General features: G+C 43.2%; 4 protein-coding genes across 10 annotated transcripts; 2 read left to right on the top strand and 2 right to left on the bottom strand.

Moving 5' to 3' along the window:
- Positions 1-26301: 26301 nt before the first annotated feature.
- LOC108819450 (uncharacterized) lies at positions 26302-27690 on the bottom strand. The gene is made up of 3 exons (XM_056991752.1): positions 27429-27690; positions 26872-27345; positions 26302-26581 (listed from the first exon to the last, which is right to left on the bottom strand). Exons 1-3 carry the CDS (start codon positions 27591-27593, stop codon positions 26417-26419), a joined length of 804 nt encoding a protein of 267 aa, XP_056847732.1. The 5' UTR covers positions 27594-27690; the 3' UTR covers positions 26302-26416.
- Positions 27691-27826: 136 nt separating this feature from the next.
- On the top strand, positions 27827-39269 carry LOC130498406 (uncharacterized). Of its 7 annotated transcripts, none has more exons than XM_056991747.1 (4): positions 27827-28329; positions 28526-28734; positions 34141-34266; positions 34330-39269. In XM_056991747.1, exon 4 carries the CDS (start codon positions 36390-36392, stop codon positions 37461-37463), a length of 1074 nt encoding a protein of 357 aa, XP_056847727.1. In that variant the 5' UTR covers positions 27827-28329; positions 28526-28734; positions 34141-34266; positions 34330-36389; the 3' UTR covers positions 37464-39269. The 7 variants fall into 7 exon arrangements, with proteins under 7 accessions (XP_056847727.1, XP_056847726.1, XP_056847730.1 ...); XM_056991746.1 differs by having other exon boundaries at positions 28526-28758; XM_056991750.1 differs by lacking the exon at positions 28526-28734 and adding an exon at positions 28447-28468.
- Positions 39270-57566: 18297 nt separating this feature from the next.
- Positions 57567-60071, bottom strand: LOC130499024 (uncharacterized protein At3g60930, chloroplastic-like). The gene is made up of 6 exons (XM_056992912.1): positions 59378-60071; positions 59142-59300; positions 58477-59065; positions 58194-58383; positions 57819-58136; positions 57567-57719 (listed from the first exon to the last, which is right to left on the bottom strand). The coding sequence occupies exons 1-6, from the start codon at positions 60069-60071 to the stop codon at positions 57567-57569; spliced, it is 2103 nt and encodes a 700-aa protein (XP_056848892.1).
- A 938-nt stretch (positions 60072-61009) lies between these two features.
- Positions 61010-61891, top strand: LOC130498407 (uncharacterized). The gene is made up of 2 exons (XM_056991753.1): positions 61010-61287; positions 61356-61891. The coding sequence occupies exons 1-2, from the start codon at positions 61207-61209 to the stop codon at positions 61878-61880; spliced, it is 606 nt and encodes a 201-aa protein (XP_056847733.1). The 5' UTR covers positions 61010-61206; the 3' UTR covers positions 61881-61891.
- The last annotated feature ends 9556 nt before the right edge of the window (positions 61892-71447 follow it).

Below are 71447 nucleotides of genomic sequence, written 5' to 3'. Positions count from 1 at the left end.
CGCTACGTCGATGTCCTGGATCGTCAGTCTGATAACGAGGAGTTCGTCATGAGGTTTGGCTTGATCAGCCGTTGCTCTGTCCCCGAATGACACGATGTTGCGGACAGGTGATGTGGCCATGCTGTTGTTACCAATCGTAGGTTTTTGAGTAAGAGAATCCGACCCCCCCTCCTTCTAGCGCCAAACTGTGGGAACCGAAATTCGCACTGTCGATTTTAAGTAAATAAATCGGAGGAAAACTAAGTAAACCTAGTTTTCCCTGAAGGCTCGGATTCTCTGCGATAACCAAACGAAAATGATAGAACAAAGCAACGTAGCGGAAAAATTGCACTAAGGCGTTTTATTAAATAGATGGTACAATATTCTTCCGAAAAAGGGAAGTAGAGAAACGCTGAAGCAAAAAACGACGGAAATAAAGGAGTCAAAACGTTCTAAGCTTTGCTCCGCTAGTCTAAACTCCTAAGTCCTAAGCTAGCAGGAATTCTCTAAGTCCCTAAGTTTCGGATCTGCTCTCTCTCTAGGATTTTTTTGCTCTACCTTTCTTCCTCTCCCAAAGCTCCTTTATATACTCCTTCTTATGACGGTCTATTCTCCTTCTGGGCCGCAAGGCGGGCTTCTTTCCATTTTCGTCGGCCTCCACGTTTATCGGGAAACTTTACATTTATCTTCGGGAAACTTGACATTTATTCTTCCGTCGATTTAGCATTCATCTTGTCATGTAAAGATAAACGTAAATCGTCGTATCCATCTCAGATAATCGTAGACAGACTGTCCGATCGCGTTTGGTCCCTTTCGGGCCGTCTCTAGGACTTCCGTTGTTTTCTACGATCTCTTTGGAAGTTCCTAGTTAATTCATAGAGTTGAGACGAGTGGTGTTTTAAGATGACCATCGCTGTTTCGTACGAAGAATCTAAGATCTTCCTTCCCGTCGATATCTTACGAGTTTCCGAAATGTTTCCGACGGTCTTAGTTTGGAGTAAGAACCGGAGTTTCGTACACGGAATCTCGATTATCCGTCCTGCGAGGACTTGGGAAAGACTCGAAGTACAGATTTCAGACTGCCGGGGACTGGGATTCGTGTACCGAAGATCGTTATCCGCAGACCCGAGCCAGCACGGGGCTAGCCGCCCGGCGACCACGGCCAGCACGGGGCTAGCCGCCCGGCGGCCACGGCCAGCACGGGCGCTAGCCGCCGGCGGCCACGGCCAGCACGGGGCTAGCCGCCCGGCGGCCACGGCCAGCACGGGTGCTAGCCGCCGGCGGCCACGGCCAGCACGCGGCTAGCCGCCCGGCGGCCACGGCCAGCACGGGCGCTAGCCGCCGGCGGCCACGGCCAGCACGGGGCTAGCCGCCCGGCGGCTACGGCCAAGGCCAGGGTCGGCTGCTCGGCTCCTTCGGTTTACGGGTGTTCGTGTTCGTTTTTCGGAAGGTTTTTCGTATGACAAATAGACTTAGCCGTTGATTTCGAGATAACCGTTTTTGACCCCAACAGTTGCTCTAACTAACAATATGATGGTTGTTTAAATGATAATGAAGAGTGCTAGACGTAGGGCTTTTATTCAGGAATGGAGATTATAATATCTATAAATGCCTAACAAGTTGCTTGCATGATACTATAGAACTCAGCCGCTTAACTGGTTAAATAATCTAGGTCTTTGGCCTCAACTGTCGTATGTTGACCAGAAAAAGAGTCGATCGATATCCTTTAGAGACATCGAGCGATACACCTTTCGCAGTGCCGATCGATTCACCTGTCGGGATATCGATCGACGGCTTCTAGATATGCTTAGGCGCGAACCGATAATGAACACTAGATCTCAAGGAGGGCGGTTAGCTCTTCTCCAAGGAGACACTAGTTCAAACAGATAATTCAAGATATCAAAGATCCTAGTGATCTATGCTCTAGTTAGCTACTCTAGAACAATCTTAGGGTGCAATCTATTTGATGAATATCACAACTTAGCAATTATTGTTTGGGGCTAATCCCAAAAACCTATTTAAACCCTAGATCTAACAAGTAGACTACTCAGACATAGCTAAGCAATTCATAATATAAGATAGATAAAAGAATTGCATAGATAGGGAATAGAAAAACAATGGAGTTCACAAATCTCTCAATGATCTCTCCAATCTCTCAAAACACATAAAACTCTAGTCTTTCTCTCATACTCTCTGCTTTGCCTCTCAAGACTTGTTGCTTCTTAGACTTGTCAAAGTTTGCCGTCAAAAACACTTAGCATGAATATTTAAGCATTTCCATTAGGTTAAAACTTGTCAGGGGCAATCTCGTAATTTGGTGAAGTCTTGGTGAAGTAGTCGGTTAAATCATTTCGTCCTCGATATCGATCGACAACACAAGATGTGTATCGATCGATTCTTATCACAATGTTGACTTCCGACTTGGTCTTGAATGGTCAACTCGGGTGTATTATCTCTTGTACTCCAAAATGCTCCAAAAACATCACTTTATCATGAAATGCTCCTGAACCTGAAAATATACCTAACAGGCTAGAAAACACATTAGTTATATAATAAAATACTAGTATACCATGGTAGAAAATGGGTGAAATTCATGGTATATCAGACGTACACTGCAAAGTACTATAATCAGATGGTGACGGCTGATATGCAAGGAACAAATGTGCGAAAAAAACCGGTTAGCACCAAAAATTTAATACTTATCCAGACGTGGAAAGTAGTGTGTCTGGTGTGAAGTCGTTCTGCGGGGCAGGCCCACGCCAGAACACCGTAAGTCTGAGCGTGACCTTTTCTGCAGAAAGGTAGAGTGCAGCATTGAGATTCATGAGAGTGGCCTATACCTCCGGGTGGCAGAGTGCAGTTTCTCAATAACAAGATCGGTAGTGGTTCCCCCATGGGGAGCAGAATACGATCACAAACCTCCCATAATGCATACGGCCTCAGTGTCTATGACGAACCTCCGGGTTCAATACAGCCTCAGGGTCTATAACAACCTCCGGGTTCGGTACGGCCTCAGGGTCTACAAAAGAACCTCATGGTTCAACACGGCCTCAGGGTCTGTAAGGAATCACCTGATTCAAGATCACCTAAGGGTTGATCAAGGACCTTTGGGTCTAACTGATCTTCGGATCTAATAAGAATCTCAGGGTTCAAGGATCTTTGAATCCAAATACCAACCTTCGGGTTTGCCAAGGACCTCAGGGTTCAAAGGCATCAACCTCCGGGTTCGAGGTATCCATCAGGTTTAATCACGGTCCTAGGATCTAAAGATTAAACCCCAATACTCAGAAACCTCAGGATTCGATGAGCAAACCTTCAGGTTCAATAAAATGGCCTTCGGGCCTAGGTAAGGGACCTCAGGGTTCAGGGCCTTAAGAACGTCCGGGTTCTAGGGCTCAAGAACCCAGGGTTCAAACCAAAATAGAACTCTAAGGTTCTAAGCAAGGATCTTTCATTCTAAAACTAAAACTCAGGTTTTTTAATAATAGATTATAAGGTCTAACGCTTCTCTAATTATTTCAGGGCTCAGTCAGTTTACTAACAGGATCCAGGTCCTAGACACTGATATCCTCCCAAGGGGTCAACCCTTACAAGGGTTCGGCCCTCACAAGGTTTCAGCCGTTCCAAGGGTCCATCCCTTCCCACGAATCTAAGCGTCTACGGAGTTTGCTCACCAAGGTCTAGGCTGTCAACGCAGTAACAGGATCCTAATTCTAAATCCCACGATTCCGCCTAGGAGATTGTGTTCTTTCCAAAGAGACCTGTGCTCAGAGGTTCCAGGAACCATTCCAATCAAGGGATAGTGCCAGGAAATTACGAAGGTGTGGATCCAAGAAACGAACACAACAGAAGAAGTATTATTATTATGCTATCAAAAGTCCTTATTCGGCTATAAAATCATCAAAATCTGGAGAAAGAAGCAACAATATAAAATAAAGCATAAGTAGTAAAAGCACTTCAAGGCTTCGGGTGATGCGGCGCCGAAGGAAAACCATCAAGTCCACCTCTCCCGTTCGCCGAACCCCGAACAGGCTCTCCGATAGGTCCCCAGAGATTGATATTTCTCTCCGACCACTCCTTCACAAGCTCCCAACGAGCTTGCTCACGGGCCCGCTGCACGGTCAAAGCTTGATGAGTTATCACCTCTCGAAGCTGGTTACAAAGGAACAGGACCTCCTCGTGCGGTGGAACACGTCGGCGTGGACCAAACAATCTGCTACCTTTCGCATTCCTCAGGGTTGAGGAAGTCGCAACCGAGGAAACAAAGGAAGTCGATGCATAGGATCGTCTCCTCTGAGGATTGACCCTACAATTTTCATTGTACACCTATGATATTGAAGCTCTAGGAATCCCACCTGAAAGACAGCACAGCAAAGGGTTAAAATCGTTTCCATATCTGTTTAAAGAGAAAGAAAAGTTGTCTTACTCCAAATGCGACAATGGCGTAAAGACATCTGGCTCATCAAATATAGAATCCAACGGTATCACCTGGGAATGCCTTTTGCCAACTTTACCAAAACCTCGCCAGCAGGGAATGCCGGCTGGAAGACCTCTGCGAAAACGTTACGTAAGTTGGGGTGGTAACATAAGATCTATCTTAACAAAAACAAAGAGAAGCATACCGACGGATCGCCAAAAGAGAGGGTACCGCAGAGCATCGTTAATCTTTATAAACACATATCTCCTGTTCCAAAAATCGTTTGAAGGAAAACTCTCCCGAACGCCCCTAGGAGGGGTTCGTATACCAAAGGTTCACCATCTCGAGACCAGATTTGGTAAAAACCATTCTTGCTCGATAGGGGAAGAAAGGAGTAGGAATACAAAATTTCAGGTAATCCGAAGGGGATACTGTGAAATTCACCCAACACCTGAATGGCCATTAAGGTACGCCACGTTGCCGGCGTAAGCTGCGAAGGAGAGAATCCAAAGTAAGACGCTACCTCCATGACCAGGAAAGGAATGTCCCCTCTGAAGCCTGCTTCTAGGTACGCCTCGAAGATAGCTATCTCACCAGTGCCGGCATCAGGAGCTCGTTCGAATTCGCCCGCACATCGTAGTTCCACCGAGTCAGGAAGAGAATACCTCCTACGGATTCCGATCAGATCTTCTTGCCTGATGTCCGATCTCAGACCATCCTCGTCCTCATCACTAAAAGAACAAAAGCGACACTGCCGCAAGGGAGGCATATGAGCATCTTCGCTACCCACCTTCGAAGTCATTCCTAGAGTCAGAATAGGCGAGACAAAGGGATCACCAACATGGGAAGATGGGAGCGCTCCGAAGGGGGTCTGATCGTTCGACATCTTCCTCAAGCAAGGATGGTGGTTATGACTCGGATCTATATCATTCAAAGACGCCAGAGCATTCATATATATATCCAAAGGATTTTCCATTTAACCACCGTAGGGGAAAAGAAGATCGACGAAAAAATGTTCATCAAGAGAAAAAAGGAAGGAAGGGAAAATTGGAAAATCTCCTATAATCTTTTTCCGGAAAATTTCCAAAACCGTGCTAAGAAGATCTTGCCGCCAAAAACTTTCGGCGTGGCAGCTAGGGTTTTCTCCTTATTTCCTTTTTTACGATAGGGAGCCCGTTCTACAGCGTGGATCGTACCCCGCTAGATTGTCTCAATCCTCATCAAGGGTCCTGGCCTGATTCAAAGCAAGAAGACAAGATACCCAAGGAAGACTTCATCCTAAGAGAAAATTACCAAGACTCAAGAGCACACGTTATCCCTTGATTTCCACGAGCAAATCAAGGAATAAGGGGCAAAATGTTGGAGAAAAATATCCAGACATAAGTTTTCTCCAGCTTCCGGATAGGCCCTCAACTTCCGGAACATTTCTCAAGAATAAACCAGGGACCAACCCCTGCCGTAGGTCCGACCCCCTTGATCAGATCGACCCTTGAAGCAAAATAGAAGTTTTCCGCCTAAAGGGAAACTTCCATTTTTCCGATTATGGAAGAGTTCTATTACTTGAAGCCGACATCTACAACTATAAAAGGGGAGCCCAAACCCTAGAATAAGGGATCGACGTTTCTAGACTAGGAGATTAGAGTTTAGGCGACAAAGAATAGGGTTTATACACACCAACACGTTGTTGTCCCGAATCATAAACTCAATAACATCTTCTAGTTTACAATCTCTTGTCTCATATACAATCTCTTCTAGTGTTCCATAGTACTAAAACGACCCTATCACAAAAATACCATAACAGGATCGGCGAACTTCCCAAGAAGACGCTAAACGGCTCTCCTTTTTTTATATATATACTCTCGTCTTTGCGTTGTCGTAGCATCTTCCTATCCTTATCTTCGGATTTTGCTACTTCGCGTGTTAATCCCCCGCAGCTCTCTTATGGCAGAAGCAAGCGAATCGGAGAGGAGAGCAGACTCATCGTCGTCCAAATCCAGCAGCCCACCGTCACGCCATGGTAAAGACGTGCAAGATCCTCTGACCCCAGCTCCCTTATCGTTTGTTTCTTCGGGATCTCCGCAGGTGGGTCCTACATCAACGGTTAGAGAAGACGAGCTGCGCGATTGGTGAAAGAAGTATTTGCTTCCTTCTTCTGCTGTCCTTCGCATTCCCAGATCGTCGGAGCGTGCTTCCGGTGGTATGCCCGAGGAGATCGCTATTTATGAAGATTTCTTTGAATTTGGCTTTAGAGGTTACGTGCCGTCGTTGATAGTGAGCCTCTGTAACTATTTCCATATCTCTCCATCTCAACTTAATCCTCCGGCCTGGCGCATCCTTATGGCCATCCAAAATCTCGGAGACGAAGAGGGCCTGGCCTTGGGAGTTAGTGAGGTACTCTTCGCCTATCATCTTGCTCCGATTAATGGACATGAGGGGCTTTTTCATCTTCGTCCAAGATCTGGGCTTCCCATAGTTGAGGAGCTTCCCAAGACCAAACGTAAGGGATTGGCTTTTGCGAAGAAATGGCTAGAAATATACGTTTTCATGACTCTCCCAGGATCTCACTACCGATGGAACTTCGTAGGTAGCAGGTTTTAGTAGATACTCCTTTTGTGAGTTCTGGTAATAGAGCCTGTTTGACTTACACTCCTTTTCTTTTTCATAGGGGACTTATTCTGCTCCTGTCGAGGGTGAGGGCAACGTCCTTCAGGCACGGAAGCTCCCCCTTGAGCAACGCCGTGTACCCCATCTTCTCAGTTTGGAGGTATTGCGTCGTAGCAAGCTATGGGTTAAGTTAACCCTTTGCAACTTATATGTATTCCCTTTCCTTATAATTGATCACGGAATATCCCTCTTTAGAAGGCACAAGAGAAGAAGGCCCAAACGATCCGATGATAGCTTTTAAAAAGGCCACAGATGCTATATTGGCAAGGAAGGATTCGTCCAGCAGAAATTCCTCTGGCGATGGAACCACAACCCCGGGAATAAACGTAGGATGATAAGGAGGAGTGATAATTTCTTCCCATCTCGAGGTGGGAAGCCTAAGGAAGGTGTAAGCACTCGATCGCAACGGCCGTCGCTGACCGGATACTCATCCGGAGGATTATCTGGTGTGCTGGCTAATTTGAATGCAAACGTGTTCGCATGGATGCAGACTCTTCCTCTAGACAAGGACCCCCCAGGGGTTATCCAGCAGGTTCAAGGCGAACTTCTTCAGGTGAGGTGTAATTAAGACCTTATATTATGAATCCGTGGTTTATGAGGCATGTTTTCCTACGCAGGTTCTCTCTCATTTGCATCACCTAAAGGATCGGATAGTGGAGGAAGATTCGTCTGTGAATCGAGGCGAGGTTTCGGAACTGTCCCGTCAGTTATCCGAAGAGAAGAGTAGGCGTGTCGCGAAGGAACTGGAGCTGAGGGACCTTCAAGCTAAAATCCGGGCCATCGAGGGTTCAGTAGAAACTACTTCAGCTGAATCGCTTCAATTGAGCCGAGAGAAGCAGGAGTTGGAGGAGACTATCGTTGAGCTTCAAACAGAGGCGGAGACTTCGAAAAACATGATGACTATGGTCGTGAATGGTGCTAGGATCATCGCCCGTTTGGAAGTAATGAGAGAGTGGCTCAAACGACAGGCCCACAAATGGAACTTATCCAAGGAGTTTTCTCAGTATATAACGGTGGTTTTGGCTGTGCGGAATTCAAGGGTACCGATCCTCCTTCTTTCGAAGATGAGTCGGATATTCCTTCATCTAGGCGCGACATGTCTTAGAGGATACTTGAACTTTTTCTTGTAATAGTGGCCCTGTGTGGTCTATCTTTGCTAAGATAGTGTTCTTCGTAGGCTTTTCTCAACGTTCCTTGGATTTCGACGGTTTTATCATTGAATAATACTTATCGTTTTCGCCTTCTTCTGTTGTGTTCGTTTCTTGGATCCACCCCTTCGTAATTTTCTGACACTATCTCTTGATCGTAATGGTTCATAAGACTTTTGAGCACATGTCTTTTTGGATAGAACACAATCTTCTAGGCGGACTCTTAGAATCTAGGACTGGGATCTTGTTGCTGCGTTGATAGCCCAAGGGTTTAGACCTTGGTGAGCAAACTTCGTATCTCCAGAATGCAAGGACGTCTAGGTGGACGCTTAGATTTGTAGGAAGGGATGGACCCTTGAAAGGGCTGGAACCTTGTAAGGGCCGGACCCTTGTAAGGGTTGACCCCTTGGAAGGATATCAGTGTCTAGGACCTGGATCCTGTTAGTAAACTGACTGAGCCCTGAAATAATTAGACAATCGTTAGACCTTGTAATCCAATATTAAAAAACCTGAGTTTTAGTTTTGGAATGAAAGATCCTTGCTTAGAACCCTAGAGTTCTAGCTTGGTTTGAACCCTGGGGGTTCTTGAGCCCTAAAACCCGGAAGTTCTTAAGGCCTTGAACCCTGAGGTTTCTTACCTAGGCCCGAAGGCCGTTTTATTGAACCCGAAGGTTTGCTCATTGAGCCCTGAGGTTTCTGAGTATCGAGGTTTAATATTTAGATCCTAGGACCGTGATTAAACCTGGTGGATACCTCGAACCCGGAGGTTGATGCCTTTGAACCCTGCGGTCCTTGGCAAACCCGAAGGTTGGTATTTGGATTCAAAGATCTTTGAACCCTAAGGTTCTTATTAGATCCGAAGATCAATTAGACCCGAAGGTCCTTGATCAACCCTTAGGTGATCTTGAATCCGGAGATTCCTTACAGACCCAGAGGCTGTATTGAACCTGGAGGTTCTTTATAGACCATGAGGCCGTGTTGAACCATGAGATTCTTTTATAGACCCTGAGGCCGTACCGAACCCGAAGGTTGTTATAGACCCTGAGGCCGTATTGAACCCGTAGGTTCGTCATAGAAACTGAAGCCGTATGCATTATGGGAGGTTTGTGATCGTATTTTGCTCCCCATGGGGGAACCACTACCTATCTAGTTATTGAGAAACCACACTCTGCCACCCGGAGGTATAGGCCACTCTCATGAATCTCAATGCTGCACTCTACCTTTCTGCAGAAAAGGTCACGCTAAGACTTACGATGTTCTGGCGTGGGCCTGCCCCGTGGAGCGACTTCACACCAGACACACTACTTTCCATGTCTGGATAAGTATTAAATTTTTGATGCTAATCGGTTTTTTCGCACATTTGCTCCCTGCATATCAGCCGTCAGCATCTGATTACAGTACTTTGCAGTGTACGTCATGTCCCCTGCATGTATTGAGCTCGTAGCGTCTTTAATGTAGGGTTTGGGTAGCACTAGTACGGTGGTCTCCACGTAACTTTTTGTCTTATGGCCTTTACGCAGGGCCCGAGGTGCAGACAATGTAATAGGGTTGATCAGACATGTTCCTTATATGTCGTACACCCATGTGAGTAGTATACCCCTTTAAGTACATTGGAGTTCCTATAACCCCTTTAGCCGTAACTAATAATGTATTTTATTAGCTTAGTCTGGAGACTTTATCGCATACATAGGAGTAGGAAACCAGTGTACTTAAATATATAATAATAATAGTAGTAGTATATAAATCTTGATCCGGGGAACTTACTTTAGAAATGATAGAATTTGAGGTGCAAGGCGTTCCAGCAGTTAGGTTGGACCTTACCGTCGCTGTCTTCCAGCTTATAGGCTCCTGCTCCCTGCACCTCTATTACCTTATAGGGACCCTCCCATCCAGGAGCGAGTTTTCCGGCTGATTTGTTCCTTGTGTGGTCACAGACTCGCGTTAGGACCCAGTCCCCTTTCTGGAAGGTTCTGGATCTGACCTTCTTGTTATAGCTCTTGGCTACTTTCAACTGGTAGGACGCGTTTCTAAGGCAGGCCGCCTCTTTCTTTTCATCGAGTAGGTCTAGACTCAGGGACATTAGCTCGTTGTTCTCTTCCTGGGAGAGGAATTCAGAGGCCGTGGTCCTTACGTGCACTTCCGTGGGTATTACCGCTTCAGCACCATAGATAAGTGAGAAAGGAGTCTTCTGGGTGGCCGTCTTCGGAGTGGTCCGGTATGCCCAGAGTACTCCGTGTAGCTCTTTTGCCCATCGCCCATGGGCGTCTTCTAGGCGCTTCTTGAGCATATTCACCACCGTCTTGTTAGTAGATTCGGCTTGACAGTTTGATTGGGGATGTCGTGGGGCTGAATAGGAGAGTTTGATGTTCCAGTCTTTGCACAACTTTCGGAATTTGTAGCTCGTGAACTAGGGTCCGTTGTATGTGACGATCTCATGAGGGGTTCCGAAGCGTGTGATCACGTTGGTCCATAGGAACTTCCTGATATGGAGATCCGTTATCTTGGCTAGTACTTCAGCTTCCACCCACTTTGTGAAGTAATCGGTCACGACTAGGAGGAAGATCTTTTGTCCCAGTGCCATGGGAAATTTCCCCATGATGTCCATGCCCGACTTTCGGAAGGGCCAAGGAGAGCTTAGATACTTGAGGTTCTCTGGTGGAAGATTAGAGACTGGCGCGTGCTTCTGGAATTGGCTACAGAGTTTAGCTTGTTTGAGGGAGTCCCTTGCCATGGTTGGCCAGTAGTACCCAGCCCTTCTGGCTCTGAGTACAAAGCTTCGACCACTGGAGTGAGAACCACACTCTCCCTCATGGAGTTCTTCTAGTATCCTGGCGGCTTTTCTAGGGGTGAGACATCGTAGATAAAGCCCTGAGAAGGATCTTCGGTATAGTTTTCCTTCGGAAAAGCAGTACCTGGCGGCTTGCCTCCTTATCTTCCGACTTTCGTCTCGATCTGTAGGCAAGGTGTCGTATCTCAGGTAGCTAATGATGGGAGTCATCCAGGTCTCTCCTTCATCTACTACGAATACTTCCTCAGGCTCCGCCTCTTTCTCTGTCGCGGGCCATTGAAGTACTAGCAGTGGGATGCTCATATGACTCGCGGTTTCTAGGGCGGACCCTAGATTAGCTAGAGCGTCGGCTTGGGAATTATGCTCCCTAGGGATCTGGGTGAGCTTACAGTTTCGGAACCTGTCGAGCAGTCGTTTAACCACTGATAGGTACCTGATCATACTCGGATCTTTCGCCTGGTAGTCTCCTTGGACCTGGCTTATGATCAATTGTGAGTCGCTTAAGACATGGATGTCTTCTACTCCCATCTGTTTGGCGAGTGTCAGCCCTGCTATTAGAGCTTTGTATTCAGCCTCGTTGTTCGTTGCTTTGAAGTTTCATCGTACGGCCCTTGAGACTGATTCCCCCATAGGAGAAGTTAGGACTAGTCCCACGCTTGCGCCCCTTATGTTACTGGACCCGTCTACGTATAGTGTCCATTCGCCTTTCTCCCCTTCGCTATCGCGAAGCTTTACTTCTTGTTCCATGGCTGGAAGCATGGCAGGAGAGAATTCGGCTACGAAATCTGCCAGGACTTGTGACTTGATGGCCGTTGCAGGTCGGAAGATCACATCGTACTCTCCCAGCTCTATGGCCCATTTTGCTAGTCGTCCAGACACTTTCGACTTGTGAAGGACCGCTTTTGATGGGGAAAGAGGTGACCACCACGATTTTATGAGCCTGGAAGTAGGGGCGTAGCTTTCGGGCCGCGTTAACTAAGGCGATGGCTAGCTTTTCGAGGTGACTATAGCGGGTCTCCGCGTCTAACAGCGATTTTCTCACGTAGTAGATAGGATGTTGTTTTCTTCCTTCTTCCCTTACCAGGACCCCACTGACTGCATGCTCTGATACTGCCAAATAGAGCAATAGGACTTCCCCTTCCAAGGGCTTTGAGAGGAGAGGTGGAGTAGTGAGATAGGCCTTGAGATCGGATAGGGCTTGCTCACATTTATCGGTCCAATGGAAGTCCTTGGGGTCCTTCAAGGTTTCCAAGAAGGCATGCGACTTGTCGGACAGTCTGGAGATGAACCTACTCAGGGCGACCATCCTTCCTGTCAGTCTTTGAACCTCCTTGACGTTACGAGGGGAAGGTATCACCTGCATTTCTCTTACCTGCTCTGGGTTTGCTTCAATGCCCATGTGGGTGACTATATACCCCAGTAACTTCCCAGAGCTTACTCCGAATTAGCACTTTGAGGGGTTGAGTTTCATATTGTACCTCCTGAGGGTGGTGAATGCCTGTTGAAGTGCAAGATATTATCTTTGGCGTCTATGGACTTCACCAGCATATCATTAATATATACCTCCATTGTCTGCCCTATCTGGTCGACGAACATCATGTTGACAAGTCTCTGATAAGTCGAACCAGTATTCTTTAATCCAAAAGGCATGACCTTGTAGCAGTAGATGCCCCGGGAGGTCATGAATGAGGTCTTCTCTTGATCGTCGGGATGCATTAGGATCTGGTTATATCCAGAGAATGCATCCATGAAACTCATTAGTTGGTGACCAGCAGTTCAATCAACTAGCTTATCGATGTGAGGCAAGGGGAAAGGGTCTTTAGGACAAGATTTGTTGAGGTTCTTGAAGTCGATACAGACTCTCCACTTTGCATTCTTCTTCCTAACGACCACCACGTTAGCTAGCCACTCCGGATATTGCACCTCTCGTATGAATCCGGCATCCAGTAGATTCTTGACCTCTTCGTTGATTATTTCGTCCCTTTCAGGGGCGAACTTCTTCCTCTTCTGTCTGACAGGGGGATGCATTGGATCCACTTGAAGTTGATGCATGATGACGTCAGGATCCATTCCAGGCATATCCTCATGGGATCAGGTGAAGCAGTCGGATTTGGATCTCAAGAAGTCGACCAATCTCCTTCTTAGCCCTTCTGGGAGCTTGGAGCCTATCTTCAAGTTTCGACCCAAGTTCCCTTCTACGAGTGGAACCTCATCCATCTCTTTCACTTCCGACTCTTCGGTATGCGGGTGATATCACTCAAATTATCCTAACAAGTGATCTTACTCTCTCAAATAAGAGGTTCGATTGTAGTACTTAGGGATCAAATCCACAGAGAGTTAGGGCACACATTAAACTATAGATATTAAGATTAAACTAGGAAAATAGTTATAAAGCAGTAAATATGAATGCAATAAATAAATGAAAGCAAAGTGAACAAGGCAGTTGTTCTTATGTAATCTAGAGTTGTTTGATGGAATGATGGTAGCTAGATCTAGGGTTTCTATTCAGGTTGAAATTATAATGATATAGATACTAAATTATGATATTATAGAACTCAACTATAAGAATAACAGATCAACTCTCGTTTTATAGATTATCTATTAAAAGATCCAATGATCTCACCTGTCGGGATGATCAGTTATAAAGTGTCGATCGATGACTCTATAGGAGTATCGATCGATACACCTTTTGCTCCGTCGATCGATTATTCTATATGAATAACGATCGACGCGCTTCTAGTAAGCTTAATGCGCGGGCTAAATATATGTTCACTATGGTTTCTAAACCAGCTCTCGCTATTATCTAGCAATCCTAGCTCAAAGAAGACAAGTCAGATAAGAGACCAAGTTCGCGCTTGTGCCTAATGATTTTATGATCAAGTTCAGGTTAATTATTCAAGAACAAGCATTAAGAACAGTCTCAATGATTAATATCACAACTTAGCAATTTTATATTTGGGGCTAGTTCCTCATAACATATCTGAACCCTAAACCTAACAGGTGGATCTACTGAGACATGATAGTTGTCACAGAAATCATAGATGAATAGATGAAACTGCAATAGAATAGATATAAAAATCAAAAGAAAGCATAGAAAGTGTAACCGTCAACAATGGCTTAGAAATAACATAAATAGGATTTCTGGTCGTCAAGGGTATTTTGGTAACTTTGTGGTGACTCATGGGTTTCAGTCGGTCTTGAAATATACTCTGCCCACATTCTGATTTCCCTGTCGATCGACATGCAGTGTGCTGCATCGATCGACATACAATCCGCTTCTCGACAGCATCCTCTCGCGAGGCAGACTGATCACTCTTCAGTAAAACAGACATAACTTATGCTACAGGATGCGGATTGACCTTAGACCGGTGGCATTGGAAAACTAACTCAATGCTATATCTTGTTTCAAAAGATGGGCTAAATACAACGGTGGGAAAGTCTCCATATATAGCTAAACATCTGAAACTTTTGTGCAGTTCTGCACTGCGAAAGACTCCAAAAGGCACCAAAATCACCATATATCTCCAAATCGTTCCTGAACCTGTAGATACTCTAAATAGACCCCAATACATAATAAATAGTATCTATAACACTTATATACCATGGGTAAAAGTAGGTAAAATCTATGGTATATCAGCGGGGCAGAAAGCTTCTTCTGTAATTGCTATAAGACATGGGTTTTTCCCTTTAGGTTAGTCTGATAGCAGGACCTGGCATTTTCCTGATCTCCCTTTACCGCCTTAATGCCCCAGGGAGTTGGAAACTTGACCAGTTGATGCAGAGTCGAAGGTACGGCTCCCATGTCGTGGATCCAAGGTCTTCCTAGTATCACGTTATACGATGAAGGGCAGTCGACGACTAGGAACTTCGTGGCCTGATTTATCCCCTCGGCCTACAAGGAGAGTCGCATTTCTAGTTAGGGCTGTAGGTTCCAACCCTAGGTCGGCGTAGGCCGAATGGAAGATAATGTTGCTGGAGCTCCCATTGTCGACTAGTATTCGCTTGACCAAGCAGTTCGCTATGGTAAGTGAAATGACAAGGGCGTCGTGGTGAGGAGCAAAGACCCTCTCCTGCTCCCTTGCAGTGAAGTTGATCTCATCCGTTCCGAGGAGTAGGCGCTTAGGACCCTCGGCCTCTTGGCCGTTCCTGGCGTTGCGAGTACTTCTCTTGGCAGCGGCACCGCTGATTCCGCTTACTTCCGATCCGCCAGAGACGACATGGATCACCCGGTCTTGCTGTGGTGGCAACGTGGGAACTGCTTCGGTAGGGAGACCGGGACCTTCTTTATTCAGAAGATTCTTGGTCTTATCTGAGAGGAACTCCCTCAAGTGGCCTTTCTTGAGAAGCTCGGCGACTTCTATCTTCAGAGCTATGCAATCTTCCGTAGTGTGACCATGATCACTATGGAATTCACACCACGGTTTGGGGTTTTGACTTGAGGACCCATTTGTCGCAGGTCACCGATTAGGTCCGGCTTTGTTATCGCGAGATGAGAGATATCGGGCCATGTGGATACCATCATTCCTTCGGATCTAGGCAAAGGACGATTTTGATATCTACCCCTGCCTGTATTGCCAGTCTCTTTGGCTGACTTGGGATGAAAGGGTTCATCGCGATCGCTCCTGGTCGGCTTCGAGGACTTCTGATCGTACTTTGGATAGATCTTGGCCCTACTTGTAACATCTTCTTCCCATCGTACTTGAGCCCAAGCACGAGACAATACATCCTACATAGTCCTGCACTTGTATTTAATCAGCTCTTTGTAGAGATCTCCCTCCGGGAGTAGGCCCCGCTTGAAGGCCGAGATGGCCGTATCAGCGTTGTACTCAAGGATAGCCACCTTCTCTTGGTTGAAGCGTGCTATGTAGGAACGAAGGGGTTCGTTCCTATGCTGGAGGACTTCATAGAGATCATCTGAGTTTTTCTCTAGGTTGCGACTACTAGCGAATTGCTTTACGAACTTATCGCTAAGGGCTGCAAAGGACTTGATGGACTTGGTGGGAAGATTGATGTACCACTGGAGGGTAGGGCCAGTCAAGGTCGATCTGAATCCCTTGCTCATGGTAGCTTCCCGTGCATCCCGGGGGATTGCTACGGCTAGCATGTGTTGCTTGTACTGAGCTATGTGATTGTCAGGATCTCCCGTACCTTCGTACATCTTTATGCTTGGGAAGGAGAACTTGCGTGGCATCTTCACCGAGGCAATCTCCTCTACGAAAGGTGTATTGGAGTAGGACCCTGGATTACTCCTCCGAATAGGGGAAGCTACCCCTGGGAGCCTTTCTACCATAGATTGAATGGTGTCAAACCTTTCAAAAACCACTCTTTCTAGATAGGCGGCTAAAGTCGGGTCCAAGATCGCGGGATCGTCGGGTGAGTACTCTTCGTCTTTCGCATCGGAATCGCTATCCACTTGCACTTGGTTCGCGTCGTGAGTGGCTTCTCGGCCCTCGGGTTCATCGCTAGCTGAGACGGGTCGGTGAGACGCTCTTTCACCGTCGCGTGGAGTGTTGAGTGAAGCCATAGGTTGAACCTTAGTTCGGAACCGCTTTCGCTTGTTGCTGGTTTCACCGAGGGTCTGGTTTTCTTGTCGGAGAACAAGGTTCTCTGCTTCTATGGCGTCTAGCTTCTCGGCGCTTTGCTTCAGTTGCTTGGAGTGTTCTCCAAGTTGATCTTTTAGGGTTTGAACTTCTAGAAGAAGTTCGTGACCTCCAGGTGTGGTCTCCTGAGCTTTGTGAAGATCGGTAACCTGACTTTGAAGGATCTCGAGTCGGTTTAGGAGTTCGATCTCCCTCGGGGTCATCTCTGCTTGGTTAGTATCGTCCTCTAGTGCCATTGTCACGTAGTTGGATTACTCTCCTCCTTCTAGCGCCAAACTGTTATGGTATTTTTGTGTAGGGTCGTTTGAGTACTACGGAACACTAGAAGATTTGTATGAAAGCAAGAGAATTCGACTAGAAGAGATGTTTATTGAGTTATTGATGGGGACTACAACGTTTTGGTGGTGTATGAACTTTAGTTCTAGCCGCCTAACCCTAATCTCTTAGTCTAGGAAAGTCGATCCCTTGTTCTAGGGTTTGGGCTCCCCTTTTTCATAGATGTGGATCCCGAGAGTCGAACCCGGGGGTGTTGCTCTCAGGAATGTGGCTCGTGACCACTGTGACACGTTAGTAGATGTCGGCTTCAAGTAATGGAACTCTTCCATAATCGGAAAATTGAAAGTCTCCCCTTAGGCAGAAAACTTCTATTTTGCTTCAAGGGTCGATCCGATCAAGGGGGTCGGACCTATGGCAGGGGTTGGTCCCTGGTTTCTTCTTGAGCAAGGGTCCGGAGTCGAGGACCTATCCGGAAGCTGGAGAAAACTTATGTCTGGATATCTTTCCCCAACATTGTTCTCCTACCTCCTCTCGATTGGTAATAGCTATCATCAGCTGATTTGAGAGGGAGTCGAGGTTCTTCAGATCGATAATAGCCTCTCCTATCATTGTGATGTTTCTTCTCTGCCTCTATCCTCTGTAATGCAATACTCTGCGTAATGCCCAGCTTTCTTTCTTTTGGAGGGAGTGCATTTGGTGAACGTTGTGGGCAACCAGCTTCCTCATGGAACGGGGAGAAGCAGGTGAAGCAATGCTTCTCAATCTTGATATATTCAAACTCGACTTCTGTTGTGCCCTCTTTAGGTAGCTCAATCTCCATCTTCATTGTTAATGGTATCATACCATTTACTTCCACCCATATTTTAGCTTCTTTTTCGTCCCTGAGGACGCATTTGCCGAGCTCATGTCCAATGGTGAGAATAGATTTCTCAGACCAGTAATGGAGAGGAATGCCGTGGATACGAACGTTGAAGGAGATCTGAGATGGGAATTGATCTGAAACTGTCGGCTCCCATAGTTGTAGCTGTAGCATCCATCGCTTGTAGTGGTATGGACCCTTCTCCAGTACTTGGGTTAGTTCATGTTCTGTTTCAAATTTGATTTGAAATTTGTCGAGTCCAAGAGCTCTTCCGGTAATTCTTCCTTTTAGGTTCCAAACTTGAGCCATGAAGTCGATGACAGCTCGAGGTTTTTGAATCACGGTGTTTGTTAACCTCCCAATAAGCGTGAGTCTGTTGGACTCAATCAGATCCTCATTGTCATTTGCCGGTATTCTCACCGGAGGTTTCCTAGGTGGTAGCTCTGGAGGAGCTTGCCATTTCTCTTTCTCAGATCTGCTGAATCTACGAGCCATCTTACAGTATTGATAGCTTGATTTTTTATACCTTGGGTGTAGTAAATGCTGAAGGAGTTTCCTCTGTGACCTTACTAAACAGTTATACCAACCAAATCTCGAAAAATAAAAGCCACTCAAGCCAACCTTCTCTGGTAGTAAATGCTCTGTACTAAATGCTTGGACCTTAAGTAAACCGGGAGTGAACCCAAAACAGCTGCAGTATCAGTACTCCACATGAGACCTCGATCTACTTCTGCTTCCTGAGGTAACAAAAGCCATTGTCTGAAGGAGGAAACAGAGCAGAGACCGGCGCAGGTACTCCTGGCTGACCCTCCGACGTCGTCGGGGGCGGAACCCGGTGAAGGTTCAGTCAGATGCGGTGGTCGGGAGTGAAGACAAGCTATTGACCGCTGGTTATTTATATAAACGGTAAACTTTTGAAAAGTTCCAGAGCTTTACAGGGAATAATAGAGCGAAAAGGGAATAAAACGCGGGTGAAAGGACATGAGCGGTTTAAGATACAATGGGTAAAGACCGATCTCGACAATAGTGTCTGGGAGGAAAATCGCTTACTCTCTCTCTACTCAATATTTAAAATTAAAAACACTCTTTATCCGCTACTATTTTATTTTGATAATGCTTCATATTATGTACTGTGTACACATTTTGATATTTGGGTTATGGTTTAGTGATTAGTGTTTTGGATTCTCCTATTCATTATTTGAGAAGTGATTTTTCCACATATTATCTCTACAATCAGTTTCAAAAAATAAATATGACATGCCTACTAAGAGCATCATCAACGGGGGTTGTTTAAAAAAGGGTGCTTAAAATTTTAATTTTTTTTTCTGTGTGATTACAAACAAAAAAATTAAAAAAAAAATAATTGCGGGCCGCCACATGTCAGTGGGACCCGCAAAAACACCAAACACAAAAGCTTAATTAAGCGTTGTTGTTGTTCTTCTTCTTCTCTTTCCTTCTTTTTTTAATCAAAATATTCATAAGCCACCATTAAACCACGAGAGTTAATGGTGCTCTAAAATTGATGACATGGCTTCTGGAAAATATGACACAAATTATTTCATTTAATGCTAATTTATTTTTGGTAAACTTTTTACAATATGATAATAACTCATACATTACATTTAATATTAATATTTATTTTTTGGTAAAATTACTTAAAATATGTTAATATCTCATACATCATCTATAAAATAAATATATTCATATATAACATTAAAAATTTCAAAATATTATTTAATTTTATTTTCTATAATTATACAATTTGTATTATTAAAACTTTCAAAATTTGCTACACTTTTAAAAAAAAAAAATAGATTTCTAATAGTAAAATCATTAGTTTCTTATATATCTATAAATATTGTTTAGTTTAAAATTTTAATAATTATACAATTTTATATCATTTTTTATTTTATGTAAATTAATTTAATTTATTTAAACAATATAAATAGATAGGAAATACTATCTAAGATTATAATTTAAATATATACATATTTATTCTTCAATATATTTTAAAATAAACAAAATCATTTTATCTTGAATTTAATATTTAACTAAATAAAATCTATATTTAGATATTTGGAAAAATATTAAAATCTATAATATTTAATAAACTTTATTTTTAAATATAAATTAAAATTTGAAAATTTTTTACTGCACATGGTGCAGGAAAGTACCTAGTATACTATATTACTCCTACTTAACGGTTAATAAGTGTGTATACTTGTTCTTCTTCATTTACCTACCACCATTATTCTTTCAGTCCACTGTCACCTTTTGTAAAAAAAAAATCAATTATTTGAAATTCTATCTACTACCGTAACTATAGTGATCATTTCTTTTGCTTCTTAATCAAATTTATAATTTTCTTTTTTATATTTTTGCCATCACATCCTTCAAAACAATCACTATTTTCTTGTTATCAGTCAGCACTTCTTCCGCCGTAACCACCATCACTCCTATATACTGTAAGTTCCCAATTGTACTATGCTATTTGAACAAAATGCATTGTGCTATTTCGTTGTTACTATTCTATTTTAATAATGATTTATATTATGTAATATGTTTGTATTTTAATATTTAGGTTATAGTTTATATTTTTATATGTGGTTTACTGATTAAATTTTTGGATTTATTTTATGAAAGGTTTGAGGGATGTTGTGATAGCCATTATCTTCTTATATGCAATCAGATATTTTAAAAATTGAACAATATGTACTATATGCTATTTTCTTTATTACTTTTATTTTGATAATATTTCACATTATGTACCAAGTACACATTTTGATATTTGGAGTTATGGTTTAGTGATTAGTGTTTTGGATTTAGGTTATGAAAAGTTTGGGTTGTCATTGGCGTTAGCATTACTTTATTTTCTGTAATCATAGACAATTCAAAATTTGAATTATATGCACTATGTTATTTGTTTGTTACTATTCTATTTTAATAATATTTTATATTATATCTTATTTTCAAATTTTTATATTTGAGTTATGGTTCATATTTCTTTTTAGGGTTGGAGTTTATATTTCTCTTTAGGAATTAGAGATAGTATTTGAAGTTTAGTTTATGGAAGATTTAGATATTCATTAAACTATTTTATAATTTCATAATATTAATATGAACTATTACATTTAACGTATTCCATTCTATTTATATAATATCATCATTATTATCGTGGATGCTATAACCACCACAATTCTAACGACACTTTTTCATTCAAGTGATGGATAATCACCGTCAACCTGCTTTGGAAAAGAAAAAAATCAGAAAGAAAAAAGAAAAATGCTAAAAAATCTAATTATGTGAACATCATTGATATATTTTTAATTTTATTCTTAGAATTGGCTATTACACAAATTAACCTTTTTTAAAAGGGAAATTCTCTCAAATAGCACTTTTTAAGTTTTTGTCACGAAAATAGCACTCAAAAATAAAATGACCAAAATAACACTTTTTTGTTTTGAAAATTTTAATTTTAATTTTTTATTTTTAAAAATCTGAACACATTCCTAAAACCTCATCCCTTAACTCTAAACCCTAAGTCTTACATTAATTAACCCAAGGGTTATAAATGCATATTTACCCTTCCATAAAACTTTTTTTGATCATTTTCCTCTTGTGATGATATTTTTTAACAAAAACTTGGTTTGGTGCTATCTACTCTTTTTCTCTTTTTAAAACTCATCTTAGATCAATATTAAAATAATACAAATGAAACCTATAAGATTCTATACTAATAAAAGTACAGTTTTGAGGCTCCAGGGAGCGTGCACATCAGCAAAAAGAAATTTTCTAAAAGATGTCATGTGGCATGATTACCAAAAATAAAAATTAGAAAGTAAATATATAATATAAGAAAAAATAAATAATAAGTCAATATACAATATAAAAAATAAAAATATTACATTAAACATTTGTCGTAAAATTATCATTTGATAAAAAATAGAATAAATAAATATATATATAAGAAATAGAAATAAATAAATATAAAAAATACAAAATAAAAACTAAACTAAATATCTATCTTAAAAATGTATAGTAAAATAAATAATAAGTAAAGTTACAATATAATAAATAAATTTTACATCATAAATCTATTATAATATTAGAATAGGTAAATATAAAAAAAAATCATAGGTAAATATACAATATAAGAAATAGAAAAACTATATTAGACATCTATCTACAAAATAAATAATAAGTAAATATACAATATAAGAAATCTAAATATTACATAAAACAGCTATCGTAATATTATAATTTGATATAAAAGCAAAAAAATTAGAATAATAAATATATGAAAAATAAATAATAAGAAAATATACAATATAAGAAACGGAAAAACTAAATTAAACATCTATCTGAAAAAATATATAGTTTTACATTTTATTATGTCCAAATATTTTTACACATAAATAAACAAATATTAAATTAAGTATATATCATAATATTATCATTTGATATAAAAGCAAGAAAATTAGAATAAGTAGATATAAAATATAAAAAATAAACAATAAATAAATATACAATTACGAAATGAAAAAAAAACTAAATTAAACACCTCATGTATAGTAAAATAGATGATAAGTAAATATACAATATAAAAATATATTATAAATCTGTCGTAATATTAGAATAAAAAAAACTATACTAATAAAAGAGACTATTCAAAGCTGCAAAAAAAGTTCACATCAACGAAACAATTCTCCCGAAAGATGTCACGTGACATTATTACTAAGAAAAAAAAGTCATAAGTAAATATAACATATCAGGAAAAATAAATAATAAGTCAATATATAATATAAAAATGGAAATATTACATTAAACATCTATCATAATATTATCATTTGATATAAAAAAATAAATAAGTATACAATTAAGAAATGATAAAAAACTAAATTAAACATCTATCTAAAAATGTATTAAAATAAATAATAACTAAATATACAATACACAAAACATAAATATTATATTTAACATTTATAGTAATAATAAAATAAGTAAATATACAATATAAAGACCTAAACAATAAGTAAATTTATAATATATGAAATATAAATATTAAATTTAAATCTATCATAATATTATCAGTTGATATAAAAAAAATTATAATAAATAAATATATGATTCAAGGAAAAATAAACAACTAACAAATATAATTCTAAATTAAAAATCTATCTGAAAATGTATAGTAAAATAAATAATAAGTAACTACAAAATATAAGAAATAAAAATATTACATTAAACATTTAACATAATATTACCATTTTATATAAATAATAATTATATATAAAATATAAAAATATAAATATTATAATAAAATTTATCGGAATATTACAATAAGTAAATATACAATTTAAAGAATACTAAAAATAATAAATATATAATATAAAAATAAAAGTATTATATTAACATAATATTATCATTTTATATAAAAACAAAAAAATAGAATAAGTAAATATGCAGTATAAAAAAAGTAAATATACAATATCAAAGTTGTAAAAACTAAATTAAACATCAATCTAAAATGTATATTAAAATAAGTAATAAGTAAATATACAATATATGAAACATAAATATTATATTTAACATTTATCGTAATAACATAATAAGTAAATATACAATATAAAAACTTAAATAATAAGTAAATATATATTATAAAAATATAATTATTACATTTAAATCTATCATAATATTATCAGTTGATATAGTAAAAGAAATTAGAATAAAAATTATACGGTATAAAAAAAAAACAATAAACAAATAAATATAATTTAAAAATATAGCTGAAAATATATAGTAAAATAAATAATAAGTAAATATAACAATACGAAATAGAATTATTACATAAAAAAATTAACGTAATATTACCATTTAACATAAATAATAAGCAAATATACAATATAAGAAATATAAATATCATATTAAAATTTATCAGAATATTACAATAAGAAAATATACAATATAAGAAATACTAGAAATAAGTAAATATATAATATAAAAAATAAAAATATTACATTTAACGTAATATTATTATTTTATATAAAAACAAAAAATAGAATAAGTAAATATGCAGTATAAAAATAGAAAATAAGTAAATATACAATATCAAAAATGGAAAAAACTAAATTCAACATATATTTGAAAAATGTATAGTAAAATATAAAATAAGTAAATATAGAATATAAGAAATAAAAATATTACACTAAACATATATAATAATATTAAAATAAATTAAATAATAAGTAAACATACAACATAAGAAAAACTACATTAAACATTTATTTTGAAAAATGTAGAGTAACATAAATAATAAATAAATATACAATCTAAGAAAAATAAATATTACATTATATATATATATCATAATATTACAACTGATATCAAAGAAAAAAAGTAAATATACAATATAAGAAAAATAAATAATAAGTAAATATACAATATAAGAAAGAGAAAAACTACATTAACCATCTATCTAAAAAAATGTATAGTTTTACACTTTTATTATTTCCAAATATGTTTATAGGTAAATATACAATATATGAAAAATAAACAATAAGTAAAGATACAATATAAGAAATAGAAATATTACATTAAACATTTATCTTAATATTAGAATAAGTAAATATAGAATATAAGAAAAAATAAATAATAAGTAAGTATACTATATAAGAAATAAAAATATTACCTTAAACATATATTTTAATATTGTCATTTGATTTAAAAGCAATAAATTTAGAATAAGTAAATATACTAAATAAGAAAAAAATTAACAATAAGTAAATATATAAAATATAAAAATGGAAAAAACTATATTAAACATATATCTGAAAATGTATAATAAATAAATAATAGTAAAATAAATAATAAGTAAGTATACAGTATAAAAATAGAAGTATTACATTTAACATCTATTACAATATTAGAATAAGTAATAAATTAAAACAAAAATAAATAATAAGTAAATATATAATATAAGAAAAAGAAAAATTAAATTAAACATTTATCTGAAAATGTATGATAAAATAAATAATATGTAAATATATAATATAATAAACAAAACTATTGCATTAAACATCTATCGTAATATTACAATTTGATAGATCTTGCTTTATTAATATTTCTATTTCTGATATTTCAAAAAATCCAAGAGGCAAACACATAGAGAAGAGAAAAATGATTTATTCTTGAAGAAAAACAAACGATTTTTCGAGTTAACAGAAGATGAGTTTCCACAACAGAAGCAAATGATGACAAGTTTAGTTTACGATAATACTTTTTTTTACTATTTAAATTTGTGTGTGTATAAAATGAAGAGAAATTTTGAAATTTATCACATTAGATTTAGATCAAGGCTATAACTATTAGTTAGACGTTTATTTATTTATTTATTAAAAATAATCGAAGTGATATATCGTTAGAAGCTAAATTAGAATTTTAAAAGCAAAAATGATTATATTATATGATTTGTAATTTGATTTATAAGATAATTAGATTTTTAACTAAATTTATTATTTTAAAAATAAATAGACAAATTTGATGTGGTAAACATATAAAAATTAATTTAATTTGTATCTAAAAATAAATTAAACATTTTAAATATATTTATATTATTTATATATTTTTGTACACGTCCGTAGGGCGGGTTTAACCCTAGTAATACCGATAATCTGATTCAAACCTCAATTGGTATCAAAGCGTCTAGACCTAGTTCTTTGAACGAGTGGTTGGCTTGATGAAAAGAGAACATTCTTCAGACCAAAAGCTATATTCCGCAGTCGAATCTTTAAACTCTGAAGAAGCATTAGTTATCAAGATCCTTATCCCCAGTGCTTGATGAAAAGAGAACATCCTTCAGACCGAAACCTATATTCCGCAGTCGAATCTTTAAACTCTGAAGAAGCATTAGTTATTAAGATCCTTATCCCCAGTGCTATTCAGGCTCTTACTTTTATAAACTGAATCCTGAAGAGAAAATTTACTTTAGCTTTTTGAACTTATTTTACAGAAATTATGAATTATAGAACTTATTTAGCCCTGTTCTTTTGATAAAGGCAGCGTCTAGTGTCAGCGTCTCATTTTAACTTTGTATTTTTGTTTCTTTGCACACAAGACATCGGAAACTATGACGCGCTGCTGCTAATAACAATAGACACAGCGGCAGTTTCCGAGCGATAACCTACCGCTTAAAATTCCAGCGTCAGTGGCATCTCGTTCCGGTAACATTTTTCACTGCTGCGGCAACACTTTTTAAACCCACAACATCCTCCGCATCGTTTAATTTTATGTTCGCGCATAGTATAATTGTTTGCCGCCGCCGCTAAACTTTGGGTTTATGAAACGAACATGAATAAAGATATTCTATTAACACTTTGATGGTGGGATATGGGCAATTAGTGTTAAGAGTGATCAACCAGGTCGAGTAAAATCTTGGATCCATAATTGTTGTAAGAGACATTTTGACTGATGAATCAGGTCGAAAAAATATTTGTATCAACTTATTTGTTAAAAACCAAAACAGACGACATGAACCTGAATCTTCTGATCAAATCCATGAGTAAAACCAACTCTCAGCAGCAAACGAACTTCCTAAACAGAACTGGCTATGTTTGTGTGTTTACAATTGAAAAAGAAAGAAGTTGAGTTAAACACAAAGACATATAGAATCATTTACCAAACATCAACTCAAGCAGAAGGTGAAGCAGTCTTCTTCTTGATGGGTCCTAGAGAGACTTTAACCTTTGCTGGTCTCAGAACCCGATCTCCTAGAAGAAAACCCCGGGTAAGCCCCTCGGTTATCATCCCTACCTTAACCGCCTCAGATTCTTCTCGCGAAATAGCCTCGTGCAACTGCAACAATAGATGATATTGGTAAGTCACACAAAGTAACAAACATTACTCACTGGTAAACAATAATACAAACTTGTGGTTTTAATATAAAGCGTTCCAATAAGTGTAGCAAAGATATCGATTAACTCTGTTACCACCAATTTATCAAGTAGTAGTTTCTCTACTTCGATAACAACTCATGTGATCCTGAAACAGTCCTCTTCACTAATATACATTATAATAATCAGTACATATACAAGAAGATAGTTTCATCATTTTGCTGGAGAAAAAGTGAAGAGCATTTTAGTTACCAAAGGATCAAAAGGCTGGCCCAGAGTTGGAATGGCTTTAACACGAAGGTGTCTCAACACTTCAACGAATTGCCTGTAAATTCCCTGATAACTCGTATCGATCTTCTTCTCCATTTCTGTATTGGGTTTAGTCTGTTGCCTAGCGCTCTCAAAACTATCAACGAGTGGCAAGAGACTCTTCATGATTTGCACTTTTGCGTTTGACTCTGTGCTAAGCCGATCCTTGTCAAGCTTTTTCCTTGTATTGTCAAAATCAGCCTGCAACCTGATTTTCGTGTCCTTCTCTGAAGCTATCTTCATTGATAATGATAAAACCTTGTGGTCGAATCTATTCTTTTCCTTCTCGATTTCACAAAAAACCGTTTCGATCTCTGTAACGGTGAGTTCGTCTCCATTGAAGAGAGCTTGTTTATAAGCTTTAATCAGGGTTTTTACATCTGGTGGGTGCTTTGAATTCGTTTCTTCACCATTAGTCTGCAAATCAATTGATTTAATTCAAAATCAGGAGGCGAATCTTAGACCCGAGGGAGGAAAAAAGAGTATACTACTTTACTTACTGGTGAAGCTTGGTGGGCAGAGAGACATGATACGTCATTTTTCCGAGATAGATACATGAATTGAACCCCACGGTTTAGTTTCGAAAATAATGGAGATCTTGAAGATGGAGACGGATAGAGCGATGAAGAGGAGAAGGAGAAGCAATGAGTTACGGAAATCGCCATTGTCGGACCGGATTTGGTACTAACTTACTACGCTCTCATGTTTATAACAATACGAAAGGGGCTTTTTTTTCTGTCAACCATTAGAGTGATTTACATTAGAGTGATTTACATTATAGGTCAGTTTTCAACATTTTATTACAGAGAATGTCACTTTCTACTACTAAGGTAGTTTTCTTATGGTTTAATTTGCATGATTTAAAACGTTTCTGGCCACACAAATATTTGACCTCGTTAACTACAATACTTATCTTCTCTATTCTCAAAATAATTAGCTGTAGAAAAGCAATTCAAACATTTTTGTCGGAGACGGTGAATCTCAGTGACGAAACAAGATCCAAATATTGGAGTTATACAATTCCCTCTTGTATAAATTGCTCTAGAAGCTATATGGCAGCGTTTCGACATTGTTCGAGTTCTCTTCTATCATCAGTCTGATGAATTTTCCTGTCCCTATCTAACTTGCTTGTCTTTGGGTTTCAATGGCTGATCTCGATTCTCCTCAGAATAATTTGAGATGGTCTATCTCCAATACAGTCCCGCTTTCCTCTTTCTCGCCAAAACCACATGTTCTTTTGACCATGACGCCACTGCCGGATACAATCTCTGCATTGTCACAGCGTCAAACCAGGCACTAAAAGGAACTGGCAAGTCGCTCCGAACCGACTCAGATCTTTAACTCTCTACTCTTGGCCAGTTCGACCCATCGAAAGCATTCTCTCGGCTACCTCTGTCTCATGTGAGTTTATTACTGTAAGGGCTGGCTGTGTGATGAGCATAATAGATTCTAATGAGGTTTATTTGTTCTTTTTTATGTTTTGATGCTCGGTTAATCAACACTTGCGATGCTGTGCAGATTCATTTAGCGAGTGAAAAATGTAATAACTTCCACTTGAATAAGATCTTTTCTTATTTCTATGTGTTCTTGCATTCAGGGATAGCCACCTTCTCTTGATTGAAGCGTGCTATGTAGGAATGAAGGGGTTCGTTCATATGCTGGAGGACTTCATAGAGATCATATGAGTTTTTCTCTAGGTTGCGACTACTAGCAAATTGCTCTACGAACTTGTCGCTAAGGGCTGCAAAGGACTTAGTGGACTTGGTAGGAAGATTGATGTACCACTGGAGAGCAGGACCAGTCAAGGTCGATCCGAATCTCTTGCACATGGTAGCTTCCCGTGCATCCCGGGGGAACTATACGGCTAGCATGCGTTGCTTGTACTGAGCGATCTGATTGTCAGGATCTCCAGTACCTTCGTAAATCTTGATGCTCGGGAAAGAGAACTTGCGTGGCATCTCCACGGAAGCAATCTCTTCCACGAGAGGTGTATTGGAATAGGACCCTGGATTACTCCTCCGAATAGGGTGAGCTACCCCTGGGAGCCTTTCTACCATAGATTGAATGGTGCTGAACCTTTCGGAGACCACCTTTTCTAGGTAGGCGGCTAGAGCCGGGTCCGAGATCCCAGGATCATCGGGTGAGTACTCTTCATCTTCCGTATCGTAATCGCTGTCCACTTGTACTCGGGTCGCGTCGTGAGCAGCTTCGCGTTTTGCGGGTTCATCGTCAGCGGAGATGGGTCGGTGAGGCCCTACTATTAGAGCTTCGTACTCAGCCTTGTTGTTCGTCGCTTTGAAGTTGCATCGTACGGCCCTTGAGGCTGATTTCTCCGTAGGGGAAGTTAGGACTAGTCCCACGCCTGCGCCCCTTACGTTACTAGACCCATCAAAGTACAGTGTCCATTCGCCTTTCTCCCCTTCGCTATCACGAAGCTTTACCTCTTGTTCCAGGGCTGGAAGCATGGCAGGAGAGAATTCGGCTACGAAATCTGCTAGGACTTGCGATTTGATAGCCGTGGAAGGTCGGAAGATCACATCATATTCTCCCAGCTCTATGGCCCATTTTGCTAGTCGTCCGGACACTTCTGGCTTATGAAGGACTGCTTTGGTGGGGAAGGAGGTGACCACCACGATTTGATGAGCCTGTAGGGGCGTAGTTTTCGAGTTGCGTTAACTAAGGCGAGGGCCAGATTTTCTAGGTGACTATAGCGGGTCTCCGCGTTTAGTAATGATTTGCTCACATAGTAGATAGGATGTTACTTCCTTCCTTCTTCCCTCACCAGGACTGCGCTGACTGCCTGCTCTGATAATGCAATGTAGAGCAATATGACTTCCCCTTCCAAGGGTTTGGAGAGGAGAGGTGGAGTAGTGAGGTAGGCATTGAGATCAGATAGGGTTTGCTCACATTTATTGGTCCATTGGAAGTCCTTGGGGTCCTTCAAGGTTTCGAAGAAGGCATGCGACTTGTCGGACAGTCTGGAGATGAACCTACTCAGGGCGGCCATCCTTCCCATCAGTATTTGGACCTCCTTGACGTTACGGGGGGAAGGTATCACCTGGATTGCTCTCACCTGCTCAGGGTTTGCTTCAATGCCCATGTGGGTGACTATATACCCTAGGAACTTCCAAGAGCTTACCCCAAATGAGCACTTCGAAGGATTCAGCTTCATGTTCTACCTCCTGAGAGTGGTGAAGGCTTGTTGAAGGTGTGAGATATGATCCTCAGCCTCTAGAGACTTTACCAGCATATCATCAATATAGACCTCCATGGTCTGCCCTATCTGATCGGCGAACATCATGTTGACAAGCCTCTGATAGGTCGAATCTGCGTTCTTCAATCCGAAAGGCATGACCTTGTAACAGTAGATGTCCCTTGAGGTCATAAACGAGGTCTTCTCTTGATCGTCAAGATGCATTAGGATCTGGTTATATCCGGAGAATGCATCCATGAAACTCATCAGCTGATGACCAGCAGTTGCATCGACTAGCTTGTCGATATGAGGCAAAGGGAAGGGGTCTTTAGGACAGTATTTATTAAGGTCCGTGAAGTCGATACAGACTCTCCACTTCCCATTCTTCTTCCTAACGACCACCACATTAACTAGCCATTCCGGGTATTGCACCTCTCGTATGAATCCGGCATCCAGTAGATTCTTGACCTCTTCGTTGATAATCTCGTCTCTTTCAGGGGCGAACTTCCTCCTCTTCTGTCTGACAGGGGGATGCATTGGATCCACTTGGAGTTGATGCATGATGACGTCGGGATCGATTTCAGGCATGTCCTCATGGGACCAGGCGAAGCAATCGGAGTTGGATCTCAAGAAGTCGACCAGTCTCCTTCTTAGTCCCTCTGGAAGCTTGGAGCCTATCTTCAAGTTTCGACCCAAGTTCCCTTCTGTGAGTGGGACCTCATCCATTTCTTCCACTTCCGGCTCTTTGGTATGTGGGGCCGGAAGCTTCTTTTGTAATTGCTATAAGACCTGGTTCTTTCCCTTTACGGTAGTCTGATAGTAGGACCTGGCATTTTCCTGATCTCCCTTGACCGCCTTAATGCCCAAGGAGTTGGAAACTTGACCAGTTGATGCAAAGTCGAATGTACAGCTCCCATGTCGTGGATCCAAGGCCTTCCTAGTATCATATTATACGATGAAGGGCAATCGACGACTAGGAATTTCGTGGCCTGGTTTATCCCCTTGGCATACACGGGGAGAAGAACTTCTCCTAAGGTTTGCTTGACCTCTCCACTGAAGCCTACAAGGGGAGTTACCTTTCTAGTTAGGGCCGTAGGTTCCAACCCTAGGTCGGCGAAGGCCGAAGGGAAGATAATGTTGCTGGAGCTCCCATTGTCTACTAGTATTCGCTTGACCAAGCAGTTTGCTATGGTAAGTGAAATGACAAGGGCGTCGTGGTGAGTAGCAAGGACCTTCTCCTGCTCCCTTGCAGTGAAGCTGATCTCATCTGTTCCGAGGAGTAGGCGCTTAGGACCATCGGCCTCTTGGCCGTTCCTGGCGTTGCGAGTACTTCTCTTGGCAGCGGCACTACTGATTCCGCTTACTTCCGATCCGCCTGAGATGACATGGATCACCCGGTCTTGCAGTGGTGGCAATGCGGGAGCTGCTTCGGTAGGGAGACCGGGACCTTCCTTATTTAGAAGGTTCTTGGCCTTGTCTGAGAGGAACTCCCTTAGGTAACCTTTCTTGAGAAGCTCGGCGACTTCCATCTTTAGGGCTATGCAATCCTCTGTAGTGTGACCATGGTCACTGTGGAACTCACACCATCGCTTGGGGTTCCGATTAGCCTCGGAGGCCTTCATCTTAGGGGGCCATTTGACTTGGGGACCCATTTGTCGCAGGACACCGATCAGCTCCGGCTTTGACATCGCAAGATGGGAGATATCGGGCCATGTGGATACCATCATCCCTTCGGATCTAGGTAAAGGGCGGTGCTGATACCTGCTCCTACTCGGGTTGCTGGTCTCCCTAGCGGACCTGGGATGAGAGGGCTTATCACGATCATTCCTAGTTGGCTTTGAGGACTTCTGATCGTACTTCGGATAGGTCTTGGCCCTAGTTTCAACATCTTCTTCCCATCTTACTTGAGCCTAGGCTTGGGACAATACGTCCTCCATTGTCATGCACTTGTATTTGATCAGCTCCTTGTAGAGATCTCCCTCCGGAAGTAGACCCCGCTTGAAGGCTGAGATAGCCGTATCAGCGTTGCACTCAGGGATAGCCACCTTCTCTTGATTGAAGCATGCTATGTAGGAACGAAGGGGTTCGTTCCTATGCTGGAGAACTTCATAGAGATCATCTAAGTTTTTCTCTAGGTTGCGACTACTAGCAAATTTTGCTCTACGAACTTGTCGCTAGGGGCTGCAAAGGACTTAATGGACTTGGTAGGAAGATTGATGTACCACTGGAGAGCAGGACCAGTCAAGGTCTATCCGAATCCCTTGCACATGGTAGCTTCCCGTGCATCGCTGGGGATTGCTGTTAGGGTACTTTTATGTAGGATCGTTTTAGTACTACGGAACACTAGAAGAGATTATGTGAAAGGAAGAGAAATCGTAAACTAGAAGATGTTATTGAGTGTTTGATTCGGGACTACAATGTTTGGGTGTATAAACCCTAGTCTTTGTCTCCTAAACCCTAATCTTCTAGTCTATAATAGTTGATCCCTTATTCTAGGGTTTGGGCTTCCATTTTATAGTTGTAGATGTCGGCTTCAAGTAATAGAACTCTTCCATAATCGGAAAAATGGAAGTTTCCCCTTAGGCGGAAAACTTCTATTTTGCGTCAAGGGTCGGTCCGATCAAGGGGGTCGGACCTATGGCAGGGGTCGGTCCCTGGTTTCTTCTTAAGCAAGGGTCCGAAAGTCGATGGCCTATCCGGGAGCTGGAGAAAACTTATGTCTGAATATTTTTCCCCAACATTTTGCCCCTTATTCTTTGATTTGCTCGTGGAAATCATGGGATAACATGTGTTCTTGAGCCTTGGTAGTTTTCTCTTAAGACGAAGTATTCCTTGGGCACCTTGTCTCCTTGCAGTGGATCAGGTTGGGACCTTGACTGATGACTGAAGCAATGATTTTATGAGGCTCTAAAAATCATAACTCCCCGGAACATCCTGATATGTGCCTTAACCTGATGAAGAGATGAGATGGGGCGTTCCCCTTCCGGAGAATCAACGGGTACGAGCCTTGCGTTTCAGACTACTCAAATGGAGTGGGCTTCGCGAGAAAAGCCCAACGACGGTTGAGTTTCTCCGTTTGGCGCCCATTTGGCCGCATGGCGATTCATACGAGGCGCGTGGTCATCACCCTAGGTTTTCTTCCTTCTCTCTTTCATTTGATTGAGACCAAGGCTTCTTTTTCTCATTTCTTCTCTACTTCTCTCAAGATTTTCTCTCTCAGCGGCTCCCTTCTTCGACGATTTCTTCTCGCTCTTTGACAGGTAGCCCGTCTTCTCCTTTCTTATTTCTTTTCCTCTATTAGATAAGCCTTCGATAATGTCCGACGGTTCCCCTAGCAAAACCCTAGACTCCCCTATAGATAGTAGGGTTAGATCTGAAACCCTAGGCTCGATGAACTCTTCCTCTCTCTCCCCCGAACCCGTATCTGTTGCGGAGAGTCCCCATTCCGACGACATTGAAAACATCTCTTCCGGCGATGAAGCCGAAGGTTCTCTGTTGGTGGGTCCTGTTTCCAGAATCGGAAAGAGAGATGTTGAAGAGTGGAGGAGGAAATACAATCTTCCTCAAGATCTAGAGATTCGAATTCCGGGTCCTTCCGACAGGATCTCGGATTTCAGAGTTGATGAGGTCCCGATCTACGAGGCGTACTTTGAGTCGGGCTTTCGAGACCGCATGCCTTCTCTGATCGCAAAACTCTCGGAGCACTTGGACATCTCTCCGGGTCAGCTGACTCCTCCAGCCTGGAGGACCTTGATTGCGATCCAGAACCTTGGTCACTTGGAGCGCTTGGTGTTAGGAGTGAACGAGGTGCTCTACTCGTAGTAGTAAAGATTTGGTTCGAGAGATCGAGAAAGGCGCAAGGAAGCGTCATCCAGTCTTTAGTAATAGATGGGCAGAGAGATTCGCCTTCGTAACCCTCCCTGGATTTTTTCCTATTTGGCATGTAGTGGGTAGGTTGCTATTCTTCTCAATAGTCTTTGATTGCGATATTAACTTGTCTCTGTTTTTTCTGATTGCAGACGTGCCTCGCAAACCCGTGCCAGAAGGGAAGGATGTTGCTGATCAGGTCCTCGATCTTCCTCCGTCACGTCGTCAAGCCTCCTTTCTCACCAGCAAAGAAGTCTTAAGGCAGTGCAGCATCTGGGGTAAGCTTATCACATCATATCTTTTCTTGCGAGCTGGTTTATTGACTGCTTTCGTCATTTCAGGTAACATGTCGGGATCCACAGGAGAAAAAGCGATGGAGGCGTTCATGCAAGCCGCGGGAAAGCTCTCAGCCAAGAAGCCTGCTGCTAAGGCCACTGTTGGGCCCAAATATGGCCCGCTAGCTAATGGAAAGTAACAAGAAATGATAACAGGCCGCGATAGGTCCATCACAAATGCAATCTCCAAAAACAGCTAAGCTAGAGCCGGAGGCTGTGAGCTAAGGACGTTCATTAGAGAGGTCGCGGAAAGGAAGCAGCTCGTGGACGTGTAAATAGGCGCAGGACCCGGTCAAAGGGAGGCTGTTACAAATCCCTCAAATCACGGAGGGGATCACGGTAACCAGTTGGTGGTGATCAAATGGGGCCTGAGGCTATTTAAAGAAGAAGGCAATCAAGAAAAAGGGCATTCAATCCTTATTCATTCAACCCTTATTCCAGACGATACTCTGAAAGCATTCTTATTTTTGTAACATTCTCATTGTCTTTGTAATCATCAAAGATCATCTTCTGTAACAACTCTTTTATCAAAATCATCAATACAAATCAAAGTTCATTCTACAAGTTATTACGGGATTCAGTCCACGTTGTCTTTCCCTAACCTTTTCCTAAACCTTAACCTGATCTAAATCCAGGAGGTGAGTTTAATCCCTCACAATTGGCGCCGTCTGTGGGGAAGAAACAATCGAATCCCTTACTCTAACTTGAGGATGAATCCTACCGATCAGACAACGAATCCGTCTGACCCTAACCTCCCGATTCAGAGCGATGGCTCACCGAACGATGGAGGCTCTAGTCTCGTAACTCCGGAGCCTCGACGTGGCGATCACCGATCTGGGCAACAGCCTCCGGCTAGCGCTCGAACCAGCCAGACTGCCACTGGAGTGACTAACCCGAGATCATCAGGTGGAACTGCCTCCGGTCTTCCGATCACCGAGAATCCTCAGCAGCAAACCGCTCCGAATCAAACGGAGGCTCAGCTCTCTGAGATTCGTCAGATGATGATGCAATTAGTGGACAAAGCTTAGGAAAATGAGCGTACGATGCATCAGCTAGCAGTTCGGCAGCATTGATTTGAAGAGATAACTAGATCTCTAAACGCAACAACCCAACCACCGCAACGTCAAACTCCGGGGGTCACTTTCCGAGATCGATTGACCGATCCCTCTTTTCCCCGGGGACGTTTAGAATTTTCTCCTGATAGCACTGCTCCGGAAGGACGGGGATCTGCTTTCTAGACACCTCATGCTGGGACAGCTCCCAAGTTTAACCCACCCATTACCAGTGCTATGGGAAGTAACGTAGCGACAACCAGCTCTACGCCCAGTCAGATCGCTGACCGGAGCACTCGCTTGCCTCCTCCGCCACCTATTTTTAGGTCAGGAGCAGGAATATCCTTCCCATCCGGGGGCAGAACATCAGCTTCGGTTTATCAAACCAGAAGATCAACCCCGAATACGGACGGATATCATAGGGCAGACACCGATAACCCAAGAGCCGGTGAGCGACTTAGTCCACCAATCGCATGGGAAGATGAGCCAACAAAATTCCGCCAGGAACCTGCTCGTCAGATACCTAATAATGACCCAAATGTCCATCCTTTAGAGGGACCTGACGCCGTTCGCAGATATATGGAACAAACTCACGCAGCTCTCCGAAAGTTGAATGCTCAAGTGCATAAGACAACAAGCTCAGCTCCCGAAATCGAGAGCTTGATTGAAGAAACCTGTGGGACTCCATTCAGTGACAGAATTGCCAGCTCTTACATAAGAGATACCCGAAAAATTAGAATTCCTGAGTATGATGGGACCTCTGACCCAGAGGCCTATTTGAGAGCCTTCCGATTAGCTATCGTAAAAGCCCATTTTACGCAGGAAGAATGTGAAGCAGGTTACTGCAGGACATTCGCCGAAAACCTGGTTGGAACAGCCCTTGAGTGGTTTTCTGGTCTCGAACCAGCCTCGATAGACAGTTTCGATCAGTTAACTAATGCCTTCATGAAGCAGTACTCGACCCATATCCCGAAGCAAGCCTCTGAGGCCGACCTCTAGAAGGTCAGACAAGGAATGGGGGACTCGCTACGAGTCTACATCGAGAAATTCAGAGCAGTAAGAACTAAGCTCTCGAATCCCAACGACCAAGTCGCCATCGAGGCCCTTAGAAGAGGTCTGTGGTATAAATCAGATTTCTGGACGGAGCTAACACTCAATACTCCTCCAACTATCGATGATGCTCTTCATAGAGCCACTAGATATATTACTTTGGAGGAAGAGACAACTGCACTGGATAAACTCCACAAGAAACCTCAGAATCACTCGAAAGGTGAATCTTCAGAGGCAAAGGGACCTCATAAAAAGGGGAACCTCCGAAATAATCAGACTCAGGGGGAACACTCCTATGCAATCGAGGAGGATAAGGAAGAAAAACCTGTCGCCGCAGCAAATAAAACTCCTTGGTCAAAAGGCTTTGATAAGAACAAACATTGCTCCTATCATAACCGAGAAGGACACTCAACTGAGGAATATTGGGACCTCCAACGACAGCTGGCAGCTAAATTCGCAGCCGGAGAAATAAAGGTCGTGGACCTTAAAAAGCCACCGCCCTATCAGAAAAGAGGTCCCAGAGATACCTCTCCAAAACGCGAAAGGTCACCTGAGAAGGAGACAGATTCGCCACCTCCAGCTTCCAAGAAAAGAGTCGATATGATTCTTGGAAAATTCTCCCAAGGAAAAAGCCTACAAATCGAGGTTCTCTTGAGCAAACCGTCACCTCAATCGAGCCCCGACTCGAGGGTGGACTGTATCCTTGGAGGATCCGACATATGTCAAGACTCCGTTAATTCTATTAAGAATCACGTACGGAAGGCTGTGTCCAACACTGGACCTAAGTCTACCAACCCCGAGTCCAATACTAAGATTTCCTTCTGGGAGAGTGAGACGTCAAACCTTGACAGACCTCACGACGATGCCCTGATCGTGACCCTAAACATCCCAGGATACAAGGTGCCTAAACTTATGATAAACATAGGAAGCTCCGTTGACCTTATTTTCTACAACACCCTGAAAGGGATGGAAATAGATGATATCACTCAAATTACCCTAAGGAGTGAATTACTCTCATCAAAAGAGGTCAAGTTATAGTACTTAGGGATCGAATCCACAATGAGCTAAGGCACACACTAGATCTAATAGTTATGATTAAGGTAGGCTAACAGTAAATAAATTATAAAGCAGTAAATGAAATTGATAAAACAGTAAATAAAACAGTAAACAAGATGAACAATATAATCGTTCAGCTTGGCAAGGAGCTGTTTGATGGAAGGATGGTAGCTAGATCTAGGGCTTCTATTCAGGAATGGAGATTATAATCTTTATAAATGCTTTAATAAGTTGCTTGCATGATACTATAGATCTCAGCCGCTTAACATATGTGAATGAATCACTGGTTAAAATATCTAGATCTCTGGCCACACCTTTCGCATGATGACACAGAAAAAGAGTCGGTCGATATCCTTTTGAGATATCGAGCGATACACCTTTCGCAGCGCCGATCGATTCACCTGTCGGGATATCGATCGACGGCTTCTAGATCTGCCTAGGCGCGAGCCGAATATGACCACAAGGTCTCAAGGAGGAACTGTCGTTCTTCTCAACGGGAGACAAGCAAGCTCAAATGGATAATTCAAGATATCAAAGATCCTAGTGATCTATGTTCTAGTTAGCTAATCTAGAACAAGTATAGAGTTCAATCCACTTGATGAATATCACAACTTAGCAAGTATAGTTTGGGGCTAATCCCACAAACCTATCTGAACCATAGATCTAACAGGTGGATCTATTCAGACATGAAGTATGTCACAGAAATCATAGATGAATAGATGAAAATGCAATAGATAATATAAAACCAAAAGCAAAGGAGTTCCAGGAGGACTCTCAAGGAGTTCCTCCCTTCTCTCCTAACCAAGAACAATGAAAATAAGATAGCGTAGAAAGCGTAGCCGTCAACAATGGCTTAGAAATAACATAAATAGGGTTTCTGGTCGTCAAGGGTGTTTTGGTAACTTTGTGGTAACTCCTGGGCTTCAGTCGGTCATGAAATATACTCAGCCCACATTCTGATGTCCCTGTCGATCGACATGCAGTGTGCTGTGTCGATCGACATACAATCCTCTTCTCGGCAGCCTTCTCTCGCGAGGCAGACTGACCACTCTTCAGTAAATCGGGTGTAACTTCCGCTACAGGATGCGGATTGACCTCAAACTGGTGGCATTGGAAAGCTAACGCAAAGCTCTATCTTGTGTCAAACAATGGGCTAAATCCTACGGTGGGAAGGTCTCTATCGACAGATAAACATCTGAAGCGTCTGTGCAGTCCTGCACTGCGAAAGACTCCAAAAGGCACCAAAATCACCATATATCTCCAAATCGTCCCTGAATCTGTAAATACTCTAAATAGACTTCAATACATAATAAATAGTATATAAAACACTTATATACCATGGGTAAAAATGGGTAAAATCCATGGTATATCAACTCCCCCAGACTTACCCTTTTGCTTGTCCTCAAGCAAAACAACCAGGCAGTCTCTCTGAAAGATGTTTGAAAACAGTAGGGACTCAAAAAATTTTAAAAACTCAGTCATCATCTCTCTAGTAGTGCAATCCAAATCATTAAACATCATAACCTTAGAAGCACATTATACAATATCCTAGTATAGCAACCAAATTCCACTAGTTCCACAACTTAACAGATCCTGTCTGACAATCCCCTCTACTAACCTCATTTATTGCATAAAAATAAAAGTGTAGGCTTTACCTTGGGAGTATCGATCAAAGGACACATGGATTCATCTCAAACAAGTTTCTGAACACACAGGTAGTCTTCTCTGATCCCTTTCTCCCCTCATCTCTCTTCTCTGAATCTCTTATTAGTTTCAATTTCAATAGGTTTTGATGCCACAAAGGTCATCTAGTCTATCTCATTGACATTTGCATTTGTAACTCATACATTTTGACAAAGTGTAGCGAATAATGGGGTCACAGGTAATTTACCTATCCCTCGTTTCCACAATGTGTGATCATCCTCGAGATTTAGAATAATAGGGTCGCAGGTAATTTACCTATCCCTCTGCCTCTCAAGAAATCATTTCAATCTTTTATAACATAAACTTAGATCTCGAGATGCCGAAGAGAGAGAAGGAAGGGAACCAGAAACACACAGACTTTTTACCTTCCAGACTTGCAGGAGGATTCCGATCCCTTGTATACCAAGCCCCAAGACAAGCAAATCAAGTCAGTATTAGGTTGGAGGTCAGCTTTGGTTCCTTCAAACAATTTCAACAAGTGCAAACATAGTTGACAGGTTGATCCACTTTAGCATCTCTAGTACTTCTGCAATCAGTAAGTCTAAGACTGGTCGAAAGAGTGGTTAGATGACAAGTAGTAAATCGATTAAGATTATATCCCCTTCTTGACTCAATAAAACTTTTTGAAAACACTTTAAATAAGACACATAAAGTAAATAACCATTAGTAATCCCCCCAGACTTAAATTACACTATCCCCAGTGTAAAACAGTCGGTGGTAAGGTGAAAATCATAAAGCAATAACACAAAATTAACAAATAAGAACGATATACCAGCTCGCTGATGTCTGTGTTGATCGACATAATGAAGTATCAATCGATCGTTGAAGATGAAGCGCTGTCGAACGATATCGACATGGTCTCATCGGTCGATGTGCTGAGCAATCGTTTACCTGGATCTTTTTTTTTTTTTAACTAAAACACAATATCAGTAGAACCTCCCCCAGACTTAAATAACACTATAATGTTGTTATCAAGTCGGAGGTTGGTGAGAAATAAACCATAAGTACTCAATTTAACAAGTTAGAACGAAATACCTGACCGGAATAGATGTTGATCGATGAAAATGTGTTGTCATCGGTCGTGGAATATTTGGTTATGTCGATCGATATCGACTTCTTCTCGTCGGTCGATACTAAGGCAATCGTTTACTCGGGTCCCTTTTCTAAATAGCTAATCTAAATTATAATATTAGTACGACCTCCCCTAGACTTAAACAACACTGTTACCAGTATTATACAGTCTAAGATTGGTGGAAGAATAAATCATAAGGACAATAATTAACAAGGAAAAACAGTATACCTAACTTTGATGTGAATATTGACCAACAAAGTTAAGTGGCGATCGATACTCTTGATGCTCTATCGATCAACACAATTAAGTGGCGATCGATCGATGCTAGTGATGCTCTGTCGACCAATGTTTGCAACCATCGGTCGATATTGGTATATCAATGCTTCTTCCATGAATCTTCTCCTGTAACCTAACATAGATAAAACACTAAAAGTCTAAAAGTTAGTAATAAATAACTAATAAAACGAATTAACTAAATTTTTTTTTTTCGGATGAACAGTGATTCTGCTACAGTGTCGATCGATTTGCTTGCTATAGTATCGATCGATGTCCTCGCTACAGTGTTGCTCGGCACTGTTGCTACCGTGTCGGGCTTACTGTTCATCTTTTTTTTTTTTACCTGCAATAATTAAAAATAAAAAGCAGTAGTATATGAAAATAAAACAAATTTAAAACAAACCTAACAGTGGGTTGCCTCCCACTCAACGCTTATTTTTAGTCATGAGCTTGACTTTTGGAGATCTGATTTAGTCCGGATGAGAATGAGAATATGCTCCAAAACAAATCTCAAATGTCCAATCTTTGAGGCTTTATCATTCTTGTGTGAAAGCCTCCACCATAGACTTTTCTCCTTTGTCTATCATCTCAGCAATAAGGAGTGCTTTAAGCTTTGCAAACGGATGTGTGAAGCATCTGCTGTGCACTCTGGATGTCCTAACACAATCTGAAAAGTAAGGAGTCAATGGTAACTGAGAACCTCCCTTGGTTCGTTTCCGCTTCTTCCAATTTCTCCTCTTCTTTTCCACAGACTTGTGTAGTCTCGCTCCAGATTTCCTGACATCATCGGAGAAGTGAGGAATCAATGATAACTGGGGATCCCTTTTGGTTCTTTTCCTCTTCCTCCAATTCATCATCATCTTTCCCCCAGACTTGTCTGAACGTGTGGTGGTATCTCCATCAAAAATATTTCCACACACTTCATACTCATTCTGCTCTGATTCGCGTCTGGTATCGATCGATGAACCAGTGGTAGTGTCGATCAATGACAGATTGATGATGTCGATTGGTGGTATCCGGTAGATGTCGATCGATGGTGGAGTGATATTATCGATCGATGTGTTCTGAACAGTGTCGATCGAGACTCCTTCTCTGGATACTTTGTCGACTTCAGTTCTACACCTCATCTCTCTCTGAGAAGCTACTACATGCTGATGATTCTTAAACACTCCATTGTAAGAATCAAGACGTATACCTCTATCTGGTGGTATAGGAGATTCAGCTTCAAACACGGTACAGGGAACCACAATCTTCACAGGGTCATGTATTCTCTTCATTCTTTTGCAAATCCCATCAGCTTCTTTTACGCATATTGGTCTTAGATGTTTAGGGACAGCAAGGTATGAGGACACAGACTTGTGCATTCTCACTTCAGTCGGTTCCGGCTTAACTGTGCATCCTCCTGGTAGCTCATCAAACGATGTGTGTCGATCGATGTACTCGGGTAGGTGTCGATCAATGATATCTGGAGGGTGTCGATCGATCTCATCCGGTTGGTATCGATCGATGCTAGTCTTTGACGAAGTCTCCATATTTTTTCTCTCAGTGTTTCGCTCGTCATCAAGCTTCCGTTCCGACTCAAGCCATTCCTCCAGCTCTATGAAGTCTCTCATAGTGACTTCTACACTCGAATCCAAGTCTCCAAGTTGTTCTCCATCCTCCAACTCCAAAAATTCTTCTAGCTCCAAGAAATCTTCCATGGTGATCTCTTTTTCTACATATTGGTTGGGATAACAACTTGATACATCAATGTTCTTCTGTGTCGAGTCTGCAATGTCCTGAGGACGACTCGAACTTTCAGGAATTTTGGGTGGTGTCGATCTGTGACAAATGTCGTTGTCGATCGATGTTGAGATGCTGGTGTCGATTGATGCTGAAGTGATAGTGTCAATCAATGTCGAGGTCGCGGGGTTGATCGATGCTGAGCTTGTGTCACTAATATCGGCTTCTTCTACTCTACTCAGTTCTTCAGGTGCCATCTGTTCATCATCCTCTACCATATATTCCAGCATAGCTCTCTTCTCAATCTCTAAATTTGCTGCAGCATCACATCGGAAGTTGTTGAGGAAGGCATTTGTGATGTCTTTCCAGGTAGTAACAGATCCTTGTGGCAACTTCCTGAACCAACATGCTGCTTCTCCAGCAAGAGAATATGAGAATAATTTGCAGAAGTAGTAGTCTTCAGGGACTCCATTGCATTTGATGGTCGAAACTAAATCTTCGAATGCCTCTAAGTGGTTAGTGGCATCTTCATAATAAAGACCATGAAAAGGAGTCTGACCCACAAGAGAGATATATGCAGTAGGTAGCTCAGAGATGGAACTCTGGAATGTTGAACGACGCAATGCAGACCTTTTAGCATAAAAATCCTCAGGACTGTTGTAGTCGTTGAGTGCTCTTTGTCGTTCTGTCCTAGCATTCACAGCAGTAGCATCATGGATTTCGAGAGGTATCAATCGATGAGACAAGTCTGTATCGATCATTTCTGAAGTGCTGATATCGATCGATGCTGAAATCGAATCACTTGTATCAGCTTTTTCTACTATGCTCGGCTCTCCAGATCCATCTTGTTCATCATCCTCAACCGTACCATGGTTGACCAGATGTCCTCTGTTCAGTTTGTCCCTCTGTGTATCCTCATAAGCATGTTGATCATGAATGTCTGGCTGCTTGACGTGAGTTGTTGGGATCTCGGGATCTCCATTCTGCTCGCTATAGACATAATCAAGAATCTGGCTGATACTAGTCATTATTCCTTTCTCATGATCTTCAGTCATCTTCTCAATCATGTAGTCAAACCTTTTACTGCGAATTGCTACAGTTTCACTAAAAAATTTATCTAAGAAGGCGCTTTTGATGTCTTCCCAACAGGTTAGAGATCTTGGCTGCAACTTACTGAACCAGCTAAAAGCATATCCAGATAAAAAATATGGGAAAATCTTGCAGATAATGTGATCTACATGTACCTCATTCTGCTTGTTTGCTGATGAGAGGGCTGATGAGACTAACCCCTCGAGTGTCTTGATAAGATCTTTGGGATTTTCAAAAGGAAGACCTTTGAAAGGGTCCTCGCTTCCCAAATCATACCATTGGCTTGTCAAAGTAAAGTCGTTTGTCTCAGCAACATCAATCACATCAGGGATGACATCACCATCTGCATTAATCGATTGTCCTCTGGTGTTGCAAGGACGACCTTCTTCGTCTCGCCAGATACCTCTCTTATCAATCTTAAGTATGAGTGCTCTGACTTCCTTTGTTTCCTCGCGAGTGGTGTCGGTCGATCCATGATGAACAAAATTTTTCTGCGTCGGATGAACAGTGTCCGGATGAACAGTACCTGAATGAACAGTGTCGCGGTGAACATTGTTTTGATGAACAGTACCACGATGAACAGTGCCGCGATGAACAGTACCGCGATGAACAGTATTTCGGTGAACAGTGTTTCAGTGAACAGTGTCGATCGACGTCGGATGAACAGTGTCGATCGACGTCGGATGAACAGTGTCGATCGACGTCGGATGAACAGTATCGATCGATACGGGATGAACAGTGTTCGGATGAACAGTGTTTTCGTGAATAGTGCCACGATGAACAGTGTTTCGGTGAACAGTGCTTAAGTGGACAGTATCGATCGACACGGGATGAACAGTATTCGGATGAACAGTATTTTCGTGAATAGTAATCGGATGAATAGTACGTGGATGAACAGTACTCGCATTAATAGTACCACGATGAACAGTACCTCGGTGAACAGTGTCCATGTGAACAATGTTCGCGTGAACAGTGTCGTTTGACGATTTGTGTACTTTGTCGATCACCTGTTCTTGTAGGGTGTCGATCGATTCGTGATGGACGATGTCGATCGATTTGTGGTGTATGCTATCGATCGATGCTTCTGGGAGGGTGTCGATCGTTACATCCCTCGTAGACTTACGGATCGTGCATAAACCAGCAGGTTGCTTCTTTGAATAAGCTAAAAATCCTTTCTTCATTGTTGCTTCTGGTATGTACCTGAAACAGAAGAAAAAATTTTATGAGATTTCTGAACAATAATAAAACCTAAACAAAATCTAACTAAATAAGATCTAATGGCGATCGAAGCTCCCCGGCAACGGCGCCAAATTTGATATCACTCAAATTACCCTAAGGAGTGAATTACTCTCATCAAAAGAGGTCAAGTTATAGTACTTAGGGATCGAATCCACAAGGAGCTAAGGCACACACTAGATCTAATAGTTATGATTAAGGTAGGCTAACAGTAAATAAATTATAAAGCAGTAAATGAAATTGATAAAGCAGTAATTAAAACAGTAAACAAGATAAACAATATAATTGTTCAGCTTGGCAAGGAGCTGTTTGATGGAAGGATGGTAGCTAGATCTAGGGCTTCTATTCAGGAATGGAGATTATAATCTCTATAAATGCTTTAATAAGTTGCTTGCATGATACTATAGATCTCAGCCGCTTAACATATGTGAATGAATCACTGGTTAAAATATCTAGATCTCTGGCCACACATTTCGCATGATGACACAGAAAAAGAGTCGGTCGATATCCTTTTGAGATATCGAGCGATACACCTTTCGCAGCGCCGATCGATTCACCTGTCGGGATATCGATCGACAGCTTCTAGATCTGCCTAGGGGCGAGCCGAATATGACCACAAGGTCTCAAAGAGGAACTGTCGTTCTTCTCAACGGGAGACAGGCAAGCTCAAATGGATAATTCAAGATATCAAAGATCCTAGTGATCTATGTTCTAGTTAGCTAATCTAGAACAAGCATAGAGTTCAATCCACTTGATGAATATCACAACTTAGCAAGTATAGTTTGGGGCTAATCCCACAAACCTATCTGAACCATAGATCTAACATGTGGATCTATTCAGACATGAAGTATGTCACAGAAATCATAGATGAATAGATGAAAATGCAATAGATAATATAAAACCAAAAGCAAAGGAGTTCCAGGAGGACTCTCAAGGAGTTCCTCCCTTCTCTCCTAACCAAGAACAATGAAAATAAGATAGCGTAGAAAGCGTAGCCGTCAACAATGGCTTAGAAATAACATAAATAGGGTTTCTGGTCGTCAAGGGTATTTTGGTAACTTTGTGGTGACTCCTGGGCTTCAGTCGGTCATGAAATATACTCAGCCCACATTCTGATGTCCCTGTCGATCGACATGCCGTGTGCTGTGTCGATCTACATACAATCCTCTTCTCGGCAGCTTTCTCTCGCGAGGCAGACTGACCACTCTTCAGTAAATCGGGTGTAACTTCCGCTACAGGATGCAGATTGACCTCAAACCGGTGGCATTGGAAAGCTAACTCAAAGCTCTATCTTGTATCAAACAATGGGCTAAATCCAAAGGTGGAAAGGTCTCTATCGACAGCTAAACATCTGAAGCGTCTGTGCAGTCCTGCACTGCGAAGGACTCCAAAAGGCACCAAAATCACCATATATCTCCAAATCGTCCCTGAACCTGTAAATACTCTAAATAGACTCCAATACATAATAAATAGTATATAAAACACTAATATACCATGGGTAAAAATGGGTAAAATCCATGGTATATCAATAGACGACTACGAAATTATTGGCCAAAAAGCTAATCTCGTAGGCTTTTCCGGAGAAACAGCTACCTCATTGGGAACTATCAAGCTCCCAATCATAGCTGGCGGAATAATGAAAATGACAACCTTGGTGGTCATCGACAGACCTTCCCCGTTCCATGCGATCCTAGGAAGACCCTGGATTCACAAGATAAAAGCAGTAGCCTCGACTTATCATCAATGTGTGAAATTTCCAACACCTGAAGGGATAACTACCGTACATGGTAGCCAGAAGATCTCCAGGATCTGTTACCTGGGAGGATTCGAAATCCTCAAAAAATCCCCCCAATAGCAATTACAGATCCAGGAGGGTCGTGAGATGCAACAAAATATTCGAGGTCCCCCCAGGAACCTCACCGAAAAAGTTTGCATCGACGACTCAAACCCTGAAAGACAAGTAAGCATCAGATCTGAGCTACCTATTGAGACCAAAAAGGAGCTCATTGACTTCTTAAAAAACAATGTCAAAACCTTTGCATGGACCACCAGTGACATGAAAGGTATAGATCCGAACGTCACTACCCATAAACTGAGAGTAGACCCCACTTTCAAACCGATCAAACAAAAGCATCGCAAGCTGGGTCTCGAAAAGGCTCAAGCTATTAACGATGAAGTTGATCGACTTACGAAAGCGGGGTCGATTCGAGAGGTTCACTACCCCGACTGGTTAGCTAACCCGGTAGTTGTAAAAAAGAAAAACGGGAAATGGAGAATCTGTGTAGATTTCACCGACCTAAACAAGGCTTGTCCGAAAGACAGCTTACCGTTACCTCACATCGACCGCCTGGTTGAAGCAACAACTGGCCATTGACTCCTATCCTTCATGGATGCCTTCTCAGGGTACAACCAAATCATGATGGATCCTGAGGATCAAGAAAAAACTGCATTCATAACCGAACGAGGAACCTATTGTTACAAGGTTATGCCATTCGGGTTAAAGAACGCAGGAGCTACCTATCAGAGGCTAGTAAATAAGATGTTTGCTGGACAACTCGGAAAAACCATGGAGGTCTATATTAACGATATGCTAGTCAAATCCTCAGCTGGAGAAGACCATATCTCCCACTTAAGGGAATGCTTCGATATCCTTAACAAGTACAATATGAAGCTCAATCCTACTAAATGTACCTTCGGGATACCCTCAGGCGAGTTCATAGGCTACCTCGTAACTGAAAGAGGTATTGAAGCCAACCCGCAGCAGATAGCGACCTTCCTGGAAATGCCGTCACCTAAGACAACCAGAGAGGTGCAGAGATTGACTGGACGAATCGCAGCATTAAATCGATTCATATCCAGGTCAACCGATAAGTGCCTCCCATTCTATAAACTTCTAAAAAATAATAAGAAGTTCTTATGGGACGAGAAATGTGAGGAAGCCTTCAAGCAATTGAAAGCTTACCTCTCCGAACCTCCGATCCTGTCCAAACCTGTAGTAGGAGAACCACTGTATCTGTACCTCGCCGTATCAACTGCTGCAATTAGCGGTGTGCTGGTACGAGAGGAACAAAACGAACAAAGACCTGTCTATTACACTAGCAAGAGTCTGATAGACGCCGAAACAAGGTACCCTGCCATGAAAAAATTAGCGCTGGCGGTTGTAACAGCTGCCAGGAAAGTACGACCTTACTTCCAATCGCACTCGATCATCGTAATGACTTTGCAACCATTACGAACGATATTGCACAGCCCCAGCCAGTCAGGGCGATTGGCTAAATGGGCCATAGTGCTCAGTGAATACGACATCGAGTACATACCTCGAGCAGCAGCAAAGGCTCAGGTCCTTGCCGATTTTATTATTGAGTTAGCATCCGAGCAATTAGACTCGGAAATGGAAGCTCCAAAATGGAGCCTGTATGTCGACGGAGCCTCATCAAAACAAGGCTCAGGCATCGGGCTAAGGCTGACTTCTTCAGCTGGAGAAACCATGGAGCAGTCCTATAGGCTCAGATTCAGCGCCTCAAACAACGAGGCTGAATATGAAGCACTAATCGCAGGGCTAAAACTCGCCCTAAGCCTCGGAATCCGAGAGCTAAACGCTTATAGTGATTCATAGCTAGTTGCCAGCCAGTTTCACGGAGAATACAAAACGAGGGACGAAAGAATGGGGGCATATCTCAAAGTCGTCCAGAACCTCACCAGGCAGTTCGACAAGTTCGAGCTAACAAGGATCCCACGAGGAGAGAACTCCTCAGCAGATGCGTTGGCTGCTTTAGCCTCCACATCAGACCCCCTCGTAAAACGGATCATACCCGTGGAAGGAATCGAAAAGCCAAGTATCGACATAGCTACTAAAGCTGAAATAGACAACAAGTCAAAAGAGCAAACCGAAGGTAACTGCCTTGAAACGGTAGCTACCCAAGTTCTCACAACATTCTGGTTCCCAAAAGCCAAAATACGTAGCTTTAAAAAGCATACCTCCGGGAACACGATCCAAAACACGGTGAATAATGACAAAAATGAAGGTATTCCCCGAAATTCAGACTCCCAGGAGCTAAATCCTATGAATACCTCTGGGGGCACCATCCAGACCTCGGACCCAATCGTCTGCAGAGTCAAAACTAGAAGTCGCTCAGCTCTCGAAAATTCATCTGGGGACACCATCCAGACCCCGGAGAATAACGGGGAAAATGGAGATATCCCTCAGAATTCAGACTCCTTGGAGCCTAATCCTACGAATATCTCCGGGGGCACCACGACACCAGGTCCCGAACAGGAACCTCCCTCGTCTCTTCATAACAAAGTTGTAGGAAGAGAGGACTGGAGAACACCAATCATGCAATACATCTTGGAGGGAAAGACTCCGCCCAAAAAATGGGAGGCTCGAAAACTCAAAGAATTGAGCGCAAGATACTGCATAATCAATTCCATCCTCCACAAACGAAGCGTTTCCGGACCTTACCTAATATGCGTCCATGGCCTCGTTGCTATGAAACTCATGAAGGAAATGCACGACGGCTCCTGCGGGAACCACTATGGAGGCAGAGCTCTAGCTATCCGAATCAAAAGACAGGGCTATTTCTGGCCCACCATTATTGCAGACTGTGAGGTCTACTTTTCCTCATGCGACAAATGCCAGAGGCACGCACCGATTATACACCAACCTGCGGAAAAGCTATCCAACATATCCGCCCCTTACCCATTTATTAGGTGGTCCATGGACATCGTAGGACCACTAGTAGCGTCAGGAAGTGGAAAGAAGAAGCTACGCTTCCTCTTAGTCCTAACAGACTACTTCACGAAATGGATTGAGGCTGAAGCTTTCCAACAGGTAACAAGAGTCGAGGTCGAACGATTTGTGTGGAAAGACATCGTGTGTAGGCACGGCGTCCCGTACGAAATCGTGACTGACAATGGAGGGTAATTCATATCTCACGACTTCAAAATATTTTGTGACAAATGGAATATCCGCCTGACCTTCTCAACACCTCGACGCTCTCAAGGAAACGGCCAGGCGGAGGCTGCTAATAAATCAGTATTAGCAAACCTCAAGAAACGCCTCGGAAACCAGAAGGAACTCTGGTCGGAAAAGTTACCTGAAGTACTATGGGCATGTCGAACCACCTCACGAAAGGCTACAGAGGAAACCCCTTTCTCCTTAGCCTACGGGATGGAAGCTGTCGTCCCAGCCGAAACCACTGCTGGTAGCCTCCACCGGGAACTCTGTACGTCCGATCCTGCAGCTAATGACCAGCTCCTGACGGACAGCCTGGATCTAATTGAGGAAAGATGGGACCGAGCTCTGCTTCGCATCCAAAACTATCAGCAAGCAATGGCACGACAGTACAACTCCAAAGTCAGGCCCCGACAGTTTGCTGTAGGTGACCTAGTACTTAGAAAAGTATTCGAAGGAACCAAGGAACCAGATGCTGGGAAGTTAGGAACCAACTGGGAGGGTCCTTATCGGATCATCCACGTGGTACGACCTGGCGTCTACAAGCTTCTAAAGGTGCGGACCGGGGTACCTGAAATCAGATCGTGGAATGCCACGAATCTCAAAAGAGATTATCATTGGGTACCTAAAATCCTTGAACTACGTTAGGCTTGATCCCTTGACTGGGTACGTAGGCAATTCCGTCATGAGTGCAGCCCCAACCTCATTTCAACACTCTATTCACCACGACCAAAAGGGGCATATGTCTGATCAAAATCACATAGCCCAAGCAGCAATTGTATGATAACTATGATTCCATGTATTCTATTATCAATAAAGCAATTATCTTCGATACCTCGACTCTTTAACAGTTCAAGTCTCCAAGAACCTGAACCTAAGGTCCTAAAATCCTTCGGATCAGCCCATGTCTCCAAGAACCTGAACCTAAGGTCTTAAAAACCTTAACAATCTCGAAGGTCTTAAAATCCTTCAATCGTAATCAAATTTGATAAACCTAAACCTAAGGTCCTAAAGTCCTTAGAAACCACCAAGGTCTTAAAACCCTTATCAAATCTCAAAAGGTCTTAAAATCCTTTAAACAAAGTCAGGTCTCCATGAATCTGAACCTAAGGTCTTTAAATCTTTAACAAAATACAAAGGTCTTAAAATCCTTATCAAATCTGAGAAGATCTTAAAATCCTAAGCAAGTTTTAATGGGTCTTAAAATCCCACAAACAAATTAGGGTTCCTATGAACCCCCACCTAAGGTCTCTAAACCAAACTCAGGTTCCTAAAAACCTTGAGCTAATCTCGATATTTCAGGAACTCCTCTTAAGGAACCAAATACGATCCAAGCCTTCTAGACTTATCACAAAAATCCGAAGAAACGACTAAGTCAAATCAAAAGACTTGGAACAAAGCTAAAAACCAAGTTTAGATAAATAAAGGTTTAAAGGCCTCCTCAGGCCAACAAAGGTTCAAAAGACCTTATGGTGCGTCCCTTATAAGCTAGGAAGCTAGGATCTCTTGGATGGTATGGTTAAGAGGGTGATCAGGGAGGTTACTAACACTCCTTGGTCGATGGACTTCTCTTCAGAGCAGTGGAAGGCTCCAAAGATGTATAGCTACTCTCTAGACGCAGGATAACCCTGTGTAGTGTCTGAGATGGATCACAGTAGATTACTCTACCCTAGATGAAGGTTCAATGTTCTTAGGCTGAACAGAGAAAGCACAGAAGCAAGCAAGCAATTTGCTTAAGGTTTTTCTTTGATAAAATTGTCTAAGTTTCAACCAAAAGCGGCTACAAGCTTATAAAGCCAAAATATGTCGCCAAAATAAAACCCAAGACCTAACCAGAATGGTTTGATCTAATCCTAAACGAAATTGGTTTAGAATCCTAATTAAAATTGGTTTAAAATCCTAATCCTAACCCAAATTGGTTTAAATCAATTACATAATTGAAACACATTAAACCAACATGCTGGCCCTTCTTTTCCCACGGTTTCTCCCTCTTCCTTAGGCCTCACGAGTTTGGCTAAGTGTTGAATGACCTCCTGATGTGCTTTGGCTCTAGCTCTGGTCGTTGGTCCAGTCCAGAATGTCACTGGATGCTGTTGCTCCTCCTGCTTCTCTGAACTTGAGATACTCATCTCCTGGTTAGATGCACCTTTATCCCCTAGTACAGGTTCAATTAGCTCATCCTCCTCTGAGTCTCCTTCCTCCATCAGCTCCCCATCAGTATCACTCAGCTCCTCATCAGTAAGCTGCTCATCCATGGTCGTACCATCCCCTCCTCCTTTAAAAGGATTTGACCTCAAATCCAGCTCATCTGCAACATAAGGAATTAAATCAGAAACATTAAAAGTGGAGCTAATTGTATACTTCCCTTGGAGATCAATCTGATAAGCATTGTTATTGATTCTTCTCAACACTTTGAATGGACCATCCAGGCGCTTCATCAGCTTAGACTTCCTCTCACGAGGAAACCTTTCTTTCCTCAAAAGAATCCACACAAGATCTCCTGGTTCCAGCACCAACTCCTTGCGCCCCTTGTTCTTCTTGCGTGCATACACCTTGGTTTGAGCCTCAATGTTCTTCTTTACCTGTTCATGCAAAGATCTAACAAACTCGGCCTTTTGATTGCCATCAAGGTTAGCTTGTTCTTTAAAAGGTAAAGCACACAAATCTAAAGGAGATAATGGATTGAATCCATACACAACCTGAAAAGGAGTTAGCTTAGTGGCAGAGTGCATTGACCTATTGTAAGCAAATTCTACATGAGGCAAACAGTCTTCCCAAGTCCTAATGTTCTTACTGATAATGGCACGCAGCAAAGCAGATAAAGTTCTATTGACTGCCTCAGTTTGTCCATCAGTTTGGGGATGACAAGTAGTAGAAAATAGCAATCTAGTTCCTAGTTTTCCCCACAAGGTTTTCCAAAAGTGACTCAGGAACTTGGTATCTCTATCTGACACTATTGTCCTAGGCATTCCATGCAACCTAACTACATCTCTAAAGAATAGTTCAGCTACCATGATTGCATCATCAGTTTTATGACAAGGAATAAAATGTGCCATCTTAGAGAACCTGTCAACAACCACAAAGATACTATCTCTACCTCTCTTTGTCCTAGGCAAGCCTAACACAAAATCCATAGAAATATCAACCCATGGATGTTCAGGAATGGGCAGGGGAGTATACAAACCTGTCGGCTGCACCTTTGACTTTGCCTGCTTGCATGTCACACACTTAGAGCATACCTTCTCCACGTCCCTCTTCATCCCTGGCCAGTAGAAGTGGTCCTGAAGGGTGGCGAGTGTCTTTGCAATCCCAAAATGGCCCATTAGACCACCTCCATGAGCTTCCCTGACATATAACTCCCTCAAAGTACCACAAGGAATGCATAGGCGGTTATCATATAAAAGAAACCCTTTAAGCTGATAGTACTTGCCACTGGCATGTTTCTCAGTTTCCACATATACTTCCTTAAAGTCAGGATCATCAGCATAACAAGTTTTAAGGTGTTCAAATCCCAAGAGTTTGGTTTCCATAGAGGATAAGAGAGCATACCTTCTGGAGAGTGCATCAGCAACTACATTCTCCTTACCTTGTTTGTAGTGGATGACATATGGAAAAGTTTCAATGAATTCAACCCACCTGGCGTGCCTCCTGTTGAGTTTCTGTTGCCCTTTGAGGTGTTTAAGAGACTCATGATCTGTATGGATCACAAACTCCTTTGGCCAGAGGTAATGCTGCCACATCTGTAGAGCTCTCACCAGTGCATACAGTTCCTTATCATAAGTGGGATAGTTCAATGCAGCACCACTCAGTTTCTCACTGAAATAAGCAATGGGTCTCTTCTCCTGCATCAGCACAGCCCCAATACCTACTCCTGAAGCATCACACTCTATTTCAAAAGTTTTAAGAAAGTTAGGCAACACAAGTAAAGGAGCAGTGGTTAGTCTTTCTTTCAACAATTGAAATGCCTCTTCCTGGTCAGAACCCCAAGTAAACCCCACACTCTTCTTGATAACCTCAGTCAATGGAGCAGCAATGGTACTAAAGTCTCTCACAAACCGCCGGTAAAACCCAGCAAGTCCATGAAAACTCCTGACCTCTCCAACAGACTTAGGCGTGGGCCAGCTCTTGATGGCTTTCACCTTCTCTTCATCAACTTTCAGGCCCTGAGAAGTCACAACAAAACCTAAAAAGACAAGGTTATCTGTCCCAAAGGAACACTTCTTGTAGTTAGCAAATAAACTTTCCTTTCTAAGCACATCAAGAACCTGCCTTAGGTGATCTATGTGTTCATTCATGGTTTTACTATAGATAAGAATATCATCAAAATAGACAACCACAAATCGACCAATATAAGCTCTCAGGACATGGTTCATCAATCTCATGAATGTGCTAGGTGCATTAGTCAATCCAAAGGGCATAACTAACCATTCATACAATCCTAGTTTAGTTTTAAAAGCAGTTTTCCACTCATCTCCTTCTTTCATCCTAATCTGGTGGTATCCACTTTTCAAATCAATTTTAGAAAAGACACATGAACCATGTAACTCATCTAACATATCATCTAAACGAGGGATAGGATGTCTGTACTTAACTGTGATGTTGTTAATGGCCCTACAATCAACACACATACGCCAGCTACCATCCTTCTTTGGCACCAGCAAGACTGGTACAGCACATGGACTCAAGCTCTCCCTGATGTGTCCCTTCTCCAAGAGTTCATTGATCTGCTTCTGAAGTTCCTTAGTCTCTACAGGGTTAGTCCTGTAAGCTGGCCGATTGGGTAAGGTAGCTCCTGGTACAAGATCAATCTGATGTTCAATGCCTCTGATGGGTGGCAATCCCACTGGATTATCTTCTGGGAAAACATCTTTGTAGTCCTGCAAAAGAGTTTCAATTTCTAGAGGAATAGACATTGCTTGATTAGTCTCAGTTAGTTCACCCTTACAAAGCAATAAAACCAAAGCAGGGTGGCTAGCCAAAGCATTTTTAATATCTCCAGAAGTAGCCATTAAGTTAAGCTTACTTACCTGCTCAGCCTCCCTTACCAGTAAGGCCTTTGCTTCTTCTTTCCTACGCTTGAGGGTGATCTGATCTTCCTGGACCTCTTGTGGTGTTAAAGGTACCAGTGTGATTTGCTTTCCTCCTTGTAGAAAAGAATGCCTATTAGTGAAGCCATCATGAAGTGCTCTCTTGTCATACTGCCAAGGTCTTCCCAACAAGATGTGGCTGGAATCCATAGGTAACACATCACAAAGGATCTCATCTTGATACCTCCCAACAGAGAGGGGCACTTTCACTTGCTTGTTCACCTTCAACTCGCCTGTATCATTCAACCATTGCAGCATATATGGGCGTGGGTGTTTTTGAACTGAGAGACCAAGCTTCTCCACCAGTGTCTCGCTAGCAGCATTGGTACAACTTCCTCCATCAATGATCAAGCTGCAAACTTTATCCTTGATTAGACACCTTGTATGAAACAAGTTCTCCCTCTGCTCAGTTTCTTTGGATTTGGCTTGAACATTCAAAGCTCTCCTGGTAACCAGCATCTCTCCCTTAACAGGGTATTCTACATCCTCTTCATCAGATTCTCCCTCAGGCTTCTCATCCTCAGAAATAACCTCTCCATTATCTAGAACTATCATGATCTTCTTACTGGTACATTCACTAGCATAATGGCCATATCCCTGACATCTGTAGCACTTGATGTTCCTGGTTCTGGATGGTGGAGTGGTTTCCTTGCCCTTGTCATCTCGGCTGGTTGTGGTACTGGTTGACCCACCACTCTCCTTTGGTCGGCTGTAGGCTTTATCATCCTTAGCATAAGATGATTTGGATGCAGAACTAGTAGGATAGCGAGTGTTACTTCTCCTCTTGTTCTGTTGTTCAATAAGAATAGCCTTGTGTACCATCTCTTCAAGAGTAGCATAGTCTTGCATCTCCAGCCTGTCTTGGATGTCCCTGTTTACTCCATCTAAAAACCGAGCCATAGTAGCTTCCACATCCTCATCAATTTTGGCTTTGATCATGAGTGTTTCCATCTCCTGGTGATACTCCTCCACACTCTTAGAGCCTTGAGTAAGTTTCCTGAGCTTCTTGTGGAGATCTCTGCCATAATGAGCAGGTACAAATCTAGCTCTCATAACCTCTTTCATCTCATGCCAAGAAGTTACTTGTTCATCACCATCTCTTCTCCTGATATTTGAAACATTCTGCCACCAGTTGATAGCATAGCCTTCAAATTCAGTAGCAGCAAGTCTTACTTTCCTCTCCTCAGTGAGCCTTTGACATTTGAAAACAGATTCAATCTTTTGCTCCCATTCCAGATAGACATCAGGATCAGCTTTTCCTTGGAAAGATGGAATCTTAAGCTTAAGATTTCCAAAGTGATCTTCTCCATGAGGGCGCCTGTTATTGGCTCTGAGAGGGCGTTCATCATCTGCATCTTCGGCCCACTCTTCTTGCTCATCAGCTACTACAGCAGGGGCTGCTCTCCTAGCACGTATGGGCTGTCTTGCAGCTACTTCACGGATTCCTCCTGCTCCAGCTACTCCAGCTGCACCTGCAAGTTCATTGTTAGGAGGGATAACATGAGCATATATTTGTTCAGCATGCCCTTGTAGTTGGCGTGTAACTTCAGCAATCATAGCTTGGAATTGCAACTGATCAAGAGCAATTCGCTGGACTGGCTCTCCTGCATTGTCTCCATCACGTCTCTCTTCAGCCATCTTCCTGCAACAAACTCTTAACAATTGGTTAGTTTAATAAACCCTCTCTCACTCAGTTTACTGCCTGTGCTTGCTCCCTTACTTTCCCAAGAGTTCAGATTAGATCAAAACTCAATCACCTAAGATCTAGCTACAACCTAAAGTGATTAGATAGAAAGTATTAAGAGATTTAGGCACCAGCTGGCTTTACCACCCTTAGCTGGATTTCTCTTCAGCTTATGTTTCTTATTTTTTTTTTTTTTTTGATTTGGATCAGAGATCTCTTTTCTTTTTTTTTTTTTTGATTCAAGGGTTGGCCCAGCCGGCTTACAACAGATAGAAAGAAAAGAAGTGTTTGGTGGTGATAGATAGTTGACACGAGCAGAGAACAAACCTAACCTCCAAGGGGCTCTGATACCACTTGGTGCGTCCCTTATAAGCTAGGAAGCTAGGATCTCTTGGATGGTATGGTTAAGAGGGTGATCAGGGAGGTTACTAACACTCCTTGGTCGATGGACTTCTCTTCAGAGCAGTGGAAGGCTCCAAAGATGTATAGCTACTCTCTAGACGCAGGATAACCCTGTGTAGTGTCTGAGATGGATCACAGTAGATTACTCTACCCTAGATGAAGGTTCAATGTTCTTAGGCTGAACAGAGAAAGCACAGAAGCAAGCAAGCAATTTGCTTAAGGTTTTTCTTTGATAAAATTGTCTAAGTTTCAACCAAAAGCGGCTACAAGCTTATAAAGCCAAAATATGTCGCCAAAATAAAACCCAAGACCTAACCAGAATGGTTTGATCTAATCCTAAACGAAATTGGTTTAGAATCCTAATTAAAATTGGTTTAAAATCCTAATCCTAACCCAAATTGGTTTAAATCAATTACATAATTGAAACACATTAAACCAACATGCTGGCCCTTCTTTTCCCACGGTTTCTCCCTCTTCCTTAGGCCTCACGAGTTTGGCTAAGTGTTGAATGACCTCCTGATGTGCTTTGGCTCTAGCTCTGGTCGTTGGTCCAGTCCAGAATGTGACTGGATGCTGTTGCTCCTCCTGCTTCTCTGAACTTGAGATACTCATCTCCTGGTTAGATGCACCTTTATCCCCTAGTACAGGTTCAATTAGCTCATCCTCCTCTGAGTCTCCTTCCTCCATCAGCTCCCCATCAGTATCACTCAGCTCCTCATCAGTAAGCTGCTCATCCATGGTCGTACCACCTTAACACGAACAAAGGTTTAAATGCCTCCTCAGGCTATAAGTCTTAAAAAAAACGAAATAAAAGCCCATTGGGAGGAAATCCTGAAAGCAAACAAAAGAGCCTCAGCTCTTAAACCTCCTTACCACCAGAGCTCTTCTCAGCTCCCTTGTCAACCGGATCATCTTCATTGTCAGGAACTTCCTCCTCGATTTCCTTATCGCCGTCTCCCGGGGTGGCTTCAATTGGGGCTGAGTAAGAACCCACCAATCCTAAAGAACCGTACTCTCCAGAAAGGGAGATATTAAACATATTAACCTCAAAAGTACCTGAGCTCTCAGAGAGTTGAGGAAGAGGGAGCTTGCTGATCGAGAAGTCCGAAACTTGAGCCTTTTCGTACGCAGCAACTGCTTCCGGCATCATAGCCACCAAGCGAGCGTACTCATCTTCAGCACTCTTGACCTCGTTGTCCAGCATGTCCTTCAGGAGCTCGGTATTAGCCTGAAGCTCTTGAGCATAAACCAGAAGATCGAATTCATCCTTCTTCCTGGAGAACTTCTCCTTGACAGAAACCAGGACCTTGTTAAAAGCGTCAGCTACCTCCCTTTTTCCTCTCCTAACGGCTAGCCTGACCTCAGCTTCCTTGTTCTTCTGGCTGTCTTGAGACGAAGCAATCAGTTCCTTGACTTGATACTCGGCTATCTTCCGAGCAGAATCCAACTCCCCAATCTTCCTATTCTTCACTTGGATATCGATCACTTGGCTCTCGATCGTCCCTTGCTGAATGTCGGCCTTGGAGCCAAGTCTCTTGACCTCGCCTTGAAGTTCATAGACCTGAACCCGAGCCTGATCAAGTTCCATCTTAGTAGCTCTGACTAGCTCAGTAACCTGAGCTAGCTCACCAGCGTTGGGGGCATTGTGCACAGTTTCGTCAAACTTGAACTGAGCCCTGTTGATAGCTCAAGCCAGCTGCAACAAATGAAAATAAAGACTTAATAAACATCTTCCAAAGAAGATTAAGCTAAAAGACTAAAATGAAAACCATACCTGACCCATGTAATGGGCAATATCAACGTACTCCTCTTTGTTTGAGAGGTTGGCGATCGAGGGGAGAGCGCACCCGGTTCTCTTCATGTGCCTCATCAGTGTAGCCAGACCCCATGAGTCATCCAAGACTGATCCAGGCTTCGAGTGAGTAAAGTTCCAGCCGATGGTTGCTCCTTTAGAGGAAGAAGAGGAAGACCTGGAAGGTCTGTCAATCTGGTCGGTCCTGGACCTCTTGCTCCTCGGAGGCTCAAACTCGTGAGTATCCTTCACTATTTGAGGATCAGCTTCCACCTCCGGGACCTCAGGGTGAGGGACAACTTCTTGAACCTTGGGCTCGGAGCGACTGGTATCTTTGGCAGGAGCAGAGCCTCCATCGTCAAGGACATCCTTCACCGTGCTAAGGAAGGATCCTCGTTGATTCTTGTCGCTTCCTCTAGAGGAGCTGGCAGCTTTAGTCGATCTACCCCTGGAACAGAACGAGGGCTGGATAGGCATCTTGTGCGACTGAGTCCTTTCTGAGGTGCTAGCTCCCGACGAGACTGAGAATATCGATTCACCTTCAGAGACTGAATCATAAGGAGAATCTTTAGTCCCAAAAGACAAATTTGAATATTGAAAACTAGAAATCAATAAAAGAAGGTTACCTTCTAAACCAGCAACCGTGACCAGAATCAGGAAAGGAAGCCTTGTCTCGTTCAGGGAACCTAGCTGATCCAACTCTCAAAGTAGTATAAGCTCCCCAAGTATTAGGGCTGTGCTGCAGCTTCCTATAGAGAGCTCTGGTAAGTTTACCAGATAACTTGACATGTTCCTCAATCTCTGCAAGAAGAATCAAAGAGGTTAGCAAATCGCGATACGCAAAAATGAATACACAAACATATCCCTAAAATCCTAACCAGAAATGTCAGACCAAGAGGCCCTGAGGTCTCTGCCTATAGGAACCGTCGAAGGGTCGATCTTGACATAGAAATACTTCTTTCGCCAGTCATCATCACTGGTTGAGAACTTAAAAATGCCTAGCCCCGGACGACAGGAGAGGTAATAGGTCCCGCTTCCACCATCCTTGGAAGAGCTTTCCTTTATCAGGAACAGACTCATCAGCTCACTCAACCCTACGATGACTCCTTCTTCCTTACCCCTGGTGATGAATCCGTTCACCACTTGGATAACCGAGGGGCAAAGTTGGGAAAGGGCCAGTTGATAGTGATCTATGCGATCTAGCAAGAGGGTTGGGAGAGGGAACCTAAGGTGGCATTTGGAGATGTATTTCTCGTGAATACATAACCAACCCTCCGGAGTTTCAGGGGTTTCGTCGTCAGTACAAGCCCTGGCTAGATTACTCTTGCCCTGAGCTTGGACGACGAGATTAACGACATCCTGACTCTTCAACAGCGAGGGAGAGTGAGGACCAGAGGAGGTGCTCTTGCCATCTTTCTTCTTCATCCTCTTGACTCTCGCTCCAATCGAGTCTTTAGCCTTCTTCTTCTTGGCATCCTTCTTCATCTTCTCTCCAGCTTCTTGCTTAACCTTCATAAGACGAGCACCGGAAGCAGAGATTTGAATTTCACCGGAGCCTTCCTTTTGACTCATGATAAGTAAAGGGTAAAGGGAAAGGAAGTGAAAGGTGAAGGATCGAGTTAAGTTGAGCAAGAACGGAATCTCTAAAGAAGTTAGAGGTAAAGAACAAGTTCGATCAAGAAGCAGAGATAAAAAAAAAGTAGCAAGAAAACGCAGTAAAATAAAAAGAGAGAGGGGAAGTTACCTTGGAAACCGTGGGCGTGGAGAAAGTGGAGAGAGAAGCAGTTAATACCTGCAGCTTTATATCTTATCACGACTCGAAAATCGGAAACTACATTTCAAACTCCCTTTAATCTGAACCGTCGATCTCGTTAAACATAACTACAACCGTCTGATTAAGCAAAGAATATCTGCGATTGAGATGACTGATAATCATTATCTCAACAAGAAAATCTAGGTTGGGCGGCTATGTTTAGCTCCTGAGAAAACAAATCGTCTCTCGAAATGATAACAGGCCGCGATAGGCCCATCACAAATCCAATCTCCAAAACAGCTAAGCTAGAGCCGGAGGCTGTGAGCTAAGGACGTTCATTAAAGAGGTCGCAGAAAGGAGGCAGCTCGTGGACGTGTAAATAGGCGCAGGACCCGGTCAAAGGGAGGCTGTTACAAATCCCTCAAATCATGGAGGGGATCACGGAAACCAGTTGGTGGCGATCAAATGGGGCCTGAGGCTATTTAAAGAAGAAGGCAATCAAGAAAAAGGGCATTCAATCCTTATTCATTCAACCCTTATTCCAGACGATACTCTGAAAGCATTCTTATTTTTGTAACATTCTCATTGTCTTTGTAATCATCAAAGATCATCTTCTGTAACAACTCTTTTATCAAAATCATCAATACAAATCAAAGTTCATTCTACAAGTTATTACGGTATTCAGCCCAGGTTGTCTTTCCCTAACCTTTTCCTAAACCTTAACCTGATCTAAAATCCAGGAGGTGAGTTTAATCCCTCACAGCCACTACCTCGGGTGATGATGATGTTCTCTTCCTCAAGAGGACCAAGTGCAAGGGACCTACTAGCTCAGCCCCCTCTACCTCAAGGAGGAGAACTCGGGCCTCAGGATCGACTCCGAAGTCATCGACTCCAAAGCCCTCTCTTCAGCCTTGTGTGGACCTAGCCAAGGTGGTGGCTAATCTCTCTTCCACAATGTTCCCTGAGAGTGCCTGCTTTCTCCCTTCTGGGGACCTCCCGAAAGCCTTTGGGAGCGTTCAGTTTGATCTCCTCCAGGTAGGACTTCGCGCCTTTCCTTTCACCTTTGTTATATGGATTGGTGATCGTTGTGGTTTGATTTGCAGGTTATGTCTCAGATTCCCCATTTTGAGGATATGGTGAACGGGCAATCATCCAAAAAAGAGCTGGAGAACATGAATGCTCAGCTTAAGGAGGAGAAGAACAAAGTCCTGGCTCAGGGGAAGGAGATCAAATCCCTTCAGTTTAAGCTGAAGAACTCGAAGGAGGCCGAGGCTGCTACTGCTGCGGAGAATACCGCTTTGACGCGCCAGTTGGAGGAGGCCCAGGAGGAGCTATGCGGGCTGAAGCTGGAGAAGGAGTCATTTGAGGACGAGAAGATGATCGCTGTGAGTGGAGCCAAGGTGACTGCTCGCTGGGAGCTGATGAGGGAATGTCTCAAGGAGCAGACCGATAAGTGGGAGTTGGCCGTGGAATTCCAGCGATACAAGCTGGTGAAGGAGTCCGAGGCTAAGCTGCAGGGATTGCCTCCTCTATCGTTTGATGATGAGTGGCCTCTCCCTGAAGCCGGTGCTTCCAAGGAGACTTCCCCTGCTCCATCTGAGGGCGCGGCTGCTTCTCCAACCGCCTGATCTCCTTATCTCTCGAACTCTTGATCTTTTAAGCCCTTCGGGCTTTTGTTGTTGTTTTCACCCTTCGGGGTTTTGCTTTTTAAACCTCAGCATTCGTGCCTTAAAATTTTTTAGTACTGGCCCTTGAGGGCTTTAGACTTTTATCCATTTTATTATGCTTTCATATTTTGTCTTAAGTAGCATAGAGTCGTCTTGCTTGCGTTTCTAAGATAGGGGAATTCCCTATCACGGGTTATGGGCCGAAGGCCGACCATAACCTTAATCAGATCAGGCGAGAACAGGACTCAGGCACCACTTCGGATTTCAGAGGAATCAGGGCCTGAGTCCTGTTACCGTATTGATAGCCTAGGGGTTTAGATCTCATTGAATCAATTCCATATCTTCAGAACGCAAGGGCACCTAGGTAGACGCGTATATTCGTGGGAAGGGATGGACCCTTGAAAGGGCTGAAACCTTGTAAGGGTCGGACCCTTGTAGGAATTGACCCCTTGTGAGGGCCGAACCCTTGTAAGGGTTGACTCCTTGGAAGGATATCAATGTCTAGGACCTGATCCTGTTAGTAAACTGATTGAACCCTGAAATAATTAGAAAAGCGTTAGACCTTGTAATCCATTATTAGAAACCTGAGTTTTAGTTTTGGAATGAAAGATCCTTGCTTAGAACCCTAGAGTTCTAGCTTGGTTTGAACCATGGGGTTCTTGAGCCCTAGAACCCGGAAGTTCTTAAGGCCTTTAACCATGAGGTCCCTTACCTAGGCCAGAAGACCGTTTTATTGAACCCGAAGGTTTGCTCATTGAAGCCTGAGGTTTCTGAGTGTTGGGGTTTAATCCTTAGATTCGGGGACCGTGGCTAAACCTGATGGATACCTCGAACCTGGAGGTTGATGCTTTTGAACCCTGAGGTTCTTGGCAAATCCGAGAGTTGGTATTTGGATTCAAAGATCCTTGAACCCTAAGGTTCTTATTAGATCCGAAGATCAGTTAGGCCCGAAGGTCCTTGATCAGCCCTTAGGTGATCTTGAATCCGAATATTCCTTACAGACCCGGAGGCTGTATTGAACCCTGAGGCTCTTTTATAGACTGTTAGGCCGTACTGAACCCGGAGGTTGTTATATAGACTGGGAGGCCGTACTGAACCCGGAGGTTCGTCATAGACACTGAGGCCGTATGCGTTATGGGAGGTTTGTGATCGTATTCTGCTCCCCATGGGGGAACCACTACTGATATGTTATTGAGAAACCGCACTCTGCTACCCGAAGGTATAGGCCACTCTCGTGAGTCTCAATGCTGCACTCTACCTTTCTGTAGAAAAGGTCACGCTCAGACTTAATGTGGTCTGGCGTGGGCCTGCCCCGCAGAGCGACTTCACACCAGACACACTACTTTCCACGTCCGGATATGTTGGGGTCAAAAACGGTTATCTCGAAATCAACGGCAAAAAATATTTGTCATGCGCAAAAACCTATGTTAAAGTCGATCATTCTTGTTTTACACGATAAACTTTACGAGAAGACCAAGAAACAGGAAGTGATCTAAGTTTGGATAGGCCGAACGACAAGGAATCCGCCTTGAAACTTCAAAGAGCCCGTTCTCTCAAACCGTGAGGACCCAGAGAACGATCAAGATATCAAATCGAAGCCCTCGTCGAGACGCACGTGCCGGTCCTGGCCGACGGCAGCTAGCCCCGTGCTGGTCCTGGCCGCCGGGCGGCTAGCCCCCGTGCTGGTCCGGGCCGCCGGGAAACTTCAAAGAGCCTGTTCTCTCAAACCGTGAGGACCCAGAAAACGATCAACATATCAAATCGAAGCCCTCGTCGAGACGCACGTGCTGGTCCGTAGCCGCCGGGCGGCTAGCCCCCGTGCTGGCCGTTGCCGCCGGCGGCTAGCGCCCGTGCTGGCCGTGGCCGCCGGGCGGCTAGCCCCGCGCTGGCCGTGGCCGCCGGCGGCTAGCGCCCGTGCTGGCCGTGGCCGCCGGGCGGCTAGCCCCGTGCTGGCCGTGGCCGCCGGCGGCTAGCTCCCGTGCTGGCCGTGGCCGCCGGGCGGCTAGCCCCGTGCTGGCTCGGGTTGTCGGATGACAAGTTTCCGTGCATAAGTTCTAGGCCCCGGCCGTCGGAAGTCTGTACTTTACGTCTTTCCCAAGTTTTCGCGGAACGAATCGTTGAGATTCCGCGTACAAAACTCCCGTTCTTACTCCAAACTAAGATCGTCCAAAACACTTCGGAAACTCTTAAGACATCAACGGGAAGGAAGATCTTAAATTCTTCGTGCGAAACAGTGATGGTTATCTTAAGACACCACTCATCTCAACTCTACGAAGGATTGAAGATCTTCCGAATAAATCGTAGAAAACAACGGAAGTCCTAGAAACGGCCCGAAAGGGACCAAACGCGATCGGACAGTCCGCTTACGATTGTCTGAGATAGATACGCCGATTTACGTTTATCTTCACATAACAAGATAAATGCTAAATTTCCAGAAGGATAAATGTCAAGTTTCCCGAAGATAAATGTCAAGTTTCCCGATAAACATGAAGGCCGACGAAAATGGAAAAAGCCCGCTTCGCGGCCCAAAAGGAGAATAGACCGTCATAAGAAGGAGTATATAAAGGAGCTTTGGGAGAGGAGGAAAGGCAGAGCGAAAATCATTAAGAGAGAGAGAAATCCGAGATTGGAGACCTAGAGAGCTCCTGTTAGGTTAAGAACTTAGAATTCAGGCGGTAGACTAGCAAGGTAGGACCTAGAACGTCCGGCCGCCTCTCGTTCTATTTTCATCTTGTCCGCAGGCTCCTGTCTCTCTCGGAAGGATCTAACAATCCTTTTACTTAGAGTTCCGCACATAGAAACCCTAGGCATTATTCTCAACATGCCCGTTTCTATGACTAACGCTCGTACTAGACGAACTCCGCCAGGCAGTTCGATCTCTTGTTCAAACCCTTCCAACTGAACTACGTCTGACTTGATCCTCGAAAGGGGTACGTAGGCAGCCTTCCTTAAGGTCCAGTCCCAAATCTCAATAAAACCTTTCCGCATTTATTTGATCACCTGTCGCTGGTTGTCGCAGAGAATCCGGACCTTCAGGGAAAGTTAGGTTTACTTAGCTTTCCTCCGTTTTACTTAATCAAAATCGACAGTGCAAATTTCGGTTCCCACAGTTTGGCGCTATAAGGAGGGGGGGGGGACGGATTACTCTTACTCTTACGGCCACAAACGCTTGATCAAAGTAATGTCTGGAAATATGAAAGACAAACTCGCAGCTCACATCGACGCTGGTAAAACAACTTCAGCAGTGACTGCTCCTACGACCAACGCTTATGCAAACGGTTATATAAGACAAACTTCCCGAGAACGGACCATCCCAACCAAGTTCGGGTCCTATCAACCATGCACCCCCGTCCAAGTTCCTGCAACACGGTCCTCGGGTCCATGGACACAACCCCCCTCGTTTGGGATTATCGAAGAAAGACTTCGGGAAAATTCATAAAAAGACTTGGTAGTGGAGACGGATTCCTGCCTGCCGTATAAAACGGCTATGGTTAGCTTGAACACCAGTTGCCTTAACTATACGGGGAATTGAAATCCTTTCGGAAAACCAGCGTCACATCAACGGCTTTTTCTAAAGAAAAATCGTAAAAACGTCTAAGTCCCAAGACTGCCCAAAAGGGGCCCAAAATCACGGCTAAACGACCCACATACGATTTTAGGTAGGATCGAGCCCAAGGCTGATATGACGGTCTGATTACTGAGTAGAGTTTCGACTGGAAATGTTTTTTAAAATTTCCCAGAAAAATAAAGACTTGTTCTCCTGGAAATCGCGGAGAAACCCCAGATTACTCATGAAACAGAAAGCACGACTGATCGGTTACCAATCAGCGTTTCTAATGCTAAAATTCGATAACATTTTACGGGACACCTTTCGTAAAATAAATTCTCGAAAATATTTCACGAGACAGCTTTTGCATGATTAAACTCGACAACATTTTACAAAACAGTTCCCGTAAAATTAATTCGACAACATTTTGTGAAATAACTCTCGCAAAATAAAAGGTCAACAACGTTCTAAGAAACAATTCCTTGCTGGAATCAATGTCCAAAAGTCTCGGAAAAACAATTAAAGAAACCTCGAGAGACTAAGTGTCGATCGAGAAACCTTTAAAAAGGAGAAAAACAGGCAGGTCCCGCGAGGAAGCACAGTCCCGGGCGGCTAGCACGCCCGTGCTGTCCCTAGGCGCCGGGCGGCTAGCACGCCCTTGCTGTCCCTAGGCGCCGGGCGGCTAGCACGCCCGTGCTGCTCTAGGGGCTGGGCGGCTAACGCGCCCGTGCTGCGCTAGTCGCCGGGCAACAAAACATTTTCTACACGAGGAAAAACCTACGGAAAACTAAAAAGAATGCAAAAACACGCACAAGCCAAAGGAACCGAGCAGCCGACTCCGGTCGCGGCCGTGGCCACCGGGCGGCTAGCCCCCGCGCTGGCCGTGGCCGCCGGCGGCTAGCGCCCGTGCTGGCCATGGCCGCCGGGCGGCTAGCCCCGTCCTGGCCGTGGCCGCCGGCGGCTAGCACCCGTGCTGGCCGTGGTCGCCGGGCGGCAAGCCCCGTGCTGGCCGTGGCCGCCGGAGGCTAGCGCCGGTGCTGGCCGTGGTCGCCGGGCGGCTAGCCCCGTGCTGGCCGTGGCCGCCGGCGGCTAGCGCCCGTGCTGGCCATGGTTGTCGGGCGGCTAGCGCCCGTGCTGGCCGTGGCCGCCGGGCGGCTAGCCCTGTGCTGGCTCGGGTCGTCGGGCGGTTAATCTTCGTGCATAAGATCTAAGCCCCCGGGTCGCCAGAAATCCGTGTTTTGCGACTTTCCGAGTTCCCGCAAACAAAACATTCGTCAAGCACGGCCAATCCTCATAAGGATTGACCCAAATATTATCCAAACTAATTTTACGAAACAATTTCCGTAAAATTAACTCGACAACATTTTGATTAACTCTCGTTAAATAAAAGCTCGGCAATATTTTACGAAACATCATTCGTGAAGTATAACAAGATCGTAAGCTTCTTGACCTGACCAGTTCGCTCATAGCTTGACGAAACAAGAAGCCCCACTCAAGTGACATCTTGCCATTCGTTTTCACTTGTCTACCCACCTTAGCCTTCTTCGAGTTTCGCCTACTTCTCCTCCCTTTGCTTCAACGATTCTGCAACGATTTTGCACTGTTCCTTCAGGTTTCATCAAGAATCGATTCTCGATTCAGTATCAGACTTTCGAAGACCTTTGACAATGAAACGGTAGAAGACAAAGAGGAACGGACATGAGGCAGTCTCGAGTAATCAATGAGACTAAGGCAGAACGCGCAAACCGATCTAATCTCTCGAAAAACCAAGAAACGATCGCCGCGCATCCTTGCATACTATTTCCGCTTCCGTGAGACTAATGGCACGACGGTGAGCTACAAAATTAACGAAATAACCTTCGGTAAAACTTCATGAGTAACCCGAAGCAACTTTCGCCAAAAAACGAAATCAAAGCGGAAATATTTCCCGTGTAAACCACGGAAACAAGACTACTTTGACTATCTGCGATTTTCTATCTTCATGAAACCAGTCATCCATTACTTTCGTATAAACATGTTACACAAAAACAGCATAAGGAAAACCGAGATCGGTCTCATGCAAAACGACATCGCAATACGGAAAATTACGTCCAAGCGGGAAATAACCCAAAACTGAATCCGAACGTGTTCTTCGTCGATTCTTTAAACTTATTTCCTCGGATAAAATGAAACAATTTTCATGCGACCAAAGGAAACTTTATACGAAGCATCTATCGTATAACTGAAACCTAAAGTGGAAAATCGTTTCGAAAAGCCATCACCCATAACTTGGAAAACTCCGCTATGATTGGCATGTCTATCTCGACGAACTCTATTCGGCCCTCGGCCAACTACGTCTTTCCATAAAGTCCGGACCTGAATTCGGCATCACCATTAAGGACAATCGTGAACCAATATGACCTTAATGCGAAAGGATCGCGGTCTGATCGTTTACCAACTCCTTGGTTAAACGGCTGAACACAGCCTTCACGCCAAGAGAAAACAGCTGAACGATCGCCGCTCCAATCACTTAAGGGCCAAACGATAATCCACGATTTGTCATAAAACGCCAAGTGACCATTACGCGAGCAACTCTGTTGCATAGCCCAAAAGCGGAAATCATGCGATAAATTTCTCGTAATAAAATCAGTCCTAACAGCCATACGGTTAACGGAAAAAATTGAACTTAACATCGACTGATTAAGTTCTATACGCCCCGTAAACAAAGCATGAAAAGAAACACTCGTGACAAAGCTCCAAGAGTTATACGAGTCATCCTTAAAATCCCGGAAGGCCAACACTTCGCGAAGCAAAGCGAAGGTAGACGCTTCTCCCAGGGTCAAATATACGCGACCCCTGGTCCTAATTCCTCGATCAAAATTTTATAACTTGCACATCCAAACTGAAACAACAATTTCTGACTACGGACATTCGCAGAACATCTCCAAGCCCGCGAACATTTGAAATGCGGCACAAGGGAAAATTAACTCGTACACATTTGAAATGTGTATGCTTGTATAATCCCACGTTTTTTGAAGAAACCGGATTTTCGAAACTCTTTACAAACACAGAAACCGAATTTTCAAAACTCTTCGCGAACAAACTCGCCAATCGCTGAACGGCCTCAACAATGGATCCAGTATCCACCAAATAAATCATAAATTATCGCCCGGAAACATTCCGCGATTTCTAAAAGCCCATAGTCCTTTATGGCATAAAAAACAAACTTCAAAGCACTGCGAGTTGTCGCTTCGTGCCTGAACATTCGTTTTTTCGATTAAAACCTTCATACGCCTTCTAAACGGCATCATATCGTTGTTGCTGATCACAACAAACGAACTCTAACGTCCTAAACAGACAAGCCACCTAAGGGTAGGCTCTTTTACATCCGACAAGGATCCCATAGCGCGCTATACAAAAAATCCAAATTTGGTTCAGCACTTCGTAAAGGAAGTAGCTCGATTCGTGCCCAGACAAATCATATAAGCCGATACCACTTCGCGGATTTTAAAACGGTATGAATCAGGTTAAAATCACAAACAGGAAAAACGAAAGCCGATTTGTCATCGCACAGCCTCAGTCTGAGAGTAAACCTAGGTCTTGCCCTAAACCCAGCCTTGCTGGTATCTTAACATCTCATAGGCAAAGCGTCAACGACGCGAGATCCCAAAACTTGTCTCTTCACTCAAGTCTGTACGTTTTCACGAATTTTCGCGTAAATCGTAAACCGCAGGAAAATCTCGCTTTGTACAAACTACAGATACGGTGATCGTCAGGGAGGCAGGAATGAGACGACAACTCACACCCTGCCCCTCTAACTTCGACAAACAGAAGTTCTAAACGCAAAATATTTAATAAATGCATACCGCGAGTTCAATACAACGCCCTAAAAAGGGCAGGGACTCAAAGCACCCAACGGCCAGTCCCGAAATCATACATAATGGCCAACCAACGGCCGAAATATAATCAAAATAAGAATCTCTAAAGGGATTGATAAACCTAGACGCTCCCGGAGCATCACCTTCATCCTCAAAACTCACCCAAAGTAGGAACGGTCTCACCGTCGCCTCCATTGGTCGCACCACCGCTGCATGTCTCATATGCGCCGGCTTCGCGATCCTTGACTGCGTGGTCCTGGTCCTCTGAATCCTCCGAATGCAGGACAAGGGTGCACACGGATTCCAGACCAGCAAGAATCGAGTCGAAGTTGAGCAACGAACTCACGGTCTTCCGACGTCACGTTCGAGATCGCCAATCAAAGGTGATGTGGATTTCCGCAATGAAATACTCTTAGCCAAAAATTTCGATTTTCAACTCATAATCTTCCGCCCGCAAGATCGTTTCCGCGTCTTACAGGCTGGGGGGCTAACTGTTGGGGTCAAAAACGGTTATCTCGAAATCAACGGCTAAAAATATTTATCATGCGCAAAACCTATGTTAAAGTCGATCGTTCTTGTTTTACACGATAAACTTTACGAGAAGACCAAGAAACGGGAAGTGATCTAAGTTTGGATAGGCCGAACGACAAGGAATCCGCCTTGAAACTTCAAAGAGCCCGTTCTCTCAAACCGTGAGGACCCAGAGAACGATCAAGATATCAAATCGAAGCCCTCGTCGAGACGCACGTGCCGGTCCTGGCCGCCGGCGGCTAGCCCCCGTGCTGGTCCTGGCCGCCGGGCGGCTAGCCCCCGTGCTGGTCCTGGCCGCCGGAAACTTCAAAGAGCCCGTTCTCTCAAACCGTGAGGACCCAGAAAACGATCAACATATCAAATCGAAGCCCTCGTCGAGACGCACGTGCTGGTCTGCAGCCGCCGGGCGGCTAGCCCCCGTGCTGGCCGTGGCCGCCGGCGGCTAGCGCCCGTGCTGGCCGTGGCCGCCGGCGGCTAGCCCCACGCTGGCCGTGGCCGCCGGGCGGCTAGCCCCGCGCTGGCCGTGGCCCGCCGGGCGTCTAGCCCCCTGCTGGCCGTGGCCGCTGGCGGCTAGTGCCCGTGCTGGCCGTGGCCGCCGGCGGCTAGCTCCCGTGCTGGCCGTGGCCGCCGGCGGCTAGCCCTGTGCTGGCCGTGGCCGCCGGGCGGCTAGCCCCGTGCTGGCCTGGCCGCCGGCGGCTAGCGCCCGTGCTGGCCGTGGCCGCCGGCGGCTAGCGCCCGTGCTGGCCGTGGCCGCCTGCGGCTAGCACCCGTGCTGGCCGTGGCCGCTGGGCGGCTAGCCCCGTGCTGGCCGTGGCCGCCGGCGGCTAGCGCCCGTGCTGGCCGTGGCCGCCGGGCGGCTAGCCCGTGCTGGCCGTGGCCGCCGGCGGCTAGCGCCCGTGCTGGCCATGGCCGCCGGGCGGCTAGCCCCGTGCTGGCTCGGGTCGTCGGATGACAAGCTTCCGTGCATAAGTTCTAGGCCCCGGCCGTCGGAAGTCTGTACTTTACGTCTTTCCCAAGTTTTCGCGGAACGAATCATTGAGATTCCGCGTACAAAACTCCTGTTCTTACTCCAAACTAAGATCGTCGCAAACACTTCGGAAACTCTTAAGATATCAACGGGAAGGAAGATCTTAAATTCTTCGTGCAAAACAGTGATGGTTATCTTAAGACACCACTCATCTCAACTCTACGAAGGATTGAAGATCTTCCGAAGAAATCGTAGAAAACAACGGAAGTCCTAGAAACGGCCCGAAAGGGACCAAACGCGATCGGACAGTCCGCTTACGATTGTCTGAGATAGATACGACGATTTACGTTTATCTTCACATAACAAGATAAATGCTAAATTTCCAGAAGGATAAATGTCAAGTTTCCCGAAGATAAATGTCAAGTTTCCCGATAAACATGAAGGCCGACGAAAATGGAAAAAGCCCGCTTCGCGGCCCAAAAGGAGAATAGACCGTCATAAGAAGGAGTATATAAAGGAGCTTTGGGAGAGGAGGAAAAGGCAGAGCGAAAATCATTAAGAGAGAGATAAATCCAAGATTGGAGACCTAGAGAGCTCCTGTTAGGTTAAGAACTTAGAATTCAGGC

The sequence above is a fragment of the Raphanus sativus genome, chromosome 8 (genome assembly GCF_000801105.2).
Source record: "Raphanus sativus cultivar WK10039 chromosome 8, ASM80110v3, whole genome shotgun sequence".
NCBI lineage: Eukaryota > Viridiplantae > Streptophyta > Magnoliopsida > Brassicales > Brassicaceae > Raphanus > Raphanus sativus.
Note: the sequence above shows the minus strand (reverse complement) of the source record. Positions and strands in the feature narration are given on the sequence as shown.

Bases quoted from the DNA above. Each gene is read 5' to 3' on its own strand.
- LOC108819450 (XM_056991752.1), bottom strand. From the start codon at position 27,593: ATGGCGATTTCCGTAACTCATTGCTTCTCCTTCTCCTCTTCATCGCTC. The intron at 27,346-27,428 runs GTAAGTAAAGTA...ATTGATTTGCAG, and splicing joins CTGCCCACCAAGCTTCACCA to ACTAATGGTGAAGAAACGAA. The intron at 26,582-26,871 runs GTAACTAAAATG...CTATTGTTGCAG, and splicing joins GCCAGCCTTTTGATCCTTTG to TTGCACGAGGCTATTTCGCG.
- LOC130498406 (XM_056991745.1), top strand. From the start codon at position 36,390: ATGGGGGACTCGCTACGAGTCTACATCGAGAAATTCAGAGCAGTAAGA.
- LOC130499024 (XM_056992912.1), bottom strand. From the start codon at position 60,071: ATGAGTCAAAAGGAAGGCTCCGGTGAAATTCAAATCTCTGCTTCCGGT. The intron at 59,301-59,377 runs GTTAGGATTTTA...TTCTTCTTGCAG, and splicing joins CTCTTGGTCTGACATTTCTG to AGATTGAGGAACATGTCAAG. The intron at 57,720-57,818 runs GTTTCGGACTTC...CTTTCTGGAGAG, and splicing joins CTGCGTACGAAAAGGCTCAA to TACGGTTCTTTAGGATTGGT.
- LOC130498407 (XM_056991753.1), top strand. From the start codon at position 61,207: ATGTTCCCTGAGAGTGCCTGCTTTCTCCCTTCTGGGGACCTCCCGAAA. The intron at 61,288-61,355 runs GTAGGACTTCGC...TTTGATTTGCAG, and splicing joins TTCAGTTTGATCTCCTCCAG to GTTATGTCTCAGATTCCCCA.